Consider the following 72,089-nt stretch of genomic DNA (forward strand, 5'->3'; position numbering starts at 1 on the left):
AGTGGGACCTGGATTTTACTATTGAGTGCTGTTCTTAGATCTACCAGGCAGCTGTTATCTTGTATTAGGGAGCTGCTATCTGGTTACCTTCCCATTGTTCTGCTGATGGAATGATATCACTCAAACTTCAGTCACTCTTTACTGCTGCACTGCAAGTTGATCAGAGCACAAGTCACATGAATGGGGGCTCCTGGGAAACTGACAATATGTCTATGTTTCTGATTTTAAAATATAAAAATTTCTGTTTGCTCTATTGAAAAATGGATTTCAGCGCATAAGTCTGCTGGAGCAGCACTATTAACTGATGTTTTCCCATGAAAGTATCCCTTTAAGAACGGCACTCTGACAATGGCATAGCCATGCTGTCATGCTTCTGTAACCTTATTTACGGGGGCTTGTCCAAACATTGGACAGTTTAAGGGGGTCATAATCCCTCTGTCTTAAAGGAACAGTCCTGTGTCAGGGGATGGAATGTAGGAAAACACTAAACATTGTACAATCAGAAGGAAGCAAATAATAATCCCACCCTACACAGGGCTGAGACGCCAGTTAGGATGACCCAAGTGTCAACTCTCGTTCCTGAGTAATTGGCAGTTGGGAAACAAGCAACATTGTGATATAACAGAGCAGGATAATCACAGAGCAAATCTCTTTAGAGAGCATTACATGAGATGAGCAGGTTATTGGATTAGCCACTCAGCCCCAAATGTAATATATATTCATTCAAATGTATTAGGACTGGGGCATTCCTGGGGCACAATGACTGCTCTTGTGTGTTGGGAACATTTGGAGAGAAAGGAAATTGCTCCCCGTATTCTCAGCACGGACTCTGGGCTGCTGTCACTTACCTGAGCTTCTAAATATACAGTATAATTCAAATGCACATTACATGGCAGCTCAGAAACAAGAGCAAAAGGAATTTGTATCCAGCTCACATGATTTGATAATTTCCCACAATGCCTCAGCTTCTCAGCAGCAGCCCAGACCCACTGAGCATGTGCAGTGCCACAGACACACAAATGATGATTAACAAGATGGGGAGCCCCTGGGGAGAACTTGGATCATCGCTGTTATAGGGCTGCTGAACCTATGGGCTGGTACAGTAAGTTCACTATATTTTAGGCTTTACCTTTAATTTCAAAATATTTCCCATTAAAGGATAAGTAAATCTTTAAAATAAGTGAATTAGTGCTATTCTAAGCACTTTTGCAATGTACATTCATTATGTATTTTCTTTTGATTCCAAGATATTAAGGGATACATGTGCTGTTAATATGAATGAATTTTGTTACAACAGCGCCACCTGCTGGTCAGTTTCCCACCAGTCTGACCACGTAGTGGTCTGACCAAGTAGTCAAGGAAGTTGTCAGGAGAAAGAGGCTGCTAATTTTTAAGGTTTACTTATCATTTAAAGGGCCACCGTACGCTCACTTTTACGAGCACAATAGTGATTAGTACAGAGGGATCTCTATCCTGGAATAGATTTCTCTCTTATTAGAGGCTATGATAAATGGGAGTTGTCCCGGCTCTAGAAAGGGCCAATTAGTTCCTGTTTGGCTAGCCACATGCTGAATGGCATCATAGCAATGCTGTTGTAATTAGATTACACAAGAGGAGACCCGTGGGAAGTGAGGTGAGTTTGTGGACGACCGGTCACTGAGACAATGGCACCGTAATGTTGTCATTTGTATCCATAGGTTTCTGTGAAGGTAGGTTCAATGTTATTGGAAACTACATATTCAACCAGCTAATATTTCCAATAGGGAAATCCACTGTGGAAATAACGATCATAGAGTGTAGTGGCCCTTTAAACTCCACGGGAGGTGATACCCTGTTCCTTCTTCTTCTCAATCACCTACCAGTTTTTGGGCCTCTTCCTGAGCCTCGGCTGAGATCTGCTTCTCTTTGGCAAGAGCCTCTTGTGCCTGGCCCAGCTCCTGGCTCACCTGAGCCAACATCTGAAAGGATGAGAAGACAAATTAGAGAGAAAGCGGCAAACACATGTTGTGGGTGAATTCTAGGGGTATGGCCTCCATTTGACCAACCTGCATGTCCATGGCTCTGGCCTGCTCAGCTTCTTCTTTTTGCCTGCACAGCTGCTGCAGAGTCTCCTCTTTCTTCTGCTCCTGTTGTTTCCATCCTCCCACCACCACCGCCAAGGTCTGGGGGATAAATGAGAAGTTCTTATTACAGTTAAATGCCCAATTCAACTTATCTTAACTGTTATCTACTGTGTATCCTGTGCTTGAATGGCTGCCCCATGCCTACACAGCAACTTGTTTATATAAACTATAGTAGTACTTATCTGTTATCTACTGTGTATCCTGTGCTTGAATGGCTGCCCCCATGGCTACACAGCAGCTTGTTTATATAAACTATAGTAGTACTTATCTGTTATCTACTGTGTATCCTGTGCTTGAATGGCTGCCCCCATGGCTACACAGCAGCTTGTTTATATAAACTATAGTAGTACTTATCTGTTATCTACTGTGTATCCTGTGCTTGAATGGCTGCCCCCATGGCTACACAGCAGCTTGTTTATATAAACTATAGTAGTACTTATCTGTTATCTACTGTGTATCCTGTGCTTGAATGGCTGCCCCCATGGCTACACAGCAGCTTGTTTATATAAACTATAGTAGTACTTATCTGTTATTTATTGTGTATCCTGTGCTTGAATGGCTGCCCCCATGGCTACACAGCAGCTTGTTTATATAAACTATAGTAGTACTTATCTGTTATCTACTGTGTATCCTGTGCTTGAATGGCTGCCCCCATGGCTACACAGCAGCTTGTTTATATAAACTATAGTAGTACTTATCTGTTATCTAATGTGTATCCTGTGCTTGAATGGCTGCCCCCATGGCTACACAGCAGCTTGTTTATATAAACTATAGTAGTACTTATCTGTTATTTATTGTGTATCCTGTGCTTGAATGGCTGCCCCCATGGCTACACAGCAGCTTGTTTATATAAACTATAGTAGTACTTATCTGTTATTTATTGTGTATCCTGTGCTTGAATGGCTGCCCCCATGGCTACACAGCAGCTTGTTTATATAAACTATAGTAGTACTTATCTGTTATCTACTGTGTATCCTGTGCTTGAATGGCTGCCCCCATGGCTACACAGCAGCTTGTTTATATAAACTATAGTAGTACTTATCTGTTATCTACTGTGTATCCTGTGCTTGAATGGCTGCCCCCATGGCTACACAGCAGCTTGTTTATATAAACTATAGTAGTACTTATCTGTTATCTACTGTGTATCCTGTGCTTGAATGGCTGCCCCCATGGCTACACAGCAGCTTGTTTATATAAACTATAGTAGTACTTATCTGTTATCTACTGTGTATCCTGTGCTTGAATGGCTGCCCCCATGGCTACACAGCAGCTTGTTTATATAAACTATAGTAGTACTTATCTGTTATCTACTGTGTATCCTGTGCTTGAATGGCTGCCCCCATGGCTACACAGCAGCTTGTTTATATAAACTATAGTAGTACTTATCTGTTATTTATTGTGTATCCTGTGCTTGAATGGCTGCCCCCATGGCTACACAGCAGCTTGTTTATATAAACTATAGTAGTACTTATCTGTTATCTACTGTGTATCCTGTGCTTGAATTGCTGCCCCCATGGCTACACAGCAGCTTGTTTATATAAACTATAGTAGTACTTATCTGTTATCTAATGTGTATCCTGTGCTTGAATGGCTGCCCCCATGGCTACACAGCAGCTTGTTTATATAAACTATAGTAGTACTTATCTGTTATTTATTGTGTATCCTGTGCTTGAATGGCTGCCCCCATGGCTACACAGCAGCTTGTTTATATAAACTATAGTAGTACTTATCTGTTATTTATTGTGTATCCTGTGCTTGACTGGCTGCCCCCATGGCTACACAGCAACTTGTTTATATAAACTATAGTAGTACTTATCTGTTATCTACTGTGTATCCTGTGCTTGAATGGCTGCCCCCATGGCTACACAGCAGCTTGTTTATATAAACTATAGTAGTACTTATCTGTTATCTACTGTGTATCCTGTGCTTGAATGGCTGCCCCCATGGCTACACAGCAGCTTGTTTATATAAACTATAGTAGTACTTATCTGTTATCTACTGTGTATCCTGTGCTTGAATGGCTGCCCCCATGGCTACACAGCAGCTTGTTTATATAAACTATAGTAGTACTTATCTGTTATCTACTGTGTATCCTGTGCTTCAATGGCTGCCCCCATGGCTACACAGCAGCTTGTTTATATAAACTATAGTAGTACTTATCTGTTATCTACTGTGTATCCTGTGCTTGAATGGCTGCCCCCATGGTTACACAGCAGCTTGTTTATATAAACTATAGTAGTACTTATCTGTTATCTACTGTGTATCCTGTGCTTGAATGGCTGCCCCCATCGCTACACAGCAGCTTGTTTATATAAACTATAGTAGTACTTATCTGTTATCTACTGTAAGATGACACTAGAAAACAAAAACCAACCACATATTTTGGTAAAATTCACATCCTAATGTATTTTCCGACATTCCTGGGTACAAAGAAAAAAAAAACACTTGGATACCCTCTACACCTAGGATTACCAAATGATGTAACTTGCAGAAACCCCAAAAACTTAGCAAATATGACTTTCATTTTATGTGTGGCAAACGCCCCTGAACATTAATACCCCAGAAAACTACAACTTTCTACTCCAACCTACCCAACGGCAATCCTAATTAAAGTTAGTACTTTATAGTACAGGTATGAGGTCTGTTATGCAGAATGCTTGGGACCTGGGGTTTTCCGTATAAGGGGTCTTTTTGCAATTTAGATCTCCATTCCTAAAAATAATGTTTATGTGTTGACCTACTGCTTGCTCTGATATGGAGGATGTGTAAATGAATCCAATGTCTCATAGGAAACAGTGCCTGGGGTGGACACAGTATAAAATTAAAGAAACTGCTTCAGTGTTAGTAATTTTTTAATACAACATTAATCATTACAATGGTCATACCGAGTTAAAGAGAGAGGGTCTTTTTCCTTGGAAAAAAATAAAGGCATCCATGTGCCCAGTACTTTGCACCCTATTCTTAAAGGGGTTGTTCACCTAACTGTTAGTATGATGTAGAGAGTGATATACTGAGATAATTTGTAATTGGTTTTCATTTATTATTATTATTATTTGTGGTTTTTGAGTTATTTAGCTTTTTATTCAGCAGCTCTCCAGTTTACAATTTCAGCCATCTGGTTGCTAGGGTCCCAATTCCCCTAGCAACCATCCATTGATTTGAATAAGAGACTGGAATAGGAATAGGAGAGGCCTGAATAGAAAGGCAAGTAATACAAATTAGCTATAGTAATACAATTGTAGCCGTACTGAGCATTTGTTTTAAAGGAGAAGGAAAGGTTAAAACTAAGTAAGCTTTATCAGAAAGGTCTATATAAATACACCAGTAACCCCTCAAAGTAATGCTGCTCTGAGTCCTCTGTCAAACAGCACATTTCTTTCCTTCTATTGTGTACTCATGGGCTTCTGTATCAGACTTCCGGTTTTAGCTTAAACCTCCAGGGCTAGGGCTTGAGCATGCTCAGTTTGTTCCTCTCTCCCTCCCTGCTGTAATCTGAGCCCAGAACTATGAGTGAGCAGGGAGAGACTCAGACAGGAAGTGATGTCACACCAAGCTAATATGGCAGCCGCTATCCTAAACAAACAGAGAGCTTCTACAGCTGTTTCCACTATTGTGGCTAATCTATTGGCAATAAACTGCCTCTGGAGCTTTCCTTCTCCTTTAAGATGGGGTCAGTGATGCCTATTTGAAAGCTGGAAACATTCAGAAGAAGGCAAATATTTTAAAAAAGTATAAAAAAGAAAAAATGAAGGCCAATTGAAAAGTTGGAAAGCATTAGCCATTCTAGATTATACAAAAAGTCAACTTAAAGGCGAACCACCCCTTTAAAAGTGAAAAAGACAGTTAAATCTGTACAGGGCACAAGTATAGAGAACCAACAGCTGGCACTGTTAACAGCACAAGTGTAGAAGCAATTTTGCACTTTATGTTAGTAAATGAGCCCCAGAGATTTCGGGAAGAGACAGAGTAACCGTAACATCACCTGGTCCAGCTGTTGGATCATAGTGTCCTTCCTGCGGTCGGCTGTCAGGGTGACAGTCAGTCTCTGCTGTATCTCCAGCATCTCATTCTGCAGGTTCTGAATGTGACGCTCCAGATGCTAGAGAAAGAGAGAGGCAGAGGTGTAGGGCTGGGGGGCTGAACCCTGCCTAAAAGGGATCTGGGTTAATTAGCACAGGGCTGAACAGGTTTAATTAAGGCTGACACCACGTGATGCATTAACGAGATTACAGCACAGCGGCTTAACAGCTGATCCAGAGTCATGACAGATGACAGAAAGATAGAGAAACAGAAAGGGAGGGGGTATAGAGGGAGAAAGTAGCAGCGGCTCAGAGAAATGGACAGCACATACGAACTTAAAGGATAAGTAAACCTTTAAAATAAGTAAATGTAAAAACAGCTGGTGCAGGTATGTGGGGGATAGGATTGCACTGCGATTGCCTGAAAAACTGCTCATAAAAAATAATGAATTACTCTTGGAAAATGCTTATATTAACTCCCAAAAGCCAAAGAGGGATTTACATTTTTGACCATAGATCCCTCTGACCACCAAGTAGTCAAGGAAGTTGTCAGGAGAAAGAAAGAGGCTGATGTTCTTCTGCTTAGGAAAGATGTGAGAAAGGTTTCTAATTCTTTTCCTAAGCAGAAGAACATCAGAGCAGCCTCTTTCTTTCTCCTGACAACTTCCTTGACTACTTGCTGGTCAGACTGGTGGGAAACTGACCAGCAGGTGGCGCTGTTGTAACACAATTCATTCATATTAACAGTACATGTATCCCTTAATATCTTGGAATAAAAACAAAATACATAATGAATGTAAATTACAAAAGTGCTTAGAATAGCCCCCTCATCAATTTTACATTCACTTATTTTAAATGTTTACTTGTCCTTTAAGCACTGTGCTTGCTCCTTAACTGTCTAAACCCCTTCACCCCCCTATTGTCAGTGAGGTGAGGCCCTGTACAATATCCAGTAGGGATGCAACTCTTTGCTTCTCCTTCAGGAAGGAAATAGGAGATGCAAGACACTGATATATAAACAGTAGCACATGGGCACCAGCAGGGATGGTAAGTACCAGGCAGTGAAATGTACCAGCAGAATTTCTAACCACCAGTCCCTGAACTACAATGTTTTGCAAACCATGTTACCCTGAGAGTTGTAGCTCAGCAATAACTTTACAGTTGCCGCCAACAGGTTCCTCATAGGCCTCTGTATAAAACAGGGACAGACCAGAGTCTATTATAACGTATAGGGTGCTCCTATTCACCCAACTAGTAAAAGTACAACCGCTTCCTGGTTGCTATGGGTAACTGAAACACAGCCAACTGCTGCCCCTATGGCCAATACCTTCCGTCGTGTTGTCTCTCTCTCCAAGGCGTCTCTGAGCTGTAGGTCAGGAAGAGCCGGACCTGATTTATACAGAGATGCGTAGCGAGGAAACAGCCCCTCCAAGCCAGACAGGGACAGAGTGGGTGGAACTGCCCAGGCACTGGGAATTACAAAAGAAAAAAAAACAAACCTGCACTCATTCATTTTAATGAAATAAATGTGTTTTATTCACAAGTTCATTTCAAAAGTTTCGGTCCTCTCTGGGACCTTTTTCATCCTTGAAAAAAGGTCCCAGAGAGGACCGAAAGTTGGAAATGAACTTGTGAATAAAACACATTTATTTCACTAAAATGAATGAGTGCGGGTCCATTTACTGGATTATAAATTAAAGCTTTGACCAACGCACCACCATCAACAGAATTGAATCTGGGAGGAGTGCGTTCACTGTACCGACATAATATATATATATCTCCTGAAGATGGCCCCCAGTGAGGATGCCGAAACATTGGGAATAAAATATTAATCTATTCACTTTACAAGTCCTTGGAGTGTGGTTTGTGGATGGATCATATATATATATATATATATATATATATATATATATATCTCTCTATCTAGTAAAAAGAAAACTGCACCAACAGGACTTTGTACAGCGTAACAACGTTCCGGCTCCATTACTTGAGCCATCTTTAGTTCCTGAATACGGCTCAAGTAATGGAGCCGAAACGTTGAGAATAAAATCTTTTTGATATTTACACTGTACAAAGTCCTGTTGGCGCAGTTTACTTTTTACTATAACTATTAATGTTTTGACCAGCACACAGGCATTGGACTGTTACTGACAGTGTGCACCGATCCAAACATAATCGTTTCTAAAATAATCATGTTTATCTTAACTATCCCTCTCTCAGCATCTGTTTCTCTTCATTCTGTCTTCATGCAGCAGTTGGGTGTCAGATAATCACTGACAGTTAGATCCAATATATCTTATAGGGGGGCTCCTTTCCTTGCAGATGAATTAGAGCTCACTCAAATAACTGATTCCAGTACAAACAAAATAACTGCCTTTTGCACAAATCCTGCATGTAGAGAGACATGATGTCTGGTGAGTTTAATAGAGTGAGCTCTAATACATCTTCTAGGCAAAAGGAGCTCCCCTATAAGATAGATTTTATCTAACAATTTTCTAACAATTTTCGCAAATTGTTCCACTTGAAGTATCAGCGCCCTCTAGTGTCTAAATAAGATCTGTGAAAATGTTATTGTATTGCCAACGTGTGATGTCCTGCGCCGTAGGCCCAACACAAAGACATATCTTTTATTATTATTATTTCTGGTGGTTTTTAGTGACATCTTGAACTGTTCAGTCTGGAACCTGTTATCCAGTTGGTAGGGTTCCACTTACCTTTGCAGACAATGGTTGGAATGACCAGAATATCAACGTCCACGTCATACCAGGTAATACTAAAGAACCTTCCTATTCAAGCCCTTGAACTAAGCTTGATAAACTACAATTTCCTTGCATTTCTTTAAAAGGTCAGTTGCAGTGACTGTCATCCCACATTACTGGCCTGTGAGCCTGGCCAATCAGCTACTCAGCCCTCTTGGACTTACTTCAGCAGGGTGCTTGTGGTATCACTTTGCTCCTCCACCTTATCACCGAAACGGCCTGCGGGGGAATAGAAAATGATTCTTAGTAGTTTCCCCACACACCCCATGGTCCCTCTTTCCCTACAATGAACATATTTTACTCACGGGAATGCTGGGTGTCACTGTAGTTCAGACTCCGCATGTTCTGCAGGTACGAGCGAAGAGACTCCATCTGAGAGATGTAAGAGACCCCCTGCAAAAAGGAGACATCTGTCAATAATGAAGAGCTAGAGAGTGTGCTGGATGGAATTCTCTGCCCTTTCACTTACACAGAGCTCAGTACTTACATATATAATAAATGGTAACAAATTATTATTATTAATATTAACATGTATTTATAGAGCGCAGAAAGGTTGGGAGAAAGTCGGACAGACGGTGGAAGAGCATTTCAGAGGAGGAACGCAGCCCTTGCAAATGAGCATGTGAGGAGGTAATGAGAGAAGAGTCGAGGAGCAGGTCAGTAGAGGAGCATATTAAGCAGTTGGGTGAGTATATAGAGATGAGTTCAGAGATATAGGGAGGGGCAGAGTTATGAAGTGCTTCGAATGTCAGGGTCATTCATGTGAACTTTATTTAGATGAATAATACTGTTGTTCTGGCCCCAACCATAACAAAGGCAGAGATATAACAAATATCAACATTTTCAGTCATCCTGCAGCCAAGACTATCCAGATGAGACGTATCCCAACACTCAGTAGGATGTGCAGATACAAAGCTGCAGCTATTGGAGGTGCAACATTCTATAGCAGGGATCCCCCACATTTTTTACCTGTGAGTCATATTCAATTGTAAAAAGAGTTGGGGAGCAATGATAAAAGTTCCTGTCTGTGCCAATTAAGGGCTATGATTGGCTAGTTGGTAACCCCTAGGTGGACTGACAGCCTACAGGAGACTCTGTTTGGCAGTACAAATGTTTGCATTGAACTAAAGCTCGGCTCCAAGCCAGGAATTCAAAACTAAGTTCCTATTTTGAGGCCCTGGGAGCAACATGTTACTCCTGAGCTACTGGTTGGTGATCTCTGCTGTTTATGAATCCTGTATAACAGCATTGTGCAAAACAGAAAGTTCTAATCACCTTTGTACTTGAAGCCTCTACTCCTTCTTGTAATTTATGGGACATCTCCTCGGCCAGCTGGTCCATGTAAGTCACGTGGGTGGGATTGTGGGTGAGAGCAGCAGCGTTCCCCAGTAAGAAATCCATGTCCTGACTCTCCATCTCCTTGCTGCTCCGCAGGGAGTCATACGGCTGGGAGGTCACCTCTGAGAAGGCGGCGGGTCTCAGACTGGAGGCTGATGGGAAGGAGAGAGCAGGGGTAGGAGAGGGGCTGCGAGAGACATGCTGGAGAGGAGATGTTGGTGATGAGAGTGGGAGAGGTTCTATACCGCTGAGAAGTGAGGAGTCCTTGGGGTTGTACTGATGGGGAAGCGCCATAGAGGTAACACAAACAGCTGTGGAAACAAGAAACATAATATTATTTATCAATTATATAGACTCAGTATAGGAGGAGATTCAGTTGCACTGTCCCGAACCTTCAGCTAAGGGAGCAGATCTAACCCATAGTGAAAATAGGCAGGCACTCAAAGGAGCAGTCCTCCACACACACACACACACGTGTAAACTAATTATATGGTTTATTCTGTATTCATGGCATAGCCTTACACGTTTCAAATCCTCACAGATACTTAATCATAGGCCTTACGCGTTTCAAATCCTCACAGATACTTAATCATAGGCCTTACGCATTTCAAATTCTCACAGATACTTAATCATAGGCCTTACGCATTTCAAATCCTCACAGATACAGATACTTAATCAAAGGCCTTACGCATTTCAAATTCTCACAGATACTTAATCATAGTCCTTACGTTTTTCATATCCCCACAGATACTTAATCATAGGCCTTACGTGTTTCGTATCCCCACAGATACTTAATCATAGGCCTTACGCGTTTCAAATCCTCACAGATACTTAATCATAGGCCTTACGCATTTCAAATTCTCACAGATACTTAATCATAGTCCTTACGTGTTTCATATCCCCACAGATACTTAATCATAGGCCTTACGTGTTTCGTATCCTCACAGATACTTAATCATAGGCCTTACGCGTTTCAAATCCTCACAGATACTTAATCATAGGCCTTACGTGTTTCGTATCCCCACAGATACTTAATCATAGGTATCTTTGAGGATATGAAATGCGTAAGGCCTATGATTAAGTATTTGTGAGGATACAAAACGCGTAAGGCTATGCCACGAATACCGCATAAACCTTATAATTAGTTTACACGTCTGTGTGGAGGACTGCTCCTTGGAGTGCCTGTCTATTTGCATTTACATTTATTTTCTCTCAATGAAAAGAGAGAGGTCCCATCCTAAGTTACTTCCCATATACATTCACTAAACATCCTCCCTGCTTATAAAGGAATATATATATATATATATATATATATATATATATATATATATATATATATATATATATATACTAGGTCCTATACTGGAGCACAACATTCAAGCGAATCAACTGCCTGGGTGCTGGTTAAAAATCCATACATATACACCAATCTCAGTGGTGCGGTTTTTTGAGATTGGTGTATATATATATATATATATATATATATATATATATATATATATATATATATATATATATATATATATATATATATATATATATATATATATATATATATATATATATATATATATATATACACACAGTATAAATGGGATTGCTATGGAAAGCAGTATTTGTCCCTTTCCCTTGGACTAATCCTTAGAACAATGTAGCAGAAGTCATTGAAAGTCCATACAAACCACTAGCTGCAAGTGGAACCCTAGTATCCAGGAGTCCCCCTGAATGTGTGCAACTTCAACTCCCAGACTGACTGAAAGCAACCCCCGCCTCAATATGTAATGACTCCAGTTGCCTATGGAAGGTTTACACAGTGGAAATTCCAGCAATAGGGAAAAGCAGGGAACTTTTTGGGATATACCACTTAAAGGGGCTGTTCAGCTTCAAGTTAACTTTTAATATGTTCAAGAATAGTCAATTCTAAGCAAGTTTTCAATTTCTCTTCACTTTTCTCTTATCGTTTTTGAATCATTTACCTTCTTCTGACTCTTTCCAGCTTTCAAACGGGGGTCACTGACCCCATCTAAAAACAAATGCTCTGTAAGGCTACAAATGTATTGTTATTGCTACTTTTTATTACTCATCTTTCTATTCAGGCCTCTCCTATTCATATTCCATCCTCTTATTCACATCAATGCCCGGTTGCTAGGGGAATTTAGACCCTAGCAACCAGTCAGCTGAATTTGCAAACCGGAGAGCTGCTGAATAAAAAGCTAAATAAGTCAAAAACCACAAATAATAAAAAATGGAAACCAATTGCTAATCCCTCTCTACATCATACTAACTTCTAATACTAACTACTTCTAATTTAAAAGGTGAACAACCCCTTTAACAGTTAGTATGATGTAGAGAGGGATATTCTGGTACCATGTGACATTCATTTTCACGTTTCACTATTTAGCTTTTTATTCAGCAGCTCTCCAGTTTACAACTTCAGTCGTCTGGTCGCTAGGGTCCACATTCCCCTAGCAACCATGCACTGATTTGAAAAAGAGATTGAATAGAAGGATCAGTAATTAAAAGTAACAATACATTTGTGGCCTTACAGAGCATTTGTTTTTTAGAAGGGGTCAGTGACCCCCATTTGAAAGCTGGAAAGTGTCAGAAGAAGAAGAAGGAGGAGGAGGAGCAAATAATGCAAAAACTATAAAAGAGGAATAATAAAGACCAATTGAAAAGTTGCTTAGAATTAGCCATTGTGTAACATACTAGAAGTGAAAGCAGCAGCCCTGTAATGAGCAGCAGTACAGCTCCCAGAATTCCCCCAATAGTGTCAGTCCCTTGTGCATCTCCTGTAGCCTGTGCCTACAATTCCCAGCATGCACTGAGAGCAGGAGAGGCGCAAGGGCTGCAGATAAATACACAGGGGTAACATGAGGTGCCATACTCACCCTGCCAGGATCTGTTCTGTGTTCAGACGCAAAAACCCAACACTTGTTTAAAACCCGCTTCCCCAGCCGCTCCGTGACGTCATCTCCCAGCAGCTGTAGCTTCACCATAGCAACCGACAGGCGCACTGCTGAGGTTCCGTACGTTCCCTCGACGCCATCTTGCTCCACTCATCAAGTCGGCCGTTGAAATTGTCACGCGGCCATCTTTGTACACACGACGACTGACTGAAGTGGACCTTTCTACAAAGAAGCTTTCGAGCATTGTTGGTGTCGTTAACATGTTCTTTAACAGTGTGCTCATTTAATCTTAACGAGGGCTTCTTGGGAAAATAGCCGCCATCTTTATTGTGGGCGAGGCTGCAAAATGGCGGAAGAAGTTCAGAGTTACAATTAGGAGGAAGCAGCGGGAGGACCCGGAAGTGCTCAGAGTGGACAAGATACTGCAGAGTGAGTGCATTATATTATGTCAAAATGCAATGTCATTGCCTGGGATTTGGGGACTATTAAATAACTTGCGGTGCTGTGGTCCCAAAACAAGAGTTTAAGGCGTGACACTGACACATGGCTCCATTCAGGGTAATAGCTTGGGGGTTATTATTCTAACAGCAGCACAGCAGGCAAAGCTTCATTGGTTGCTATGGGTTACTGCACTCACAGATCCTCGGGGCTACAGGCGTGCTTTTTATTAGCCCCTCCAGATCATTGGCCTAGAGTAGGGTTGTCACCTTCTCTGGAGAAAAATACCTGCCTTACTTTATTCATACCTCCCAACTGTCCTTTTTTTGGAGGGACAGTCCCTCTTTTGACAGCTCAACCCGCAGTCCCTCATTTGTACTGGAAAGTCCCTCTTTTCTCTGCACTGAACAGCCAGAAAAAGAAACAAAGTTTCTCACTTAATTGGCTTTTAGCAGAGAGCCCAGAAGAGCTAACAGGTGCAAATAAGATACTTTGTAACAATTTTGAGACACAAAAACACAGTTTAGATAAGGAGAAATATTTTCAAACTTTAATAACCTGCCAAATTTTGTAAAACAAACATGGTAATTAGGGGGTGTGACCACAGAAAGGGGTGTGGTCAAAAAATTGCTGCGCTACGTGCGGGAAAAACATTTTTTTGTCCCTCTTTTTACTTCCAAAATGTTGGGAGGTATGGATATTCTTGCTGTATTTTAATATTAATACCATTGGCATCAAGCATCGTTTTTACTGGCCAGGCAAATAAAATACCGGCCAGGTTGCCATCTGCTGGTATATTACAGGCCCGGCCAGTAAAAATGATGCTTGATGCCAATGGTATTAATAGGGAAAAACAGCAAGAATATAGGAAGGCAGGTATTTTTGTCCAGAAAAGGTGGCAACCCTACCTGTGTCTGATATAGGGTTAGTGTAGTACTACCAGCTTGCACACCCTGGCTCTCCGTATCGTGAAAGCCCAGTGCTCACTGAAGAAGGCTTTGGTATCCTCCAATACAGGTAAGTGTAATAGATACAACCGGCACACGGGTCCAACATCAAGCAGGGACAAGCCCTTGTTGTGTTTATTTGCAAAGTGCAGGCATGGCCTGTAAAAAGGATGGTTTATTTCAATGTTATTGATAGGGAAAAAAGATAAATATATAGGAAGTAGGGTTGCCACCTGGCCGGTAAAAATGATGGCTGATCCCAATGTTATTAATAGGGAATAAAGATAAATATATAGGAAGGTCAGTGATCCCAATGTTATTAATAGGGAATAAAGATAAATATATAGGAAGTGCCAGTGATCCAATGTTATTAATAGGGAATAAAGATAAATATATAGGAAGGTCAGTGATCCCAATGTTATTAATAGGGAATAAAGATAAATATTATAGGAAGGTCAGTGATCCCAATGTTATTAATAGGGAATAAAGATAAATATATAGGAAGGTCAGTGATCCCCAATTTTATTAATAGGGAATAAAGATAAATATATAGGAAGGTCAGTGATCCCAATGTTATTAATAGGTGAATAAAGATAAATATATAGGAAGGTCAGTGATCCCAATGTTATTAATAGGGAATAAAGATAAATATATAGGAAGGTCCAGTGATCCCAATTTATTAATAGGGAATAAAGATAAATATATAGGAAGGTCAGTGATCCCCAATGTTATTAATGGGAATAAAATAAATATATAGGAAGGTCAGGTGATCCCAATGTTATTAATAGGGAATAAAGATAAATATATAGGAAATCCCAATGTTATTAATTAGGGAATAAAGATAAATATATAGTCAAGGCCAGTAGGATCCCAATGTTATTAATAGGGAATAAAGATAAATATATAGGAAGGTCAGTGATCCCAATGTTATTAATAGGGAATAAAGATAAATATATAGGAAAGGTCAGTTAATCCAAATGTTATTAATAGGGAAATAAAGATAAATATATATAGGAAGGCCAGTGATCCCAATGTTATTAAAGGGAATAAAGATAAATATATAGAAGGTCAGTGATCCCAATGTTATTAATAGGGAATAAGATAAATATATAGGAAAGGTCAGTGATCCCAATGTTATTAATAGGGCAATACAAGCATAAATTAATATAGGAAGTTCAGAATCTGATCCCACATGACGATATAATTAGGAATAAAGAGAAATATATAGGAAGGTCAGTGATACCCAATTTTTATTAATAGCGAATAAAAGTAAAAGATATAGAAGTCAGTGATCCCAATGTTATTATAGAATAAAGACTAAATATATAGGAAAGGTCAGTCTGATCCCAAGTTAAATAGGAATAAAGAAAAAATATATAGGAAGTCAGTGATATGATCCCAGATGTTATTAAAGGGAATAAGTATTTTAAATGAGATAGGAAAGGTCAGCTGCATCCCAATGTTCATCTAATCAGGGAAATAAGGACTAAATAATCATAGGTAAGGTCAGTGATCCAATTTATTATATAGGGGAATAAAGATAAATATATAAGCCAGCACAGGCTCACGCTGATCCTCCAACGCCAATGTTCATCTTAAATACGGCTGATCATAAAGTTAAATCTATATCTAAGGAACGTCACCTGATCACAATGTATTCAATCTAAATCATGTGGAATAAAGACAACAACTACTATAGCGCACTAACTGGCTCAGCTATGAGACCCCTAGCTCTAGTTAATTACGGATAAAAGACTAAACTTAATAGCGAACATCCAAGTCACGTGCATCCCAAATGCTTATTAAATACGGTAAATAAAGATAAATACCTAATAGGAAAGCCCAGTCTCACTCCCAATCGTCGACTCAATAGGAGAAATAAAGATAACAAATACATATAGGAAATCCAGTGCCTATCCCAATTCGTTCATTAATAGCGGAATAAAAGATAAATTATTAGCACGGATAAAGGTCAGTTGATCCCAATGTTAATTAATAGGGAAAAGATAAATATATAGGGGAAGTCAGTTGATCATGACTTCCCAATGTTAATTAAAAGGGAATAAAGATAAAATATATAGGAAGCTCAGTGCATCCCAATGTTATAATAAGGACTAACCAAGAACTCAAATATATCCAGGAAGCGTCAGTCACGTCCCAACGTATCATTAATAGGGAATAAAAAAATATATAGGATAGGCCAGTATGACTACCCAATGTTATTCAGATAGGAATAAAGATAAAATATAGAGAAGGTCAGTAATGATCCCAATGTTATTAATTAGGGCAATACCAAGATAAATTAATATCAGGAAGGCCACGTGATCCAATGTATTAATAGGAAAATCAAGATCAAATATATAGGCAGAAGCGTCAGTGGATCGCCAATGGATTAATAGGAATAAGCATAAATATATAGGAAAAAGGTCGAGTTGATCCCCAATTTTACGACTTACACACTAGGGAATACCAATCGATAAATAGTATCATGCAAGCTCAGTATCCGCCAATGTTATTAATAGGGAATAAAGATAAATATATAGGAAGGTCAGTGATCCCACATGTTATTAAATAGGAATAAAGATACAATATTTATAAGACAGTCAGTGATCCCAATGTAGTTAATAGGAAAATAAATAAAATATATCAGGGCAAGGCACAGTGATCCCAAATGTTACATTAATCAAGGGAATCTCTAAAGATAAAATAATAGGAAGGTCGAGTGATATCCCAATGTTATTAATAGGGAATAAGATAAATATATAGGAAGCCACTAACGATCCCCACATCGTTATTAATAGCGAAATAAAGATAAATTACTTATACTTTCTTAGCGCGAAGCGTCAGCGATCCCAATGCTTATTCAACTCAGGAATAAAGAATAAACTACCTATAGGAAGGTCACGTTCGATCCCCATGTTATTAATAGGAATAAAGATAAATATATAGGGAAGGTCAGTGATCCCGAATGTTATTTAATAGGGAATAAAAATAAATATATAGAAGGTCAAGTGATCCCAATGTTATTAAAATAGGAATTAAAGATAAAATATATAGGAAGGTCATGAGATGAATCCCCAATGCGTCAATTAGATAGGGAATAGATAAACAATATATAGGAACGTCCAGTGATCCCAATAGTTATTAATAGGAATAAATAGCATAAATATATAGGTTGAAGTTCAGTGATCCCAATGTTATTAATAGGAATAAAGATAAATAATAGCGAAGGTCAGTGATCCCAATTGTTATTAAAGGAGGGAGAATAAAGATAAAATATAGGCAAGGTCAGTGATCCCCCCCCCCTTTATTAATGAGGGGAATAAAGAATAAAATGATATAGAAGGTCAGTTATCCCAATGTGAGTAATAGGGAATAACAGATAAAGTAGTGATAGAAGTCAGTGACCGCAATGTTATAATAGGGGAATAAAGCATAAAAAATAGTTATATGAATGTGCCAGTGATCCCAATGTTATTAAATAGGAATAAAAGATAAAATATAAGGGGTAAGAGTCAGATGATCCAAATGTTATTAATAGAATTAAAATAATGAAGAGGTAGTATGAGGAAGGCAATCGATCCCGACATTATATTAATAGGAATAAATATAAATCAATATAGTGGTGGGAAGTCAGTGATCCCAATTTGTTATTAAATATGGGAATTAAAGATAAATATATAGGAAGGTTCAGTGATCCGCGAAGGTTATAAATAGCATTGAATAAAGAAAATATATAGGAAGTGTCAGTGATCCGGCAATGCTTATTAATAGGGAATAAAGATAAATATATAGGCAAGGCCATTATCTCATAGTATAATAGCGTATATATATATATATTATTATTTATCTAGGAATCTAAAGATAATATAAGGAAACGGCCCACCGAATGATCCCAATTTATTAATAGGAAATCAAGATACAATAATATAGAAGCGTCGTGAATCCCCCATTATATATATATTATAAAGATAAATAATAGGCAAGGTCAGCTGATCCTCACATGTTATTAATCATAATTGAGAATCTAAAGAGAACTATCATAGGAAAGTCAGCGATCCCAATGTTAGTTACATAGGAGGAATAAAGTAACACCATATATGTATTATGATCAAAGTCAGGATATCCCCAATTTCTATTAATAGGGACAACAAGATAAATATATAGGAAGGTCTCGGATTCCCAATGAATATTTAATTAGGGAATTTAAAGATAAATATATAGGGAAGGGTCAGTGATCCCACATTTATTAAATAGGCGAATAAAGATAAATAATATAGGAAGGTCAGTGATCCAATGTTAATTAACTAGGGAATAAAATAAATATATAGGAGGTCAGTATCCCAGTGTTAGTTACACTAGGGAATAAAGATAAATATATAGATAAGGTCACGTAGATCCCAATTTATAATAGAGAATCAAAGATAAATATATAGGAAGGTCAGTGATCCCCAATCGTATTCATAGGGAATAAAAGCAAATAAATACTCATAGGAAGGTCCAGCTGACCCAATGTTATAATGAGGAATAAAGATAAAGAATATATAGCAAGCGTCAGTTGATCCCAATGTTAACCTTAATAGGAATAAAGATTAAATATATAGGAAGGCCAGTGATCCAATGTTATAACTAGGGTGCCTAGAATAAAGATTAAATATATAGGAAGGTACAGATGATACCCAATTTAAGTCACATAGGAAGTAAAGATAAATATATAGGAGCGTTCACGTATCCAATGTTATTAATAGGGCAATAAAGATAAATACGTATAGAAGGTTCCAGTATATGATCCAATTGTTATTAAGGAGCGATAAAGATAAATTATATAGGCGAAAAGCCAGTGATCCCAATGTATTAATAGGGCAATAAAGATTAAACATATAGAGAACCAAGGTCAAGATGATCTCACTGTTACCTTAATACGGGAAATACAAGATAAATATATAGGAAAGGTCAGTGACTCCAATGTTATTAATAGGTGAATAAAGATAAAAATATAATCTCATACTAAGTAGAAGTTCAGATCCCAATGTTATTAATATGGAATAGATAAAAATATATAGGAAGGTCAGTGATCCCAATGGTTATTAATAGGAATAAAAAGATAAATATATGTAGCCAGTTGATCCCAATTGTTATTAATAGGGAATAAAAAGATAAACCTATATAGGCAAGTTCAGCTGATATGATCCCAATGTTATTAATAGGGAATAAAGATAAATATATAGGAAGGCCGGTATTTTTTCCAGAAAAGGTGGCAACCCTAGTTGGGTTCTTCTCATGATGCCCCCCAGACACAGATGAGCCAGTGTTAGTTCCCAGAGCTTTATCATTCATTTGTTTTCCTTCCTTCCCCAGATGACCATCCACAACCTGTACATATTCGACAGGAACGGCATCTGCCTGCACTACAGCGAGTGGAACAGGAGGAAACAGGCCGGCATCTCCAAAGATGAGGTGATGAGACCCATTGCTGTTCATGTTGTGGGTGCGACTGTACTATCTAGTCACATATTTCACTCTTCACCAGGGTTGCCAGGTCTCATTTTCAAAACCAGCCAAAGTCAGTTACAAAACCAGCCCATAACTAGCACAATATCACTGTGAAAAAAAAGTCTAAAAATAAATGAATATAAGAAAATATGGGTTTTTCATATTTTGCCATAAAGCAAAATGGGACAGCTTTGCCTGTCACCAGGGTAGGGTCGCCACCTCATACAAAAAGCCTTGTATACAGACCTATGTATAATTTGTATCAAATTTTGGCACGCTAGAAACCTCTAGTGACCAAACAGATGTATAACATGATACTCCAAAAATTTCTATATGCATGCTTTTGGATAAAAAATATTTTTATTGCATCATATTAAAATATCAAAACAACCCCACATGGAGCCTAATGCGTTTCATGCTTACCTAACACGTAGTCATGTGCTAGGTTAGCATGAAACATGTTAGATTCTACGTGGGGTTGTTTTGTTATTTTAATATGATGCATTAAAAATATTTGTTATACAAAAGCATGCATATAGAAATTTATAGTGTTGCCACCCACCCGGTATCTTACCAGCCTGGCAGGTAAAAATTAAGCTTGATCCCAATGTCATTAATAGGAAAAATGCATAAAAATATAGGCAGGCCAGTAAAATTAAGCTTGATCCCAATGTTATTAATAGGAAAAATGCATAAAAATATAGACAGGCCTGTATTTTTTTCAAAAAAAGGTGCCAACCCTACACCAGAGGACGTAACTACAGAGGGGGCTCAGGAGATGTTGGGGCGCCATAAGGGCCTAATACATATACAATTTCAATAAATATTGGTAAAATCTCTCAACCTCTAGATATTTTGGTGGCCAGCAGATTTTTGCCCCCAAATTGTCTGAAATTGAGGAAAGTCACCAGAAAATGCCAAAGTGCTTAAGAGTGACGGGAGACTGGGGTACAGAGCCCAAAATCTGGTAACTCCCGACTTTTACACAAGTCAGTCCCATTGCATGCTGGGTATTGTAGTCTTACATTAAACTTGGCAAATTGTTAAACAAAAACTATATTACCCAACATACATTGGGAAACACAGGCTTGGCACATTAGGGCAAGAAACAACTTTGGCTGGTTTCCAAAGTACAAATCAGCCAAAGGCCCAAAAAGTAGCCCAAATCTGTCCCTTGGCTAGTTTGTACTTTCAAAACTCGCCTGGGCTTTAAATTAGTAGCCCACTTTGTCTGGAAAAACCACCAACCTGGTAACCCTGCTCTTCACACACCCCCCCGTCCTTATTGCTGCTTTTCTCTGTTCCTAGACTCCATCTCTCTCCCATCCTACCCCATTGCCTCCCGTCTCCCCATTCTTCTCTTTCTGCAGGAGTGTAAGCTCATGTACGGCATGCTCTTCTCCATTCGATCCTTTGTCAGCAAGATGAGCCCAGTGGACATGTATCCTTTGTTTCTCAGTGCCCCCGTCTATTCTGTCTAGTTAGTCTACGTGTAAGGAGATCACCCATCAGTGAATGGTTGTGTTTGCCCAGGATGACTTGAAAGGGAGGTTCACCTTTAAATGAACAATAACACCTAAAAATAAAAGTGTTATAAAGTAATGACAATATAATGGTACAACTGGGGTGTTTGCTTCCGAAAGACTCCTATAGTTTCTATAAACAGGCTGCTGTGTAGCCATGGGGGCAGCCATTCCAGCACAGGATACACAGTAGATAACAGATAAGTACTACTATAGTTTATATAAACAAGCTGCTGTGTAGCCATGGGGGCAGCCATTCAAGCACAGGATACACAGTAGATAACAGATAAGTACTACTATAGTTTATATAAACAAGCTGCTGTGTAGCCATGGGGGCAGCCATTCAAGCACAGGATACACAGTAGATAACAGATAAGTACTACTATAGTTTATATAAACAAGCTGCTGTGTAGTCATGGGGGCAGCCATTCAAGCACAGGATACACAGTAGATAACAGATAAGTACTACTATAGTTTATATAAGTACTACTATAGATCTACTACTTAGTTCTAATCTACTGTCTAGCTGCTGTGTAGCCATGGGGGCAGCCATTCTAACACAGAATACACAGTAGATTAGAACTAAGTAGTAGATCTATAGTAGTACTTATCTGTTATCTACTGTGTATCCTGTGCTGGAATGGCTGCCCCCATGGCTACACAGCAGCTTGCTTATATAAACTATAGTAGTACTTATCTGTTATCTACTGTGTATCCTGTGCTGGAATGGCTGCCCCCATGGCTACACAGCAGCTTGTTTATATAAACTATAGTAGTACTTATCTGTTATCTACTGTGTATCCTGTGCTTGAATGGCTGTCGCCATGGCTACACAGCAGCCTGTTTATATAAGCTATAGTAGTACTTATCTGTTATCTACTGTGTATCCTGTGCTTGAATGGCTGTCCCCATGGCGACACAGCAGTGGAAAGCAAGAGAGCTGAAAAGCAGGAAGTAGTGTTCTGGCTATTATGTTACACATCCAGTCACTTCAGCCTTTATCCATTAGATTTTTGGCTAACTAACTATATTAGATACATTTTTTATTTTGCACAGCCTATCTATTTAATCAGTTTTTTTTTTTTTTTTATACTGAACAATTCCTTTAACACCGTGGTCCACAACTACCCACAACTGCCATGTTGCAAGGTACTCACTGCATCTATCAGGCAGCATCTTGTGTTGTCCTTTAACTAAACCCTTTCAGGAAAGATGGCTTCCTCTGTTTCCAAACCAGCAAGTACAAACTGCATTACTACGAGACGCCCAGCGGCCTGAAGATGATCATGAACACAGACCTGAGTGTGGGGAGCACACGGGAAATCCTGCATCAGATCTACAGTACGGTGAGTGACAAGGGACATTCCTGCCTGTAGATGAAGAACTGAATTAGCCGTGGAACTGTCAGGCTATGGGCACAAAGGCTGTAGTCAGTCTGGTTATTTTTACAGGTTGAGAGAAGCAGATCTGCTCTGTTCCCCTGCTCCATTGATTTCAATCTGATCAGCCTGTGTGCAGTCATACACATCAGAGATGAAGCTGAGCTCAGTATTTGGGCTGATCGGATACGAATCAATGGAGCAGGGGAACTGAGCAGATCTGATTCTCTCAGCCGAAACGTCAGTTTGTTTGTCTACAATAAACTACAGAGAATTAATGTACAAGTCCTGAGAGTGCGGCCTCTTACCATTTTAGTATATTATATATATATATATATATATTAGGGATGCACGAAATCCAATATTTGAGATTTGGCTGAATCCCCAAATTCTTCGTGAAAGATCCGGCCAAGAACAGAATCCGAATTCTAATTTGCATATGCATAGGGACGGGAAAGGAAAATCATTTTTTTTTTACTTTTCTTGTTTTGTGATGAAAAGTCACGTGATTTCCTTCCCCGTCCCTAATTTGAATATGCAAATTAGGATTCAGTTCTGCCAGGCACAAGGATTTGGCCAAATCCTGCTGAAAAAGACTGAATCCTGGATTCAGTGCATCCCTAATATATATATATACACACAGTAGAACCCCCATTTTACGTTTTTCAGGGGACCAGAAAAATATGGTGTAAAATCAGGGAAATGTATTATGTATAATATACTGTATGGGTGGGACCACAACACCAATGTAAAGTGAGGGGAAACTTAAAATCAGGGGATGTAAAATTGAGGTTCCACTGTATAAATATATTGATCCTGCTGTGTTTATTGGCTGTTGGATTAAGGCCCTTCTCTCTGTTCCCCTCAGATATATGTAGAATATGTGGTGAAGAATTCCCTCTGTTCCCTCAGTGAGCCGATCCAAAGTGATCTGTTTAAAACCAAACTGGACAGTTTCATCCGCAGTCTCCCCTTCTTCTCTGCCCGGGCCGGATAAACACAACGTCCCCAGCACAGCGCCCCCTACTGCCCATTCTTCATTACACTCCTCACTGTCATCCAGTTCCATGTTTTGGCGGAATCTGACAAATGAGCTGTGGCTCCAGAAGTTGTCGCTGGAGGGTGTTTAGTGAATACCTGTGCTACACGGGTCTGTCTGTGATCCCTGTGTGTCTGTCTGATACTTCCTGCAATTGGACACCAACACTATTCATCTCTGAATTCTCGTTGTTCTGTTCTTTCACTCCAGTTTGGTACTGGGAGCAAAAGAGTTAATACAAATGTTACAAGATTGACTAATAGAATAAAATGCCCAAGTGGACTCTTCAGATTCTGTTTTATCCTTTCCTGTTGACTTCATTAGTCCTGAGCCCAGTCTAATGTTCTGATTGGCTGCTTTCTCTAACCCTGAGCCCAGTCTAATGTTCTGATTGGCTGCTTTCTCTAACCCTGAGCCCAGTCTAATGTTCTGATTGGCTGCTTTCTCTAACCCTGAGCCCAGTCTAATGTTCTGATTGGCTGCTTTCTCTAACCCTGAGCCCAGTCTAATGTTCTGATTGGCTGCAGGTTGCACTGCCCTTGGTACCACTTCCCCTCATACCTCACTTAATGTTTCCTGGTTTTGCTGTTTGTATATTACAAAATGAAGTGGCCAGATACCTGGGAATTGTAAAAACAATGAAAATAAAGTGGAATAACGTTGGTGCTTGTGTCTTTTGAGAGTCACAGTTACTGTAGCTGCAGTACTTTTATATTTTCTACAGAATTGTTCTTAATATCTGTACTACCATCATTTAATGGGATCTCTCTGTACAGACTATGAGCAAACTTAGGGGACTGTTCCTGCTGAATTGTGCTTAGTACAGGGAATACCTATGTACCATAGTTTTATGGGATCTCTCTGTACAGACTATGAGCAAACTTAGGGGACTGTTCCTGCTGAATTGTGCTTAGTACAGGGAATACCTATGCTGCCATAGTTTTATGGGATCTCTCTGTACAGACTATGAGCAAACTTAGGGGACTGTTCCTGCTGAATTGTGCTTAGTACAGGGAATACCTATGCTGCCATAGTTTTATGGGATCTCTCTGTACAGACTATGAGCAAACTTAGGGACTGTTCCTGCTGAATTGTGCTTAGTACAGGGGAATACGTATCCTTCCATAGTTTTATGGGATCTCTCTGTACAGACTATGAGCAAACTTAGGGACTGTTCCTGCTGAATTGTGCTTAGTACAGGGAATACCTATGTTGCCATAGTTTTATAGGATCTCTCTGTACAGACTATAAGCAAACTTAGGGGACTGTTCCTGCTGAATTGTGCTTAGTACAGGGATCCCACAGTAGATAACAGATAAGTACTACTATAGTTTATATAAACTGCTGTGTAGCCATGGGGGCAGCCATTCAAGCACAGGATACACAGTAGATAACAGATCAGTACTACTATAGTTTATATAAACAAGCTGCTGTGTAGCCATGGGGGCAGCCATTCAAGCACAGGATACACAGTAGATAACAGATAAGTACTACTATAGTTTATATAAACAAGCTGCTGTGTAGCCATGGGGGCAGCCATTCAAGCACAGGATACACAGTAGATAACAGATAAGTACTTGACAGGGGGATGGAAGAGGAGGGCTTTGGGTGCTGGACTAGGGGGGCCACTAACTTCTCCCCATCAACAGGTGACCAATCAGCAGAGAGACTGTGGCTTAGAGACCTTTTTGCAGACACATGGGCTGTCCCTGATGGAGATGTCTATGAGATACAGGTAACTGGGACTTGGGCCACAGGTATTGAACCTTTACAGCTGGAGAAGTGATTATAATCCATCTAAATGAACAAGAGGTTCAGAACGTTTGCTGGGAGTTTGTTGCCATAGTTTTATAATATTTTTGTACAGACTATGAGCAAACTTATGGGACTGTTCCTGCTGATTTGTGCTTAGTACAGGGAACACCTATGTGCCATAGTTTTATGGGATCTCTCTGTACAGACTATGAGCAAACTTAGGGACTGTTCCTGCTGAATTGTGCTTAGTACAGGGAATACCTATGTGCCATAGTTTTATGGGATCTCTCTGTACAGACTATGAGCAAACTTAGGGACTGTTCCTGCTGAATTGTGCTTAGTACAGGGAACACCTATGCTGCCATAGTTTTATGTGATCTCTCTGTACAGACTATGAGCAAACTTAGGGACAGTTCCTGCTGAATTGTGCTTAGTACAGGGAATACCTATGCTGCCATAGTTTTATGTGATCTCTCTGTACAGACTATGAGCAAACTTAGGGGACTGTTCCTGCTGAATTGTGCTTAGTACAGGGAATACCTATGCTGCCATAGTTTTATGGGATCTCTCTGTACAGACTATGAGCAAATTTAGGGTCTGTTCCTGCTGAATTGTGCTTAGTACAGGGAATACCTATGCTGCCATAGTTTTATGGGATCTCTCTGTACAGACTATGAGCAAATTTAGGGGCTGTTCCTGCTGAATTATACCAGTACATGTCAGAGCCAGGAATAATAACAACTAGTGCTGGTATAAGCAAATCAGCTGGTAGCGTGGCCGAGCTGTCTAAGGCGCTGGATTAAGGCTCCAGTCTCTTCGGGGGCGTGGGTTCGAATCCCACCGCTGCCAATGTTTTTTTTATTTTATTTTGTGGTTTAAAAGACCTTTTATATTTGTCTGATATGAATATGAAGCAGTGAGTGTATAATTATTTTTCTCTGTGTTACTGGGTTACCTTGCAGTTTAAGCCTTGCCTAAGTCTCCTCCCATAGGCTCTCTGCCCCCCAACATTCCCTATTCCGTTATATCCCCACCCACAATTGTATTTAACTTATCCCATAGCAGACAATTGACATTAAATAATAATTCCTCTGGTGTAAGTTCAAAAAATAAAAAGCAAAAATCTGATTGGTTGCACTGGATCAGTTTAGCGCTGACATTATTATATCTTTGCCATCTAGTGGTCATATTGACAAACTACAGCAAGTCTGTTGGTGAAACCGACAGTTGGAGGCACATTATCCTGTCCATTATTCAGTATCTATTCATGGTCTTAACATCAGACTGGCCCTTTAATTATTAAGAGGTTTTACAAGGGTAGTTAGTTGGTGATTAGGAGAAAAAACAAACTGTTACTTTATGTGAATTCATGATTATGTGCAATGTTATGTTCATTATCCCTTATAATACATGAGTGATACTCAGAGTTCCCTGTATAACTCAGCCTGCAGCCTTGTGCCTTTATATGGTCACAGAACAACCCCTCAGTGACTTCTAATATCCTTATCATTTACAGTAGGGGGTACATTATCCCTTATAATACATGAGTGATACTCAGAGTTCCCTGTATAACTCAGCCTGCAGCCTTGTGCCTTTATATGGTCACAGAACAACCCCTCAGTGACTTCTAATATCCTTATCATTTACAGTAGGGGGTACATTATCCCTTATAATACATGAGTGATACTCAGAGTTCCCTGTATAACTCAGCCTGCAGCCTTGTGCCTTTATATGGTCACAGAACAACCCCTCAGTGACTTCTAATATCCTTATCATTTACAGTAGGGGGTACATTATCCCTTATAATACATGAGTGATACTCAGAGTTCCCTGTATAACTCAGCCTGCAGCCTTGTGCCTTTATATGGTCACAGAACAACCCCTCAGTGACTTCTAATATCCTTATCATTTACAGTAGGGGGTACATTATCCCTTATAATACATGAGTGATACTCAGAGTTCCCTGTATAACTCAGCCTGCAGCCTTGTGCCTTTATATGGTCACAGAACAACCCCTCAGTTACTTCTAATATCCTTATCATTTACAGTAGGGGGTACATTATCCCTTATAATACATGAGTGATACTCAGAGTTCCCTGTATAACTCAGCCTGCAGCCTTGTGCCTTTATATGGTCACAGAACAACCCCTCAGTGACTTCTAATATCCTTATCATTTACAGTAGGGGGTACATTATCCCTTATAATACAGAGAAGAAGTGAGAAGCTGCAGAGCAGGGGGTGGTGTGTATAAAGCAGAGAGCCCATAGGGATTATTAATGAATATATAGGGACACACTCATGAATGACCCTTTTGTTGCCGCTTTGTGACAGGGCAGCAGTGAGGGTGTAATATTGATATTGAGCAGCAGGGGGAGCTGTGACAGGGGAGTGTGGGCTCTGCATTATTCTCACACTTTGGACTCAGACACATCTGGGTGGCGGGGGCATTAATGCTGTGTGACGTGTGAGTGACAATTATGTAGAGATAAGTGTAAGAAGATTACAGGGCTGGTGGGTCAGATTTACTGCTTTATATTCATTTGTGGGATGGGTGTGTGTAACTCTTACAGAGAGATCCCATAAAACTATGGCAGTATAGGTATTCCCTGTACTAAGCACAATTCAGCAGGAACAGTCCCTAAGTTTGCTCATAGTCTGTACAGAGAGATCCCATAAAACTATGGCAGCATAGGTATTCCCTGTACTAAGCACAATTCAGCAGGAACAGTCCCTAAGTTTGCTCATAGTCTGTACAGAGAGATCCCATAAAACTATGGTACATAGGTATTCCCTGTACTAAGCACAATTCAGCAGGAACAGTCCCCTAAGTTTGCTCATAGTCTGTACAGAGAGATCCCATAAAACTATGGTACATAGGTATTCCCTGTACTAAGCACAATTCAGCAGGAACAGCCCCTAAGTTTACTCATAGTCTGTACAGAGAGATCCCATAAAACTATGGCAGTATAGGTATTCCCTGTACTAAGTACAATTCAGCAGGAACAGTCCCATAAGTTTGCTCATAGTCTGTACAGAGAGGATCCATAAAACTATTAGCAGCATGGACTATTCCTCTGTACTAAGCACAAATTCAGCAGGAAACAGTCACCTAAGTTTGCTCATTTTATGTCTGTTACAGAAGGATCCCCATTAAAACTATAGGCAGCATTCAGGTAATTCCCTGTACCTAAGCACAATTCAGCAGGAAAAGTCCCTAAGTTTGCTCATATAGTGCTGTCACAGAGAGATCCCATAAAAACTATGCAAGGCCCATAGGTATTCCCCTGTACTAAGCCCCCATTTCAGCATGGAACAGTCCCCTAAGTTTGCTCATAGTTGTACAGAGATATCTCCACTAAAAACTATGGCAGCGATAGGTATCCTCTTTACTAAGCAACAATTCAGCAGGAACAGTCCCCTAAAGTTTTGCTCATAGTCTGCTACAGAGAGATCTCCATAAAACACTCGGCAGCATAGGTATTCCCTGTACTAAGCACAATTCAGCAGGAACAGCCCCTAAGTTTGCTCATAGTCTGTACAGAGAGATCCCATAAAACTATAACAGCATAGGTATTCCCCTGTACTAAGCACAATTCAGCAGGAACAGTCCCCTAAGTTTGCTCATAGTCTGTACAGAGAGATCCCATAACACTATAGCAGCAAAGGTATTCCCCTGTACTAAGCACAATTCAGCAGGAACAGTCCCCTAAGTTTGCTCATAGTCTGTACAGAGAGATCCCATAACACTATAACAGCATAGGTATTCCCTGTACTAAACACAATTCAGCAGGAACAGCCCCTAAGTTTGCTCATAGTCTGTACAGAGAGATCCCATAAAACTATAACAGCATAGGTATTCCCCTGTACTAAGCACAATTCAGCAGGAACAGTCCCCTAAGTTTGCTCATAGTCTGTACAGAGAGATCCCATAACACTATAGCAGCAAAGGTATTCCCCTGTACTAAGCACAATTCAGCAGGAACAGCCCCTAAGATTTGCTCATAAGTCTGTACAGAGAGATCCCATTAAAACTATGGCAGCATTAGTGGTATTCCCTGTACTAAGCACAATTAGCAGGAACAGCCCCCTACGATAGTTGCTCATAGTCATGTACAGAGATGATCCCATAAACACTACTGGCAGCATAGGGTATTCCCTGTACGACTAAGCACATATGTCAGCAGGAACAGCCCCCTACGTTTGCTCATAGTCTGTACAGAGAGATCCCATAACACTATAGCTGTACCCCGCCATAAAGTCATTGATGTTATTAATGGAAACATTAGATTAGGAGTCTCTGTTCCTTATTCCGACTTATTGTAATTGTTCCTCTTCTCCTTCCTCTTGTCTCCTCTCTATTCAGTCATGTTGGTTTCCATTTGTTCCCATTGCACTGGCTCCCCAGGGCTTTTTGCTGCTTGGTTGATCCATCCCAAATCAATGTGCCTTCATTTCCTTAAAGGCTCCATCCCCAGTGATAGACAGTCCTGCAGGAACCTCCTCATTGTCACAATTCTTCTTATTAACCTTAAAGCTCCTGTTCCACGTGTCTAGTAAGTTTCCCAGTTGCTGGTTCATCTAATGTCGATTCTGGGGCACAAGGAATTCTGGGATAGCCTGGCAGAGACAGAGATTGATTGGCTCTATACAGAATATGGCCATTGCTCTAACACACAGGGTCATTTTGGACCAATGGGCGGCCCTTTCTAATAAGCGGAAACCATAATTAATCATTTCTAATAAAGGGACATTAATAAGGAGAATGAGCAGAGACAGAATATAGGAAAGGATTGGAAATGTGTCAGTGCTGTGATTGGTCTGCCCTTTGGCACATCATGATCTGATTGGCTACACAATGGTCTGGCTCTATTCTCTTGAAGGTTCTTATGTCCTTATTGGCTGTAGGTTGATCTTTCCCTTTAAAGGGATATTTATATTTATAGTTCCTTTACATGAAGGAAAGAAGTCACAGGGCCCCTCTCTTCTCTTCCCCTTTAATCCTTCCAGAGAATCCCCATCTGCCTCCTATTCATCCCTCTGTCCCTTCCTCCTAAATCTCTCCCCTCTCTCCCCCAGTTCTCTCCTTACTCCCCCCCCTTTCTCTCTCTCTCTCTCTCTCTCTCTCTCTCTCTCTCTCTCTCTCTCTGTCTCTCTCTGTCTCTCTCTCTCTCTCTCTCTCTCTCTCTCTCTCTCTCTCTCTCTCTCTCTCTCTCTCTCTCTGTCTCTCTCTCTGTCTGTCTCTCTCTCTCTCTCTCTCTCTCTCTCTGTCTCTCTCTCTGTCTGTCTCTAGTTCTCCCTGCATCACTACTTGCTGACTCAGAGTATTTTCTGTGTAGCAGCGAGTGGTTCTGCAGTTTTCATTAAATCCCTCCTCACGTCGCTCTGTTCCCCGCTCCCTCCATCAGCCCAGACACAAAGTTTTGCCCCATTGGGACACAGTTATTCTGCAATGGCACCCACTTAACCCCTACTCTCCCAAATAACTCAAAGTTTCCAAACATTGGTGCTACCTGCAACACCTGCCCCAGCCATTAACCCTTCCCCTGCCACAGTCATTTCCCTCTCTGCTCTGCAGACTATTTCCCTTCCCTACAGCCACACTGTGCCTTCGGAATTCTCTGCAGAGCATCAACCTTTAACCCCTTTGTGGCCCAAAAGAAAGACGACTCTCTTCATTTAAGGGATCTGCATCTTTAACCCATTGCCTGCCATGGATAGTTTGTACCCTGAGCACCTCTCATGCTGAACAGAACATTGATCTATTAACCCTCTGAGTCTCACCAGCCCCATTAATCCTGTTCTACTGGGCCCAGGGATCATTCTCTTTTCTACTGCAGAGCCTCACCCACTGGGACTGGGACTCTATACGTGTGTGTGTTGTGTGTGTGTATTGTGTGTATTGTGTCTATTGTGTGTATTGTGTGTATTGTGTGTATTGTGTGTGTTGTGTGTATGTACAGTAAATCATTACATATATTATACACCTATATAGCACTACTTGTCTACATTCAGGCCATACAGTCATAGGACACACTGGGAATAATTCAATAATAAATACAAAAGCCCATTTACATTCAAGATCAGGTGCTTAATATTTAGAGACAATAGGAAGGGCCCTGCCCCACAGAGCTTACAGTTTTAGTGATGTATTGTAAACATGTGATTATATTTGTATATACATTTTTCATGTATATATTTATATTATATGAATGAGCGTGTGTGTGTGTGTGTGTGTGTAGGTCTAGGTGTGGAGGTGTGAGTGGAAGTGCCAGTGAGTGTGAGTGGAAGTGCTAGTGTGAGTGGAAGTGCTAGTGTGAGTGGAAGTGCTAGTGTGAGTGGAAGTGTGAGTGGAAGTGCTAGTGTGAGTGAGTGTGAGTGGAAGTGTGAGTGGAAGTGCTAGTGTGAGTGAGTGTGAGTGAGTGTGAGTGGAAGTGCAAGTGAGAGAGCCGTGGGTGGGAGGGGTCAGTGCAGATTGAGGGGAAGGAGGAGAGATGTATGAAGTGTTACCCTTGATAACTGCAGAGATGTCCCACCAGTAGTCGTAGCTCCTCTCTCCCTCTATCACTGTCTCTCTGTCTCTCTCTGTCTCTCTCTCTGTCTCTCTGTCTCTCTCTGTCTCTCCTCCGTTCATCCCTGCTTAGGCCTGGAGGGAATTATTCTTTATTGAGCTCTTTGCTTTGCCTCTGTTTTCCTCTTATTCCCATCCTTGCCTTTGCCATCCTATTCCCCCTGCCTGTTTCTCTCTCATTCTGCCATTCCTTTGTGTCTCTCTCTGCTGTCTCTTTCCTTCTCTCTATTTCTCACCACTGTCCCCCCAGTCTGTACCCCCAGTCTGTCCCCCGAGTCTCTGCCTTACCTGCTCCTTCTGGTTCTGTCTCATTCTCTTTCTTCCCATCCCCCTGTCTGTGTGTCCCCTCTATGTCCCCCCTCAGTCTGTCTCATTCTCTATTCCCTACTTTCTCATTCTGACCCTCTGTGCCATTTTCTACCATCTCATCCCATTCTCTCAGTCTCCTCCTGTGGCCGTGTATCTGTCTCTGTACCCCTCTATCTCTCCTCCTTTTTCTACCTTCCCTCCTGTTTCACCTTCTCTCCTCTCTCTATTGCTTTTTGGCTTCACTTTTTGTGTCTCTCTGGACTGGAACCCTCCCCCTCCCTCTGTCTTTCATCTGTCTCTGTCCATCCCCCCTTGTCTCGCTGTCTCTCTCGTTACACACCTGCTAATGCACTCTCTTTCCCCTCCATCTCTTTCCCTATTGCACCTCTCCATCCCCTTGTCCCTGACTCCCTCCTCTCTGCTCCTCCCCTGCCCCTCATCTGTTCTGCGCTGCTTTTCCTCTGCAATACTTTCCCTTTCCACCCTCTCTCCTGCCTGACCTCCCCATATCTCCATTATCTCTGTGCACCTCTCTCAGGACTCTTCTTCCTCTTCCCATACAATATGCAAGTTTCCTTTGCCTGCACTGAGCAGACACTAAGAAGTAGGACCAGTGAAGATAGACTGTGTCTCACTCGCCCCTCAGGGGGGCAAAATGGGGTCAGCATGGGGCAGACCAAACAACGGACACCCCCTACGGGGGCAAAAAATCCTAATCAAGTGCTGCCCCTGCTGTCTCATATCCTCCGCGAGTCCACCGGCAAGTCTACGGGCATGAAATACAGGTAAGGGGCTCTTGCATTTTCCATAGAGATGTAGTGTATCCGCATTCACAACTTTGAGAGGGTCCATTAATAAGTTCATTGGATAAAAGGGAGTCTGTATGATGTAAAGCTGATCTTACTGGCTGCAATTATTTGTATCACTACCTGCATCTTGTACATGCAACACGCCAAAGCTGCAGCACAGAAACTGCAGCTTGTCTATTAGCAGCTACGCTACAACTTCTGTCTGCTGCATGACTTGTGTTCCTCATGTCTGTGTTCTTGCTCTCCCCTCCTAACTGTTGTAGTGTTATTAATAGGCCAAGCAGATCTTAGATTCAGAGCAAATTCTGTCCGAACAAACAGTAGGGCAGCTCCCACCCATCAATGAACATTTGTCCGATGAGGAACATTGAAAAGCTACACTGTATGTTTATATTCTCATACATGGACAGGAATTTAGCTGTTATTGGGCGTCTATGTATTGTTAGAGCCTCCACCTTTATGCTCCTCTGCCTCCAGCACCTGCAGGGTCTGCCGTGGAATTATTGACGCCTCCTTATAAAAGTGAAACAAAGGGAATCTATTGTGTCCTCAGCATCTACAGGGTCCGCTATGGGTATTATTACACCCCCGTATTAAAATGAAGGGAAGCTCCTGTGTCCCCAGCATCTACAGGATGTATTATGGGTATTAGTATAGCCCCCTTAAGCTTGTGTGTCCTCAGTATCTGCAGGGTCTGCTATGGATATTATAGCCCCCTTTATTGAAATAACAAGAAGCACATGTCTTGCATTTCCAGCATCTTCAGGGTCTGCTATGGGTATTATTACAGCTCCCTTACTAAAGTACATTATTGTCCAGCCTAGGGTCTCCCTGCAGTAAGAGATGAGCAGGAGTTTATTATATTTATTAGTTCTGTATTGTTACTGTTCTGTTCTGAAATGTTTTGTAAACCCAGAAGCAGATTCAGTGTTTGGCTGAGTATTATTTTAGTATCAGATCAAAGCACGGTTGCTAGGGTAAATGTCAAATAGCAACCCTTTAGTGTCAGAAACGCCCCTTTATAAAGATTCTTCTTCCCAAAATTTAAACCAATGACTGATTGCCAGATACAATGAAAGGTGATTTCCCCCCCCCCCTTTACAGTCTTAAAGGGATCCTGTCATGGGGAAAAAATTTTTTTTCAAAATGAATCAGTTAATAGTGCTGCTCCAGCAGAATTCTGCACTGAAATCCATTTCTCAAAAGAGCAAACAGATTTTTTTTATATTAAATTTTGAAATCTGACATGGGGCTAGACATATTGTCAATTTCCCAGCTGCCCCCAATCATGTGACTTGTGCTCTGATAAACTTCAGTCACTCTTTACTGCTGTACTGCAAGTTGGAGTGGTTTCACCCCCTCCCCCCCCCAGCAGCCAAACAAAAGAACAATGGGAAGGTAACCAGATAACAGCTCCCTAACACAAGATAACAGCTGCCTGGTAGATCTAAGAACAACACTCAATAGTAAAAACCCATGTCTCACTGAGACACATTCAGTTACATTGAGATGGAAAAACAGCAGCCTGCCAGAAAGCATTTCTCTCCTAAAGTGCAGGCACAAGTCACATGACCAGGGGCAGCTGGGAAATTGACAAAATGTCTAGCCCCATGTCAGGTTTCAAAATTGAATATAAAAAAATCTGTTTGCTCTTTTGAGAAATGGATTTCAGTGCAGAATTCTGCTGGAGTAACACTATTAACTGATGTGTTTTGAAAAAAACATGTTTTCCGATGACAGGATCCCTTTAAGTGTAGAGTCGCAGCAGAGGGGGCACAGAGCATTGTGGTGCCCCGTTGGCATCAGTGTTGTTGCTTCCAACACAAAGATTGTTTATTTATTCTTCCCACATTTTATTTTTATTAAATGATGCGTATGGGCTGGTGAGGGGTCCTTAGTCCTGGTGGAACCCGGTGCCATTGTTATATTTCTATACGGGATGGCACCCCCTGTTGTGGGTCCTCTTTCTGTACTTTTTCTTTCTTTGTGTAGGGTTTCCTAGCCAAAGCCATAAATACAGTATGTGTGTAGGGATGTGAGCGAGAGCATTAAATGCCTTGTATACATTTCTGCTGTATCCTTGATTGATCCACTTAACGATTCTCATCACCTCCGCTCTGCTATATAAATGGCAGCTCTAGAGTCTTTGGGCTTATTACAGTAGTGTTTGCAATGGGATGACTGACTGGATTTTCTTCACGGAGATCCATCAGCATTTAGATCTGTCAGTAAATCTCTAAGACAGAAGGACAGACAGCCAGGTGGGTGCGAGTGTGTGCTTCCTAAAGTTGGCCATACGCCCATTATAGAGAGGAAAGTGATTGGCTAGATATTCGCATAAGATGGCCACATATTGGCAAAGAGATGATTGGCTAGATATTGGAACAAGTTGGCTATACACTGGGTATACACTACTTTGGTGAGGTCTCCAAAAGAGAGGATCTGGGCTTGATTTGGCCACCCAAGTACTTGGCCAAATCACACTGATCATACACCGGCACCCCAGTCAGACGAGGATGAATCAACATGCCAATGCGCTCCTTAACCCACAGGATTTTCAAACCTGCCCAATTTATATTTGGTTTATATATATTCACTGTGACCGATGAAAATTTTATAACCTGGCCGATCAGTTATCTGACCGATGCCAGACGAAAAATCGTTTGATTCCCACTAACCTCACGATAATTGGACGGATTGGTTGGATGGCACTAAAATCGGTCGTTCATCAAAGAAAAATCTTTGCGTCTATGGGGACCTTAAAGCTGGCCATAGATGTAAAGATTTTTAAAAGATCCGATCATCATCGTGAGACCACGATTATCTCGAAACAATCGTACGAATTGTCCATCAACTAAAAAGACCATTTCAGGCGATATTGCCAGGAAAACAAAGGGGAGCTGCTTGGCCCTGCAAACATAGATACATTGCACTGGGACTGATAAAGATTTTTTAACCTGGCCGATCAATTTCCTGACAGATGTCGGCCGAAAAAATGTACGATCACCATAATCAACAGCTTTTATTGGTCCATCTGTGGACACAATTAGGGCAAGAGATGATTGGCTGGATATCATAACGACATGGCCACATGCTGGCTAAAGAGAAGAAATGATTGGCTAGATATCAGAAGAAGATGGCGCAGTGACTCCCAGCATAAAATGGCACAGTGGCTCCTAACAAATGTCTTCTTCTAATTTCCTTTTCTGTCCCTATTTTGCAGATTTGTGTTATCTTCTCCATCATTTTCTCTTCTGCTCCCACCTTCCTCCTGACCGAGGTTCTATCTTCTTCTGCCGTTCTTGTGGGGCCTTCATGTTTTGCTCACCCCATTCAATTTCTTATCCTTCACAAACTCTATATTATTGTCAGATACTGGGATTTGAATCTGCTTGCATTGTGGGACACCAAGTTCTCCCTGAGCTCCCTGGAAAACCATAGCTTCCTGGAGCACAATAGGGATCAGGCCAGGCTGAATGTGAAAGAGGAAGAGGATGGCACCATGAAGATCTGTCGCTTGTTTATGGATTCAGTTGTACCTGCTACAGACCTGGAAGCCAATAAACACATCTTAATAGACACTTTTACCAGGTCACACTTTATCATTGCTGAGATCTTAGGGAATAGTTCACGTTCTTGATCCCATACACATGGTCATGGCATCATCCCTTGGCCCATTAGTGTTGGTGCACAAAGTAACCACTGAACACGTCCATCTTCAAAAGATTCTGCCGATTTTCTGCAGTTTTTGTGGTGCCTTTGTATTTTGTGCACCCCATTCGATTTCTTATCCTTCACTGTAATATACTGTATATGTTGTCAAAATACTGGGGTTTGAATCTTTTTGCATTGTGGGACACCAAGTTCTCCCTGAGCTCCCTGGAAAACCAAAGCTTCCTGGAGCACAATAGGGATCATGCCAGGCTGAATGTGAAAGAGGAAGAGGATGGCACCATGAAGATCTGATGCTTGGCTATGGATAAACACATCACAATAGACACTTTTAATAGAAGTCAATATGCAGAATCTGATGAGGTCACACTTTATCGTTGCTGAGAATTTAGGGAATAGTTCACCCTTTTCCTTGATCCCATACACATGGTCATGGCATCATCCGTTGGCCCATCAGTGAATACGTCCATCTTTAAAAGATTCCCTTCTCCCTGTAAGATTCCATCTAGTCCAACCTATTTCTTGACTATCGTGGCAACTAACTGACGACTTGCTGGCCCCGGGTCACTCTGCACATGACATGTGGTATCATGATATCAGCACTTATTTTGATGTAGTGCAAGGCCTTGGAGCGTTTTGGCTCCATTTGACCTAATCTACAGCTCATAACACTAGCCTAAACAAACACACGGAAATATGAGCTTGTACAAGGGACATAGTCTACATTATTAAGTGAAATACTGGAAGATCATAATCTGTAAAGACTGTTTGTCCATTAATCCCACTCATCGGACAGGAAAGGCCTGACTTCATTATAACAGGGGCTCAGGGAGTTGTGTTATTATCCTTGGCCACTTCCCCTGAGGCCACTGCACTTTCCCCGGACCTTAATATCCGAGTCTTATTCCCCTGATAATATTTGCCTTCTAAATACACAGGACGACCTTGTTTTCCTGTTTTCTCATGAAGACAAGTAAAACGGTGAGGTGCTTGTGCGCCAAACAGTAGAGCCGACGTCAGCAAAAGTCTAGAGCGTTGTCTCCGGGCCTGCGGCAATGCACTGGCTCCTCCAGCTCAAATATTGGATCTGAATGTTGTGAAAGCTCTTGGTGAATGTAATTTCACCCCCTCCCTTCTTCCCATCGGAGCTTAATAAGGTCGTATAAATGAGAAGATTGGCTGGGACTAAATATCCAGCGATCGCTGCAGTCAGGAGCCGAACACTCTCCTCATCCTGGGAAATTGTCTTTTATATATATACGGGGGAGGGAGGGGAATTAATAATCACATTAGCTTTTAAATTCTATATTGCCTTCAAATTCCAGGTGTACGGCAACCCCTACTGTTAATGTTTTTTTTACCTAAAGTGATAGGAAATCTGTTCTGTACTAATAAAACATATATTTTTTAAATATACCACTTTTTAACTCCCCCCCCATTTCTTTGATGTTTCCCAATAAAATCTCAGTTTTGCAGATTTCTGACATCCGTAACTATTATATGAGTTGATACATTGTATCAGGCGGCACTGAGCATGCTCCTGGACTGTTACAATTTGATACATTAGTTGCTGCCATTTCTGTCATTAACTAATGTATGTGGGTGGGACTAGAGTAATCGGATAGCAGTATACAGGATGGGCAAGATGTCATTAACTCAAGCAGTGAGCCGGGCTACAAACACCACCGATTGCAGTTTATGGGGGAGGGCAAAAAAGATTTAACACTGTAGGCTGGACAAGAACAATTTCAGGGGTAGTGGCAGTTCACCTTTAAACCATGGAAGTGGGAACAGATTTAAAAGGATGTCATGATGTTTATGGTGTTGTTTTTATTTCTAAATGACACTGTTAACACTGCAAATAATTTACTCTACAATATAAAATTTCATTTCTCACCCAACAATTATATTTTTTAGTTGTAATATTGGTGTGTAGATGATTCTCATTTTGCCTGGTCATGTGCTTTCAGAAACTTTATGATGGAACTGAATTTTGGCAGGCTGTTGTTTCTCCTACTCAATGTACTCAATGTAACTGAATGTGTCTCAGTGGGACCTGGATTTTACTATTGAGTGTTGTTCTTAGATCTACCAGGCAGCTGTTATCTTGTGTTAGGGAGCTGTTATCTGGTTACCTTCCCATTGTTCTGTTGTTAGGCTGGTGGGGGGAAAGGCATATATCACTCCAACTTAAGGTGGCCATAGACGCAAAGATCCGCTCGTTTGGCAACATCGCCAAGCGAGCGGATATTTCCCTGATATACCATTAACGAGCATGGCTATATCGGGGTTAATCTGATTTTTCGGCCGTATGGCTGAACGATCCCATTGCGATGTGCGATGGGCTCCGGCGGGATCGGTCGGGTCAAAATCAAACACAACCGATCTCCGCCGGAACGAAAGATGTCGGCACACGCCACACACGATCCGAAAATAATACTAATTCTTTGATTCATATGATAGGATCTGTGTGTCTATGGCCACCTTTACAGTACAGCAGTAAAGAGTGACTGAAGTTTATCAGAGCACAAGTCACATGACTGGGGGCAACTAGGAAACTGACAATATGTCTAGCTCCATGTCAGATTTCATAAAAAAAAACCATTTGCTCTTTTGAGAAACAGATTTCAGTGCAGAATTCTGCTGGAGCAGCACTATTAACTGAGGCATTTTGAAAAAAAGACATTTCTTCCCATGACAGTATCCCTTTAAGAGTTTATAGAGTTAGAAACAAAAATTGCCTTGGGCTAGAACACACAGGGATATTTTATTCCGATTTTATTCCAGACCTGGAGAGGAAGCATTCCGGTAAATAACTGATTTTTTGTTTCCCCTTTTACCAGGAATTTGGGAAAATCTGGTTTAAGAGTTTCCTGCCTGGGGCTGGGTATGTATGTGTCTACCTGTGTCAACATTTAGGTGCATTAAATAGTGTTTTGTATCCGCTGTGTGTCTTTTTAATTACATTAGTATAATTGCACTCTAATATTCCATGGGAATTCACTCTGATGACTGAGCGGTGGGTTTAGTCTAATGAGGGAGCCCCTGTCTGTATGAGCATTGTAGGCCTTCTATTGGCCTCGTATGTGAAGCCTCATCATAGAGGGGATTATTTGCAATGGAAATGCAGAGAGGCCGAATTATCTGCAGATCCCTACACTATAATATGGGGTTTGTGACCTGTGTGTTTTGTAACTCCATGCTCCCACCTTATACCTTCCTTTAATACCCTTGCAGGTACTTGGGTAACCTTTGGCTCCCAGATCTCTGATGAGGTAAGAGACACACCAGAGAACCATAAGCAATGGGATGTGACAGCAAAGGGAGATTAGTTGTTAAGAAAAGACAATATGCTCTGAATCACCTATAATCAGGGGAAAAAGGATAATAATGACATGTTGAGTGGATTGAAAAGAAAGGCATGATGAGAAGCAGACTGAGATTGGATGAGGTGGGAATGCTAGAAGTAGGAATAGACTTTAAGTGAACCTCAAGGGAAATAACAGATTGAGATTGAACTGTTGAATGCCAGACCTGGAAATGAATTGAGTTTCGTGGGAAGATTAGATGAGACTGGAAAGCTTGTCTAGGAAGTAAATGATGATGGAATGGGAAAGGAGTCCAATTGGTTTGTAGAAGGAATGGTAGAAATCCATTGGAGTGAGCATGTTTGGAGTGGGACTGAACATGTATCAGAATAATAGTAAGTGTGGAACAAGGAGAAAGGGGTAGGAGTGGATATTAATAGAATATTGGACTGCGTGTTGTAGGTTAAATTGTCGATTCAAATGGAATGCAATGGGCATCAAGCTGGACATGCAAGTGGTGGGAGAAGACTGAAGTGAGAGTGGTAAGAGCAGGATAATGGGATATACATGAACTAGAGTGGGCTAGGATTAGGATTAAAACACTAGTGGGTATGCCATGGGTGGAGGCAAAATACTAGAAATGGACTGAAGAACATACACAATTAAGAGGAGATTAAATTAATCTATTCATTTATTGTCAATTTACTTCTGGAGACTGACTCGATTGAATCTTTGTGGGTTTGTTCTTTACATTGGGGTAAATTTATCAAAGAGTGAAGTTCCGCCACTAGAGTGAAATTCCGCAGCTCTCCATTCATTTCTATGGGATTTTGAAAGGCGTATTTATCAATGGGTGAAAGTGAACTTTCACCCTTTGATAAATACGCCTTTAAAAACCCCATAGAAATGAATGGGAAGTGGCAGAATTTCACTCTAGTAGCGGAACTTCACTATTAACTTCACTCTTTGATAAATATACCCCTTTGTGTTTATACCTCCCCTGTAGGTAGCAGAAAGCCTAATGACGACGGCATTTGAGCATGGAGTCAATCTGTTTGACACGGCAGAGGTTTATGCTGCTGGAAGGTAAGGAGAGCAGGAGAGAAAGACCATGGAAGAGAGTGAGATATTTAATGGGGAATTCATTGAGCGGGAAGTCTAGACACAAGAGAACTATGGGCTGAACTAGAGAGATAACAGCAAAAGGAAGAGAGAATCCAAAACGATGAGCAGATCTCATAACTGTTGTATGCATTTTCATTATAGAGCAGAGAGGACGCTGGGAAAAATCCTTAAGAAGAAGGAATGGAGGTTAGAAGCTCTATATTAGTCTTTTATTGACCCTATCCTGTAGCCCATCTACTGTATCCATCCATCTATCATCTATCTATCTATGGAATCAATCTTTCATGGACCCACAATCTAATCATATCTGTGATTGGCTTCAATTCTAACAGGCGTTCCAGTTACGTGGTAACCACGAAAATCTACTGGGGAGGACAGTAAGTAACATACAAGATCCAAAGCTGACAGGGCACCGAATCTCCATGTTGTGCGGTTACTGAGGTGACACAAGTCCTAAGTCCCATTTCATTTTCTGCCCTCAACATTCTTGACACTATGGTGAATGGCAAATAACAAGCTTAGAGATGTATAAGAGCCAGAGGTTGCCCTCCGAGGGCCATTGTAACGATATAGAATTAAACATAGCCAGTGTTGGTGCATACACATTGCTTCCCATAATGCCTGCGATCTACAGTATATACTCGTTTATATTTCAGCCCTTTAAAACAGCATACAAAATGGAGCCGGTATCGGGCTGCCAAAATCAAAGTTAAAATTGTAATATTTATTGTAGATTCATTAAAAAAGGAACAATATCTCCATTAGCCCTACGCGTTTCGTGCCCTCCTAGGCGCTTGGCTATCTTTACCATCAAGGAAGTAGGCATTTATAGGAGACACAACCAATAGAAAACATTTTAAACTTATTTAAATTTGAAAAAAAAAAAAAAAGGGAATGGCTCTTAAAGGGATATGCTCTCTTAGGGGCAAATTCACTAAGCGCCGAAGCGCCGAACACTAGCGTTACTTCGCTAGCGTTTGGCATTTTCGTTACGCTGGCGTAGTTTCGCTAGTGTTACTTCGCACCCTTACGCCAGGTGAATTTTCGCTAGCGGCGTAACTACGCAAATTCACTAACGCGCGCAGTGTACTGAACGCTACCTTTTACGCTAGACTTCCTTCGCCACCTCAGACCAGGCAAAGCGCAATAGAGTAGATAGGGATTGCTTCAAAAAAAGTCAACATTTTTTCTAAGTCCCAAAAAACGCTGGCGTGTTTTCTATATTATGGGTGATAGGCTGAAAAAGATCGAAAAATTTTTTGGGGCTCCCCTCCTTCCCCCCCTACATTTCCTGACTCATGGAACTTACCTATACAGTGGGCACATGTGTAGGGAAAAATAATTTTTTATTTGATGATTTGAAGGTTTTCTTGGCATTTGTAGTGCAGATACGTATTCCTCCATTGAAATTTGAATTTGGCGCCGTATGCAAATTAACCCTCGCTAGCGTAACTTCGCTTAGCGAATCAACGCTAGCGCAACTTCGCAACCTTACGCTACCCCTGAGCGCAACTTCGGATTTTAGTGAATTTGCGAAGCGCTGGCGAAACTACACCTGGCGAAGTGCGGCGAAGTTACGCCTGGCGCAACTACGAATCTTAGTGAATTTGCCCCTTAGTGTCTCTTAAAGAGATACAATCTTGAAGATCATATAGATATTGTACATACACATACGAAAACTCAAGATAAAAACAACACAATATCTATATACTGTACATCATATATACAATCCAGAGAGGAAATGACGAGGGAGAGTATTAGCTGAACAGATACAATGAAAATGCAAATACATTACAATAGATATGACAACAATCTAGATAAACTCCTCTTATGTATAATATCTGTTAATTTGCTATGATCATGGGTTAAGGGGTTGAGAATTGAATTAAGCAATGCATCTATAAGTGGAAAAAAGTAGATATACCATAAAGAAGTGGAACTATAGCATCTCTTTAAGAGACGCTAAGAGAGCATGTCCCTTTAAGAGCCATCCCCTTTTTTTTTTTTGGATTTAAATACGTTTTGTATCTTGTTTTGTATTGGTCCTGTCTCCTATACATGCCTACTTCCTGGTAGGTAAAGATAGCCCATGATTAAGTGCCTTGGAGGGGAAGAAACACATAGGGCTGATGGAGTTATTGGTCCTTTTTTAATGAGTCTACAATAAATATTACAATTTTAACTTTGATTTTGATGGCCCGATACCTCAATTTTATATGGTGTTGGAACATCATTAATGCTACCATTTAACTGCCTACTGTAGGTGGAAACACTGGGCTCCATTGTAACCTTCCCATACTGGATAATAGTTCCTCAGACAGAAACAAGTCATATGTATCTCACAGGGATGCACTTTTTGAAGAACAAAGTAGGCTTGGGTTTGGGAGTCCCACTCAGTCTGGAGAGTTAAACTGGCCACACATGAATCGATAAAAACTGCCAACTTGAGTTGTCAGCTTATTTGCCCATGAATGGGGCACTCAGAGGACCTCCCCAACCAACATCTGGATGAAAATTGGCCAGATATCTATCACGTAGGGTTGATAATCCCATTGGATGAGGACTTCAATATAATGTTCATGCTTTCCTCACCCGAATGGGTCCTCTTTGGCCGGCAGAATCAATGTCCCCTATATCAAGTGCCATGTGACAAGTTAATTGTTCTAGATTAGGGGCCTTAAATGTGTTTTGCCTTGGGGCCAAGTCACTATATATCACAGTGTATTGACTTATAGATCAGCTTGAGCGTTGGCTGAGGTGTATTTTGTGTAATTGAATGTGATCCGTGCTTTCTATTCCCAGAGCAGAAACAGAGAGGGGGCTGTCTCGGAAACACATCATTGAAGGTGAGTCTTAACTCTCTCTGGCAGACAGACCTGTCCCACCCCCACCCTTTTAACTTGCTCTCTCTTTGCATTATTTATTAATTGCCTCTTATAAGATAAATGATTCCCTGGCATGGCAGTATATATTGAATTTCCTGGCCCCATGGGGACAAATATCAAAGATTTTCGTTTCCCCTTTTACATTGTGATTGTTTGTTGTGTGTTCCGCTCCATCACTGAGCCACATCATCTTTGATCTCCTTTCACTTTCCCTCGCTGGATTCTGCCCTCCCCATTCCCTTTTCTCGTTCTGTGTTTCCTTATCTAGATTGCCTCCTCCCCCTCTCTCATCGTCTCTCTCTCTCTCTCTCTCTCTCTCTCTCTCTCTCTCTCTCTCTCTCTCTCTATGTCTCAGGTCTCCGTGGGTCTCTTGAACGCCTGCAGCTGGATTACGTTGATATAGTGTTTGCAAACAGAATGGATGCCAACAGTCCAATGGAAGGTGAGGTGGTCCCTTCTCGCTACACAAATTTCAGCACCATGGAGAGCAGCCAAGACTTCTCGCTCTGTCCTACTGTTCCAATGGTCCCATATAATGATGGATATTATGTATTTTGGTTTTTTCCACCAAACCGGCAGTTTATTTACCCCCGTGTGCGGGGGTTGGGACAAATGATCATGATATCTCATTCAGCTAAACACTGTTGCCTAAGAAAGGCTTCCACCCGTGTATGAGCCTTTGATATCATAAACGATTCACTTACTTTCTACCTCCCCCCACACGGCTTATTGTCCCTTCTATTCTCTGCTTTTCTCCTTATCCATCAATTTCTTTATTCCCCTTCTCTTAGTAACCTCATTCGGTCACCTTTCATTTTCATCAGCTTCATTTCTTTCTGCTCCACATTGTTCCCCGTCTATCCACCAGCAACTTTATTCTGCTGATCTCAGCAAAACACAGGCTTGTTACCTCTTACACTGCAGGCCCTTCCTCAGCTGAGCACAGTAAAGCTTTCTATAAATAGGTAACGCTGTATTTATTAATATATAACTGCAGACAATGGCGATTTACTCAGAATGACATGGACAGGTAACGCAAAGACACTAATTAGAGCTGAATACTTCCTAGTGATTCATTTAGCTCATCCTTCCCTCTCTCTGTATATACAGGGGACAGACATCTCATCCTTCCCTCTCTCTGTATATACAGGGGACAGACATCTCATCCTTCCCTCTCTCTGTATATACAGGGGACAGACACCTCATCCTTCCCTCTCTCTGTATATACAGGGGACAGACACCTCATCCTTCCCTCTCTCTGTATATACAGGGGACAGACATCTCATCCTTCCCTCTCTCTGTATATACAGGGGACAGACACCTCATCCTTCCTTCTCTCTGTATATACAGGGGACAGACACCTCATCCTTCCCTCTCTCTGTATATACACGGGACAGACATCTCATCCTTCCCTCTCTCTGTATATACAGGGGACAGACATCTCATCCTTCCCTCTCTCTGTATATACAGGGGACAGACATCTCATCCTTCCCTCTCTCTGTATATACAGGGGACAGACACCTCATCCTTCCCTCTCTCTGTATATACAGGGGACAGACACCTCATCCTTCCCTCTCTCTGTATATACAGGGGACAGACATCTCATCCTTCCCTCTCTCTGTATATACAGGGGACAGACACCTCATCCTTCCCTCTCTCTGTATATACAGGGGACAGACACCTCATCCTTCCCTCTCTCTGTATATACAGGGGACAGACATCTCATCCTTCCCTCTCTCTGTATATACAGGGGACAGACACCTCATCCTTCCCTCTCTCTGTATATACAGGGGACAGACATCTCATCCTTCCCTCTCTCTGTATATACAGGGGACAGACGGCTCATCCTTCCCTCTCATTTGTGAATACCTGTGTTACCCATGGACTGTTTGTTTTCTGACTCTGATGGGTTCTTCTTGGTTCTCATTCATTGTCTTTTCTCGTTTTTACAGAAATTGTTAGAGCCATGACTTTTGTTATTAACCAAGGGATGGCAATGTACTGGGGGACATCACGCTGGAGTGCTATGGAAATCATGGTAATATACCTAAGTGTGAAGAAGAGAAAAATGGACATTGAACACTTAATAGAAGATATAAGATTAGGGAAGGGGTTGAAGTAGGCAAAAATGAGGGTTTGGAAGTTACCATGGCTGCCCAATGATATCATTAAATCATACTCCCAATTATTAACATAGCAGTCAGGTTTTTTGGAAACATTTGGGCTTGTCCTTTCAAAGGATAGATGAGGTACCATTGGAGGGAGTTGCAATAAATAAGATACAATGCATTTCCCCAATTCATGTTACATTGGAACAAGTTGTAAAGCTGCAGTAATTATAGTAAACAACTTTCCTACAGTGATATTGGAACGTGCCTTTAAGGGCAATATTTTATGTTGGGAAGTGAGTCTTGCACTTCACCAAAAAGAGCAAGTTTAATGGTCTATCTGTGAGGATGTTAAAAGCTAATTAGTGGGTCAGAAGATTCCAACTCAGGAGAGAAACTGAAATTTCTGGATGAATTCATTAAGGGCAACTCACAACCAAGGCTATTACACCTTTTAAGTGCTGTCAGTGCCGTCCTACATCAAAGTAGCCTTCAACTACTCTCCTAAATTGGCACCTCTACTGTAACAGTGTGATTGGATGTCTGGCATGTATATTGTGCAGTAAGGGTGGCCAGTGTGTTTTCAGATTTCATTGGCTGAGTAGGTTGTGACCTTACTGCCCACTCCACTTAGTGTGCACCAAATGGTTGAAGTTTTGGTAGACTATCTTGAGGTTCCATTGTGTCATCTGTTGAGACTGAACATTTAATCTGCTGATGGCACTTCTGGGAATGAATACTGAGCAAGTGCAACAGCAACTCCTTTTTGTGGCATTAGCCTAATTTCATGGATCCTCACGTTTACTGCCTCCTTGAGTGTCCACCAGGGGGTAGACGTTTTGGTAGACTGTCTTGAGGTTCCACTGTATTGCAGTCATCTGTTGAGACTGAACATTTAATCTGCTGATGCCCCTTCTTCGAATGAATACTGACCAAGAACAGCAATGCTTTCTCATGGCATTGGCTTCATTTCATGGATCCTCACATTTACTGCCTCCTTGAGTGTCCACCAGAGGGTAGAAGTTTTGATAGACAGTCTTGAGGTTCCATTGTATCACAGTCATCTGTTGAGACTGAACATTTAATCTGCTGATGCCCTTTCTTGGGATGAATACTGACCAAGAACAATGGCAACTCCTTCTCGTGGCATTGGCCTCATTTCATGGATCCTCATGTTTACTGCCTCCTTGAGTGTCCACCAGAGGGTAGAAGTTTTGGTAGACCATCTTGAGGTTCCATTGTATCACAGTCATCTGTTGAGACTGAACATTTAATATGCTGATGGCCCTTCTGGGAATGAATACTGAGCAAGAGCAACAGCAACTGCTTTTTGTGGCATTGGCCTCATTTAATGGATCCTCACATTTACTGCCTCCTTGAGTGTCCATCAGATTGGCCTCATTTCATGGATTCTCACATTTATTGTCTCCTTGAGTGCAGTCAGCCCAGACCTTGTTCATGATTCCATCTCCCTTATGGCAGCCCCTCTCACTCTCTCACCTGCCATTTAGCTGACTTTCCTGTTATCCAACAGCCCAGAGAATCTGAGATTTAGTCGCAGCAAAACTCTTTTTGCTTTTCTGGCAAATCAGCAAATCCAAGTGGACTGAACATTTTATCTGCTGATGCCCCTTCTTGGAATGAATACTGACCACGAACAACAGCAACTCCTTCTCATGGCATTAGCCTAATTTCATGGATCCTCACATTTACTGCCTCCTTGAGTGTCCACCAGAGGGTAGAAGTTTTGATAGACCGTCTTGAGATTCCATTGTATTGCAGTCATCTGTTGAGACTGAACATTTAATCTGCTGATGCCCCTTCTTGGAATGAATACTGACCACGAACAACAGCAACTCTTTCTCGTGGCATTGGCCTCATTTCATGGATCCTCACATTTACTGCCTCCTTGAGTGTCCACCAGAGGGTAGAAGTTTTGGTAGACCATCTTGAGGTTCCATTGTATCATAGTCTATCTATTGAGACTGAACATTTAATCTGCTGATGCCCCTTCTTGGAATGAATTCTGCCTCCTTGAGTGCAGTGAGCCCAGACCCTGTTCATGACTCCATCTCCCTTATGGCAGCCCCTCTCACTCTCTCTGAGATACAGATGAGCATATGGTTGGGCACCTGCTATTTAGCTGACTTTACTGTTATCCAACAGCCCAGAGAATCTGAGATTTAGTTGCAGCAAAATTATTTTTGCTTTTCTGCTAAATCAGCAAATCCAAGTGGAGTTTATTAATAGACATTTTGGTATTTTAGGCTGGAACAATATGTGTTATGTTTCTAAATACAGCAAGGGGGGAAAAACAGGAGATTGTGTGCAGGGCCCTCCCCCCAAGGCCTGAGTGATAAAAGCTGGCGTCTGGCAGTTTAGGAAGGTTGGTTACCCCTCCAACAAATGGGAGGAGAATTACACCAGGTAGTATTGTGCAACCTGCATTCAAGCCTCAGTCCAAGTAGCAGGCAGTTAAATATGAGGGTATAGGGCAGGTAGTGGGGCAGGTCTGGTACAGCATTTTGCTCTACTTTTCTCAAATCAGCTTCTGCGCCTCCTATCCAGCCTCCTGCCCTCCAAAGTTACTTCCTGATTTATGATGACATCATAAATGATGATTCTACATTTATGACAATATCACTTCCATGTTTCAGGGGTGGTGAAGGGGAGCAGCCTCGCAGGAGTTTAACAAGACCTCACCATACACTTTAACCTATGTTATCAACATTTCCTACTGTGACACAGTTCTGGCCTCCTTGATGGAAGAGCCACTATACATTGAGGTGCAGCCAATCACAGGAGACTCCACTGTGATGTCACTGTGAGTTCACATTTTGCCATAACTATCAAGTAGTATTTTCTAGAGCCAGCTCCTCACCAGTGCCTGGAATCCTGGATGTCCTGAAGTCCGGCTACATTTGACATTGCGGATCCCTGGTTTAGGCTCATGTCGCATTTGATGCACAGCGTTCCTGCATTTTTCTGTAGAGTCCTAAAAAAATGACTGCAGATATGTTAATTACACGACACATTGCCGAGAAAGAAGCATTAAGGTTGATGAACGATGGTCCCCCGTTAGCCCGGGGTGATACTGTTCCCTCGTCATTGCACAGAGAATCCAGAACTTTCATTATAAATGAAAACAAATGAGAAATATCTCAACATGCAAATTAGGTCATTAACAGCAGCCGCGAATAGAGGAGACTCAGCATCCAGACGCTCAACCTTCATATTTTACACCACTAGAGGTTGTTAGAGGCCAGGAATTGCACACAGTAGGCTTTCACTTGGATCTGTCCGAATAAAGTGTCTGAAGAAAATGTAAAACTCATTTGAACGGTGCTCAGAAATGAACCGAATCCTGAGCTGAAAACCAGGACATCGTATAAAAAAAATGAAATATTGTTGTGTCCATGTTACCCAATCAGCAGCCTATCTGAATGGGTAGTATATTTAATAGGGACATTCCTGGTGTTCATAGAATGGGCTCTTATATGTCTTCGATGCAACATTCCTTTGTTCCATGTCTGCATTATACAGTTGATCAACCAGAGACGCTGTTCTGTTGCAGCTCATGGAAATGATAGGCCACTAGGAAAAACTGGTGACATGGGGTACTGCAAGTGACTGCACATGATTAATATATGGAAGTCATCCACCTGTTATAAGTAGTGCACAAAATATCTCCCATAAATGGTCCACCTAATGGAGCTTTGCAAGGTATTGGTTTGGTGGATATCCCATGAGAAGCAAGAAGACCCCCTGGCACATACTATGGCTGATTAATACCTTGGCTCAGTTTTAGTGTCTTATTGGGTTTCAGGCTTTGATTTTAGGGGCAGTCAGGGTTGTTTTTGAAGAACTCTTTAGTGTAGACCTCTTAGACTTTTGTCCAGAAACACGAGTGCCAATAGATAGCATCTAAGACTGAGAGTATTTGATTAGCCATTCTCAATATAAGTAGGTTCCTTTTCTTAGGTTAGGCCCCCTGAACTCCCCAATGCCACCTTAGCATTTATTCTTTAAAGGGATATTGTCATTGGAAGACCTGTTTTTTTTCCAAAATACAATGCAGACTTCTGCGCTGAAATCCGCTTGTAATTGAAAGAGCAAACAGATTTTCTTTATATTTAATTTTCAAATCTGACATGGGGCTGGATATATTGTCTGTTTCCGAGGTGCCCCCAGTCATGTGACTTGTGCTCTGATAAACTTCAGTCACTCTTTACTGCTGTACTGCAAGTTGAAGATCAGCCCCCTCCCTTCCCCCCAGCAGCCCATCAGCACAACAATGGGAAGGTTACCAGATAGCAGCTCCCTAACACAAGATAACAGCTGCCTGGTAGATCTAAGAACAACACTCAATAGTAAAATCCAGGTCCCACTGAGACACATTCAGTTACATTGAGAAGGAGAAACAACAGCCTGCCAGAAAGCAGTTTCATCCTAAAGTGCAGGCTCTTTCTGAAAGCACATGACCAGGCAAAATGACCTGAGATGCACCTACACCCCAATATTAAAAACAACAAAAAAACGTAAAAAAAATATACAGCTGTTGGGTTAGGAATGACATTTTACTAGGGATGCACCGAATCCAGGATTCGGCCAGGATTTGGCCTTTTTCGGCCTTTTTCAGCAGGATTCGGATTCGGCTGAATCCTTCTGCCCGGCCAAACCGAGTCCAAATCATAATTTGATTGGACGGATCAAATTAATTTGATAATTTGATTAGGGGCGGAAGGGAAATTGCATGAATTTTTCTGAGAAATCTAGGAAGTAAAAAAAATTTCCCCTTCCCACCCCTAATTTGAATATGCAAATTAGGGCTCGGATTAGCCATTCTCAATTTAAGTAGGTTCCTTTTCTTAGGTTAGGTCCCCTGAACTCCCCAATGCCACCTTAGCATTTATTCTTTAAAGGGATATTGTCATTGGAAGACCTGTTTTTTTTCTCCAAAAACTACACCATAAAATCAAGACATTATCCCTTTAAGGGTTAAAAAAAAGAGAGAATTCGATAAGAGATTCCAGATGCACATCCGCTGTGTCCAGGACAACCAATTAGATGGGACTTCTGCACTGAAATCCGCTTGAAATCGAAAGAGCAAACAGATTTTTTTTTTGTATATTTTTTTTTTATATTTAATTTTGAAATCTGACATGGGGCTGGATATATTGTCTGTTTCCCAGGTGCCCCCAGTCATGTGACTTGTGCTCTGATAAACTTCAGTCACTCTTTACTGCTGTACTACAAGTTGAAGATCAGCCCCCTCCCTTCCCCCCCAACAGAACAATGGGAAGGTAACCAGATAGCAGCTCCCTAACACAAGATAACAGCTGCCTAGTAGATCTAAGAACAGCACTCAATAGTAAAATCCAGGTCCCACTGAGACACATTCAGTTACATTGAGTAGGAGAAACAACAGCCTGCCAGAAAGCAGTTCCATCCTAAAGTGCTGGCTCTTTCTGAAAGCACATGACCAGGCAAAATGACCTGAGATGCACCTACACACCAATATTACAACAAAAAAACGTAAAAAAAAATATTCAGCTGTTGAGTTAGGAATGACATTTTACTAGGGATGCACCGAATCCAGGATTCGGCCTTTTTCAGCAGGATTCAGATTCGGCCGAATCCTTCTGCCCGGCTGAACCGAGTCCAAATCATAATTTGCATATGCAAATTAGGGGTGGGAGGGAAATTGCGTGACTTTTTCTCAGAAAACAAGGAAGTAAAAAAATTTTCCCCTTCTAACCCCTAATTTGCATATGCAAATAAGGGCTCGGATTCGGTTTGGTATTTGGCCGAATCTTTCACAAAAGATTGGGGGTTCGGCCGAATCCAAAAAAGTGGATTCGGTGCATCCCTACATTTTACATGGTAGAGTGAATTATTTGCAGTAATAAAAACTACACCATAAAAATCAAGACAGAATCCCTTTAAGGGTTAAAAAAAGAGAGAATTCGATAAGAGATTCCAGATGCACATCCGCTGTGTCCAGGACAACCAATTAGATGGGACGTTTTGTTCAAACTGTCATTAACTCTGAACGTTTCTGCAGGAAGCTTATTCCGTGGCGCGGCAGTTCAACCTGATTCCGCCAGTGTGTGAGCAGGCGGAGTATCATCTATTCCAACGTGAAAAGGTCGAGACTCAGTTACCTGAGCTGTACCACAAGATAGGTGAGTGACAGACCTAGAATACATTTTATATAATCCCCTACATTATCTCCCAGAATTCAGAATCAGCCCCACACGGAATGATTAATTGTATTGTTTCTTACCTTTCTGGTTATTTCGTATCGTATTTCGTTTGCCCTTTTCTTTTCTTTTCTATACTCATTTTTATTCTTCGTAAAGGGCAGAGTCATCAAAAATTGGGATGCAAATTGTCTTGTCTGGAATGGAGATGTTTCTATTTGTCCATTTACTTGAAAATTCTCAGGTTTGCTTTATTGGTTTAAATAAAACATACAATAGATTGCCTCCCCCAGATCAGACATCTTTTCAGTTGAACCATTTTTGCTGGAAATTTGGAAGTTCAAACCTCCCAACATGTAAACCAAAGAGCACCTCATCCTTTAGTTGACTGGCATTCTCAATCTTGCTTTGTTTTAAAAAAAACAATACATGTTCTCCCTCCGATCAGATTTTTTTTTCTTTTGCGTCAAAAAATTCTGGGAATTCAAGATGCTCCAACTTTATATCCAATATGACCCTTACTCAACCTTATTCTTGAAAAATCGACTTCTTCTTCTTCTTCATCAATCAAAAATGATAGAGAAAATAAATATAGAGAATAGAAAATAAAAAGAGTACAAAAATACTTGAATAAAGGGGAAATTTTTGATGTTCAATAATTTTGATAAAGCTCAATTTAAAGCGGTTATTTCTCCTACATGTTCCTTTTTAGTATGTTGTAGAATGACCTGCTGTTATCAACTATTTCATTGATTTTCTTTTTTATATACTTTTTGAATTATTTCCCTTCCTCTTCTGCTTCTGCTTGAAATTCCAAACTTCCAATCTGCTGAACTGTCTCAAAATCCGACTAAGATATATACAGTCATGTGAAAAAGTTTGGGAACCCCTTTTAATTCTTTGGAGTTTTGTTTATCATTGGCTGAGCTTTCAAAGTAGCAACTTATTTTTAATATATAACTTGCCTTATAGAAACAGGAGTATTTCAGCAGTGACATAAAGTTTATTGGATTAACAGAAAATATACAATATGCATCATATCAAAATTAGACAGGTGCATAAATTTGGGCACCCCAACAGAGATATTCCATCAATACTTAGTTACAAATGTAACAGCCTCTAGACGTCTCCTATAGCCTTTGATGAGTGTCTGGATTCTGGGTGTGGCTATTTGTGACCATTAGTCCAGTTCAGTTAAATGTGATGGCTGCCGAGCATGGACAGTCTGCTTCAAATCATCCCATAGATTTTCCCTGATATTCAAGTCGGGGGACTCCAGAATATTGTACTTGTCCCTCTGCATAAATGTCTTTGTAGATTTCCAAGTGAGTTTAGGGTCATTGTCTTGTTGGAATATCCAACCCCTGCAGTGTAACTTCAACTTTGTGACTGATGCTTGAACATTATTCTGAAGAATTTGTTGATATTGGGTTGAATTTATCCGACACTGGACTTTAACAAGGGCCCCAGTAGTCCCTGAACTAGCCACACAGTCCCTGAACTAGCCACACAGCCCCACAGCATGATGGGACCTCCACCAAATGTGACAGTAGGTAGCAGGTCTTTGGAGGTGATCTTTGGGTTGTCTGTAACATTCTCACAATCCTCTGCATTTGCCACTCCTAAATTTTTCTTGGCCTGCCAGACCTGGGTTTTACAGCAACTGTGCCTGTGGCCTTCCATTTCCTCATTACATTCCTTACAGTTGAAACTGACAGTTTAAACCTCTGAGATGCTTTTTGTAGCCTTCCCCTAAACCTTGATACTGATCAATCTTCATTTTCAGATCTTTTGAGAGTTGCTTTGAGGATCCCATGCTGTCACTCTTCAGAGGAGAGTCAAACAGAAGCACAACTTGCAATTGGTCACATTAAATACCTTTTCTCATGATTGGACACAGCTGCCTATGAAGTTCAAGGCATTACAAGCTAATCCAACCAATTTGGTGTTGCCAGTAATCAGTATTGAGCAGTTACATGCAATCAAATTAGCAAAATTACAAGGGTACCCAAATTTTTGCACAGCCAGTTTTTCACATTTTTCAACTGAATACTGCTTCACTAAAAATCTTTGTTCAGAAAACACCCCAGTACTCAGATGTTCCTGGGAAATGAAAGACATACCACTGTTATCTTTTATATAGATATGAAACTAAAAGGTGAACTACCCATTTAAGAGTTATTTTGGGGAATTTTCTCTTTGTCATGTTCTGCATTCCTCAACCTTTTTGAAATTTCTCAGAATAATTTTAATTTCATTGATTTTATTATGATCTAGGGGTTGGCTCTATGACATGGTCACCTCTAGCATGCGGACTTATTACCGGCAAATACTTGGACAGTGTTCCAGAAAAATCACGAGCATCTTTTAAGGTAAAGTAAAGTGGAGACTTTAGAGGGAAATATCTTAAGATCAAAACCATGTAAGACACATAAGAAACAAAAACTGCATGGGATAAACATTCACTTATTGTGATATCACCGGAGAGAGAAAAGTGGATAAGTAGGAAAGAGACAAACAGAGCAGAAATATAGAAGATAGAAAAATGGGGAACCGAATATGTAAGTCATCTAGAAGAAATGACAGAGAGAGGTGACAGTTGGACAAGAGCTGACACCATTTGATGTAGGAGACAGAGATAGAAGAGATGTGACTATTTGTGAACCGAATATTTACGTCATCTAGAAGAAATGACAGAGAGAGGTGACAGTTGGACAAGAGCTGACACTATTTGATGTAGGAGACAGAGATAGAAGGGTATGAGAAGAACAAGAAAAACAAACTTTACACAGGGGAGGAGACAGTGAAGAAAAAGGTTACCGTGAAAGAGAGAAATCATTTTCAGAGTCTGGTCGTTAGGGAAAGAGTGTTGACTACTGGCAGTTGGGTGTCAGATATTCACTGACAGTTAGATCCAATATATCTTTCCCAGCAGATGTATCAGAGCTCACTCAAATAACTGATTCCAGTACAAACAAAAACTAAATACATGCCTTTTGCACAAATTCTGCATGTAGAGAGACATGATGTCTGGTGAGTTTAATAGAGTGACCTCTAATACATCTTCTAGGCAAAAGAAGCCCCCTATAAGATATATTGGATCTAACTGTCAATGAATATCTGACACCCAACTGCTGCATGAAGAGAGAATGAAGAGAAACAGATGCTGAGAGAGGGATAGTGAAGATAAACTTGATTATTTCAGAAACAGTACAGAAGTTTTCATTGATTGTATTTCGAAAGTTTCTTATTTTAGTATGATGCAGCTCATATTACATTTTCATTTTTTGCGATAGTTCCCCTTTAACATTTTCTGATGTTTAATTTCCTGTTTCTATTTCATTTTGCTCTCAGCTTCTGTCCTGTCTTCCTCTGTTCTATTCCACCACCTCTTTTCTTTTTGTCTTCACATTTATCCCAACCTGCTTGCTTTGCCAGGGAGATCCTCCAGGTCTAATTCATGTCAGTGTTTTTTTCTCTGTTCGTGAGGATGGAGGACCATGTTCCTTTCTGTAAGGAAATCCTGAGCTTTAATGCCCGGAATAAAGATCTAAAGACCTAATCTTATGAGTTTTCAAACAGGATTAGTGTGATGTTGTATTTTGCATATATGGGGGTGTTGTCAAAAATGCAGCCTTAAAGTTCCAGGCTCTGGATGACTGGTCCTTTAGGCCAATAATTAATAGGAAAAGTCTGAATGGCCAAATTAGTCTTTGCAGAGATCCAAACCAATGAGCATAAAGTTCATGGCACCAAGTATAACTGACAAATGAAAGGGGTATGTTGATGTCCCGTTACTGTAGAGTCTATGGATAACAGTTCATATCACTAGGATGGAGGAGACATGTATAAAAGCTCCCACATATATTAATTATGGCCTAAAGCATGGTAAATATTGGTAAATCTGACTCGTAAGTCAGTGTAGGAACACTTTTTAACCGTAGGAATGAAGAGGTGTGAGATGAATTTAGGAGGCAATACATTGACCTAGTGTTGAGGAAAATAACAGGTAAAAACCAGCAACTTCTTGCACTCAGGGCTATCACTGGCTTAAGGAGAAAGCCGTCAGTGAAGATGGCAAAAAGCAGCATTCAAAGGTAAAAGAACTGCACCCAATTGCTGATCGTCTCAACTGCACAGTCACCCAACTCGCTATTGGTAAGAGGAGACCCCTTAACTCTCACTGACCCTCCTGCCCCGCTTCCACTGCACTGCTTAACATGACTCCCTATCACTTTCAGCTTGGTGTCTGCGCAGTGAAGGGGTGAGCTCTGTACTTCTGGGGGTGTCCAACAGTGACCAGTTACTAGAGAACCTGGGAGCCATTCAGGTAAGCTCCATCTTCTGCAGGTCACCACCCATCAGATATCCTCTGCATCCCACCCACAATCCACCCACTACTTTGGTCTCCCAAGAACAGAGGGTTGTATCCTTTAATTCCAGCACCATCCTAGTTACAGAGTGCAAAGTATGTAGTTACAGGTTACATATTTCTGCCTCATCTGAGAATTATGATAAATTGTAGGCAGGCGTAATGGGTTAACCAGCAAAGGCTTTAATATTATGTTGCTGAGTAATAGTATCCTGAATAAAATCAGGTCATCAAGTATGGAACTATTCTCTCCCATGCATTCTTACAATCCTATCCAACCCACTCTCACTATTCTGTCCAACACATTCTTACAATACAATACAACACATTTTAACCATTCTGTCCCACACAGTCATACAATTCTATCCAATACATTCTAACCATTCTGTCCAAAACACATTCGTACAGTCCTATCCTACACATTCTCACCATTCTGTCCAAAACACATTCTTACAATCCTATCCTACACATTCTCACCATTCTGTCCCACACATTCTTACAATCCTATCCTACATATTCTCACCATTCTGTCCCACACATTCTTACAATCCTATCCTACACATTCTCACCATTCTGTCCAACACGTTCTTACAATCCTATCCTACATATTCTCACCATTCTGTCCCACACATTCTTACAATCCTATCCTACACATTCTCACCATTCTGTCCAAAACACATTCTTACAATCCTATCCTACACATTCTCACTATTCTGTCCCACACATTCTTACAATCCTATCCTACATATTCTCACCATTCTGTCCCACACATTCTTACAATCCTATCCTACACATTCTCACCATTCTGTCCCACACATTCTTACAATCCTATCCTACACATTCTCACCATTCTGTCCAAAACACATTCTTACAATCCTATCCTACACATTCTCACCGTTTGTCCCACACATTCTTACAATCTGATCCTACACATTCTCACCATTCTGTCCCACACATTCTTACAATCTGATCCTACACATTCTCACCGTTTGTCCAACACATTCTTACAATCCTATCCTACACATTCTCACCATTCTGTACCCCACATTCTTAGAATCCTATCCTACACATTCTCACCATTCTGCCCCACATATTCTTACAATCCTATCCTACACATTCTCACTGTTTGTCCCACACATTCTTACAATCCTATCCTACACATTCTCACCATTCTGTCCCACACATTCTTACAATCTGATCCTACACATTCTCACCGTTTGTCCCACACATTCTTACAATCCTATCCTACACATTCGCACCATTCTATCCCACGTATTCTTACAATCTTATCTGACACATTTTCACCATTATGTTGTCACAACTGCTCATTATTTACCCCACAAAATTTAAATATTCTGACCCATAGATTGTTTCCCAACCATTCAATGCTGCACTTCTAGCCTGCACATTCAAACTTCTCATTCTATCCCACACATAAAAGGAGACAGTATGTATATAACCTTTTTTCCATCTCTACATGCAGGTACTGCCTCACCTGACGCCTCAGCTCATAATCGACATTGACCAGATTCTAGGAAACAAACCAAACGTAAAGAAAGATTCCCGAGCATGAGAGCCTGTTCTCCACACTTTGGAATCTCATCAAGTCCCATTGCAGGTGGGATAAATCACGCTAGCCTGGTGCATGGTTCCCCCCTCTGGTAGTGCTGAGAGAGTGGGAGGAGAAACTTTACCAGCAATAAGGAGGATAAATCCCTGCTTGTCACTACGGGGTCACACATGCATTATATCATGTCACCCTGCAGAGGGAGAGGCATAACTCAAAGTGGCCTGTACCACACTATAGAGAGGGGCTTTTAGCTCCATATACATATACCCCGTAAAAGGAGCACTTGACTCATGGCTTCCTTCTGTCTGCACCATTCTGCAGATGTAGGGACAGACTCATAACTGCATTTTATGTCATTGAGAAGTCAGATTCACATCTTTTAGGTACAAGTTTCCTTCTGTTAATGGTGAGGAGTCCACATGCCATCATTTATTCATGTTCCTAGCCCACCCGTGGCTACTCTAGCTAAAAGTTGACCTATTTTACTCCATCACGTATCAATAACAAGACATCTCTTTAGAACACAACTGTAGGCGCCGCTAATTCTGCATGTTCTGGAAACATGAAGCCAGAATCTCTTTGTTGGATTAAAGCTAATATGCCTGTGAACCAAATCTGGAAAAAACAACTATAAATGCAACTGACTGACAGAAGGTGTCAGCGTTTTATTAGCCCAGGGCGGGCGAGAAATGAATGTCACATGGGTTGTTGTTCAATAGAAGGGCAAAGTTCCTGGGGTTACAGAGGAAGAATATGTTGAAGTGGTATCTTGATTCATGGATAACTCAAAAGCACATAGAGAAAGCAATGGAATCCACTAGATGTTTATAAGAAGTTCAAACAGGGAGGTTGGAGGAAAGATTTATCACAGGCCGAGATGTCATCTCATCAGATCTATTTAAACTAGTGATGACTGATGATGACTCACTTTCAACCAGTTCACTGCTCCATCGTGATTTATATACTTATGCCAGACCTGCCCATCTCTGAAATGAAGGGGGAGAAGGGGGCAGGCATGGGGTATAAAACTTTTGTCTGTTGGCAAAGGGTGTTGAGATGGGGCAGGGAAAATCAGAGGTAAAGGGCTGTGGGACATTTAGGCCAATGACCTACTGGAAGAGGTCGGGTATCAGGTTGGCCAATGAATCACTAATTCAGAACAATGAACATGTCACTTTGTTTGAATGGAAATATTTCGATATCTCCATTTATTTGAGAATTCTCAAATTGATTTACCATTACACTCTATGGAAACCATGTGCAAATTCTCACGCTCAAGAAAATTCAAGAAACAAAGCAAAAAAAAAAAACCCTGAAAATCAATAAAGTTGAGAAGCAAAATCAAATTACAAACTCACATCTACCCCTAAGATCAAGTACTGGTGGAACCAAGACTGGACATTTGAAGGAATTAATGAGGCTAAATTACTGGTTTTTATTTTTACATTGCAAGGTCCTATGCAGAAACATAGAATCAGTTGCTCCAGCTATTCCTTCTGCTTTCCAGACACACAAGGACCTTCATTGGTATAAAAAGAAAGTGGGTTTCACATTAAAGGAGAATTCAACCCCCTAGGCGGGTTGAATTCGTAGGCCCCCCTCCCTCCCCCCCGGGCAAATGCCCATAATGTGTTACTTACCACTTCTTCTAAGTTCTCTCCAGCAGAGTTCACAGCAGCCATCTTCTCCCGAGCCCTCCTCTTCCTGTAATCATCGGCATTTGGTGGCACATGTGCAGTAGGAGGCATTTGGCGGTAAGGATCTACTGTGCATGCGCTGAAAGTCACGAAGTTTCCGAAAAAAGTTTGCGATTTCTTTTTTCGGAAACCTCGTGACTTTCGGCGCATGCTCAGTAGATCCTTACCGGTAAATGCCTCCTACTGCACATGCGCCACCAAATGCCGCTGAATACAGGAAGAAGAGCACTCAGGATAAGATGGCTGCCGTGAACTCTGCTGGAGAGGATCTAGAAGGAGGGGTAAGTAACAAGTTAGGGGAGGTTGCCGGGGGAGGAGGGAGGGGGGCCTATGCAGGGGAGGAGGACGGACGGATTTTTGCGCCTAGGGGTTGAATTATCTTTTAAGGAAAGGGGATTTCACATTATGGAAATGAGTTTCTACCAGTGAGAATAGTAGAAATGTAGAATTCCATCTTGAAAGCAAAGGGCTCACTGATATTGAGAAATATAGCGGCTGGTGTTGCTCCTCTGAGTAATCCAATGGCTACTCTGGAGTAACATAGTAAGTTAGTTTGAAAAAAGACACACATTCATCAAGTTATATATAACCCATCAAACTGCCAGTTGATCCAGAGGAAGAAGAAAAACTCATATGAACCCTGACCAATTTATCTCAGAGGGTGAAAAAAATTCTTCCTGATTCCAAGATGGCAATGGAACTAGTCCCAGGATCAAATCAGAGTCTATGATAACTATGAGTAGGTACTAGGGTTTCCGCTTTAGACCAACAGACTGTACAGATAGGGGGAGGTGATGGTGAAAAGTGAATGATAATGTTTAGGGCCGGGACAGTGATGTTAGGGGGGGCAGTTGTGACGTACAAATAGTGAATGTGCTCCAGTCATCTTCTGGTCATACAGGAGACTATAACAACGACAACTGCTGGCCAACAGTTGGGCAGATTATGAATGGTGGGTTAAGGTTAGGTTAGCATCATCATTGGTTAGTTCTAGTGACCTACTAGTTCTAGTTCTACCCACTGAAGGCACAATAAGCTCTTGTAGTAATCCATCCATTGGCGTCATATTAACTTCAGTTATCAGGACTTGGGTCATACCATTTATTTATAGCTCTTTCTACAAATACCCATACTACCAGACTGATGCAAGATAAGGTCAATGTGACCATATAAAGGCACAAGGCTGCAGGCTGAGTTATACAGGGAACTCTGAGTATCACTCATGTATTATAAGGGATAATGTACCCCCTACTGTAAATGATAAGGATATTAGAAGTCACTGAGGAGTTGTTCTGTGACCATATAAAGGCACAAGGCTGCAGGCTGAGTTATACAGGGAACTCTGAGTATCACTCATGTATTATAAGGAATAATGTACCCCCTACTGTAAATGATAAGGATATTAGAAGTCACTGAGGGGTTGTTCTGTGACCATATAAAGGCACAAGGCTGCAGGCTGAGTTATACAGGGAACTCTGAGTATCACTCATGTATTATAATGGATAATGTACCCCCTACTGTAAATGATAAGGATATTAGAAGTCACTGAGGGGTTGTTCTGTGACCATATAAAGGCACAAGGCTGCAGGCTGAGTTATACAGAGTCCTATTCACTTTTGGGTGCTCAAACATTAGGCATCCCCCAGTGAATGGAATTGCTAGCTTTGTTGCCCAGAAGCTGCACTGACCGGGGGGAAAAAAAACTAAGAGCACTGCACAGGTATTACTTGCTCCCCATCTTGGATCATGTAAGGACATATTTTGTGTGCCAGTGGCACTGCACATGCTCAGTGTGCTCTGGGCTGCTGTTGACTTTGGGGTTGTGGGAAATCAACAAACCATTATACTGTGACATTTCTATTCTATATGTACTGTATATTGTGAGTGGCTCCCTAAGCTCAGTAAGTGACAGCAGCACAGAGCGTGTGCAATGAATCAGCAGAAAAGAAGACGGGGAGCTACTGGGGCATCTTTACTGCTAAAAGGCTGCAGTGATATACGTTATTTCTCAACGGATTCTTTGTTCAGCTGTAGTTCTGCTTTGAAGGGAAAGTGCTCAAACAAAACACAAATATTTTTATTTCATACTGCTTTCCACTCAAACGGCGAGTCACAATTCCAATCCCGCAGGATCCCGGCATATTTCACTGATGTTTAATGGCCGGATGCAGAGTCACATGACTAAATGCTCTCCAGAATGAAAACAAATATGTGACATTTTTCGAGACCTGACTCATAAACCATTTATAGCTCAACAACAATCAGAAATCCAAGTCGGTTTGTGCGGCAGTTTGAGTGAGCAGGTGCCATGGAAGCTGCGCATGGAAATTGTTTTACTTCTGTTAATAAAGATCAAGGCTGAATGCGCCATTACAGGATAAGTAAACCTTTAAAATAAGTGAATGTAAAAAAGATAATGGGGCTATTCCAAGAAATTCTGCAATATACATTGATTATTTTGTTTTGATTCCAAGATATTAAGGGATACATGTATTGTTAATATGAATGAATTTTGTTACAACAGCGCCACCTGCTGGTCAGTTTCCCACCAGTCTGACCAGCAAGTAGTCAAGGATGATGACTTCTATAATTAGAAACCTTTCTAACCTCTTTCCTAAGCAGAACATCAGAGCAGCCTCTTTCTTTCGAGAAACGGTTTCTTTCTGGGACCTCTCTCACCCTGAGCAAGAATCATACCCCTAGACCAACGAGCCAGATTTAAACCGTAGTACTGGTGGAATCCATCAGAGCTTTCTGTATGATGCAAGGTGACCCTGCCCAGTTTGGTAGGACTGCAGTCTGGTTCCTGCTGGAACTAGTAATGGTCAAACTGTTCGTTCACAAGCAAGAGAACGCACGGATCTTGCCCTTTTGACCACTCAAAAGCATTGTCCATAGCAAAAACCCAAGTCCCACCATGACTTCTCCAGTTACACTGTGTAGGAGAAACAATAGCTTATCTGAAAGCAGCTCCATTGTGAAGTACTGGCTCTTTCTGAGAGCACAGAATGACTTGGGATGGCTGCCTCCGCACCAATATTACATCTAAAAAAAAGTATACATTTGTTGGTTCAGGAAAACAATTTTACACAGAAGAGTGAATTATTTGTAAAGTAATGTAATTTTTCTTACCGCACACCCAATCTCACTGATCCTGCAGAGGTGGTGCGTTCTTCCGTCGACCCGGCAAGGTCCCCTAGCAACGTGAATCCTGATGAAGGGAGGGTGTTTCCCCCCCGAAACGTTGATGGTGTGGTGAATAAACAAATAAAGTGAAGGGGTGACCCCCCACTGCAAAAGAAAGAAGTGTGTGCGGATCCTTTTATCAACATTCACGTTATTTGTAAAGTAAACAGCGTAACACCATAAAAATCATGACAACCTCCCTTTGAATCAGAGCAGTTCCATTAGAAAACCCCCAGCCCTAATGTGGCCTTCCTAGAGAGAGAGAGGTTTATGCAATCTCTGGCCTACCCAAGGGCTCTATATACATAATCATTTTATTATAACCTGCTCTTGATTAAGCGCAGAAGCGTATTATACTACATGGGAATGGTTTGGCTGGAAGATGGATGAACATTTTTGCTTAGTCCCGTTTCCTTCAGAGCAAATGGGACAGAACCCCTCTTCTTCCTCCGGGGCCCTGCGCATGGTACTTGTTGTTTTGTTCATTTCAATGTCAGTCCCAATGACAGTCCTCCTATAAATACCTGACTGAAATCCACGGGCTCAGGAGGCAGTTCCTTCCAGCATTTGTATACGCAAAGGAACATACATCTAACACATGATGTTACCCAGCTCCAAGTAACCCACACCAAGCAAACAGCGGGGGGATACTTGACAAGTAAGATTATCCAACTTTAGACGTTCATATGAAGGTGGCATTATAGATATATAAGTAACAGGACTATTGCAGTGGGGTTTTGTTTTTTTTGCAAAAGCTTGGCAGCGGTGGGATTCAACATAGAACAAACTGAATAAAAAGCAAAAGACATTGAAAAAAGTATGTAAGGAAGCTTACCGCTTTCCATATAGGGTCCGGGTGCTCATGCTCCAAGCCCTCAGCAAGGGGAGAAAAAACATGCAAAACACGAGAAATAGAGCTGGCACTATTCCGATGCCCCAAAAAAATATGATCAAATCAAATGGAATCCAGGAGTCTCAAAATATTAATAAAGTAGTACGAAAATTTTTATTGCATCTTGTATAAAAAATAAAAGCCTGACGCGTTTCGTGTCCACCCAGGACACTTAATCATAGGCTAACTGGTAAGTATTACATACAGAGTATTTAAAGCAATAAGAGCCAATAGAAAATCAAATGGGCGGAATTACAATCAATTTACAAAAAAAGCATGTATCGCTGCCCCTAGTGGCTCATTGTCTAAAATGCAAAGCTAGTACAAATAGTAGTTTTAATGGATGTACTTTAGATGATTTATACAAGAAGATAACAATATTTTTCAAATATAAATATGTATCAATACAAAATCACAAATATAATGTAAATAAATATGAAAAGCAAAAACAGGGGTTGTTTGTTAAATAATAAATGTTAGATAAAGCAAAAGATATCTTTTGGGGGTGTGGGGATTCAAACCCACACCCCCAAAGAGACTGAAACCTTAATCCAGTGCCTTAGACCACTCAGCCACACTACCTTCTGCAGGTAAATGGTTGAGAGCTGAATGTCTATTGAGCTTCTCAACATGGGAGTGTCTTGTTGCAGGTATCCCTGAGGAACTCCAGCCAAACAGATGCAGCGTTCTTTTAAAAAGCCGCGGTCTCATTCTGGGACCTCTCGCACCCTCAGTGAGCATCATACCCCTAGACCAATGAGCCAGATTTGAACTGTAGAGTTGGTGGAATCCATCAGGGCTTTCTGTATGATGCAAGGTGAGCCTGCCCAGTTTGGAAGGACTGCAGTCTGGTTCCTGCTGGAACTAGTAATGGTCAAACTGTTTATTGACAAGCAAGAGAACGCACGGACCTTGCCCTCTTGATCACTCACAAGCATTGTCCGTTTTACTCGACGCCAGCAGACACTACTTTGAGAAACATTGCTGCAGCTTCATGGCTGCACAAATTCATGCAACTATAGCTCCAAGTAAGGCGAACAGAAGACAATGGATTACGAGTCCTGGTTTTCCCTTATGGGAGTCCTGTAGATAAACATGTGAAGCAGCTCAGCTCGGCATTTATAAGAAACAGCAAGTCGAGAATAGTTGTTGCAGCAGTTTGTCTAATTTCCCAAAACTTAACAGTGGTGGGATTTGAAACCACTCCTCCAGAGAGACTGAAGCCTAAATCCAGCATCTTCCACCATCCAGCAACAGGCTGTAGAGACACGCACTCCGGTTCTTTTCATTCAATGTTTATTCAGCATAAATTATAGATATTTACAGCATCAACGTTTCAGTCCGTGGTCTCGGACCTTTGTCAAGATGCAATTACCTCATATTAAAAGACAACAATAAAGTTACAAAATATAATGGTTAAAAAGTCCCGCCTTGTTGGTGACCTCACATCCCATCGTATTAATGATGTTATTAATAAGCCTAAATAAGGCAATAAAGGGGGTATAACGGTTTCAGGGTTGGTGCATGACAGCTGTTAGCATGCAGCAAAGTGTTGCGGGCAGTGGATTTCCGGAATAGTCAATAATCCACTTTAATTTGCAAGGGTAAATGTAAATCCAAGTTCGCTGCCACATTTAGCTGTAAATTTGATAGATTGTGAAACATTATTAATTTCATACACCATCTGCTCAAAACCACCTGTATCACCTCTCCAAATCAGTACGATCTCCTCCATGAAACGCTTATACATCATAATATTTTGACCATATTTGGCCAAAACGTGTTCTCTCTCTCGAATTGGTAGAAGAATAAATTTGCGTATGAGGCTCCATTGACGTCCCCATCGCACTCGCAGACACCTGTTGGTAATAAGTTTTTTCAAAACGAAAATAGTTGAAAGTAAGACACATCTGTAATAAGTCAATCACAAAGTGTATAGGTGGCCATCCAGCCTCGCTACTATCTGCACAACAGGCGACGGATCAGTTTACGTATCAGTTTACAACGCTGCTCCAGCAGAATCCTACATGGAAATGTGTTTAAACAAAAAAATAAAGCAAATAGATTTTTTGATATTTAATTTTAAAATCTAACACTGGGCTAGACATGTTTTTAGTTTCCTAGGTGCCCTCAGTCATGGCTTCTGATGAAGTGACTAGCACAGTCATGAAACGCGTTGAGCCATGAACTTCACTGCCCCATTTACTACTTTTGAAGTGTTGCATGCTTTTAACTATACCCAATAAACGTGGATTTTAACCATACATCCTTGTGAAATATACCCTGCGATTGAACCGGTGACTCTCAAGTGCGCTTCCAAGTGTTTTTGATGCCCTCAGTCATGTGACTTGTGCTCTGATAAACTACACTCACTCCCCTTTGCTCTTTTTGTTTCACAACGCATCAGTTAATAATGCTGCCAGCAGAACCCTACGCTGAAATGCAGTTCTCAAAAGAGCAAACAGATTTTTTACTATTTAATTCTGAAATCTGACATGGGGCTAGACATGTTGTTATCTTACCAAGCGCCCTCAGTCATGTGACGCGTGCTCTTAAAAACTTTCATCATTTCATCTACTGCTGCTACTGTAAGGTTTGAGTACATATGAGTCACCACACCCTCCACAGCTAAGCTCTTTTATAACAACAGATAACACACTACGTTATGCGCAGATGGTGAAAAAAATTGCGTAAAAATACACATGTATGTATAGCCGTCAACTCTCGTATAGCCCACACAGAACCCGTTCAGGGCCACACAATACAAGCTATTTTACCCTATTTACTGTACTGTTTTTAAGGGATCAATTATTGCACCTTACCTCCTGCCCATAGTTGATAACAATTAACAAATATACAGAGAAGGAATTGTTCTGGGCACAAAATTTAAGCCTCATACCCTCATTACTTGTACTGTCTAAAGGCGAAATCCATTATTGCACCTGCCTTGCCTTCCATCAATGCATAAAAATACAAATATACCAAGAAGAAGGAAATGTTCTCGGGGCACCATCCAATAAGCTCATACCCTCCATAACTGTTCACTGTCTTTAAAGGAAATTTCAATAGCAACCTCCTCCTCTCCCCATATGCTTGTATATAATCACAAATCTATACAGAGAAGGAATTTGTTCTGGCACACAAATAAAGTCTATTACCCTCATCAACTGCTGACTTGGTCTCAAGGGATATCAATATGTGGCACCTCTTCTTCTTCCCCATATGTACTAGAATCACAAATAAATTTACACAGAGCATGAGGAATGTTCTGGGCCACTTACAATAAGCTCATTTACCCTCATACTTTGTTTTATCTGTCTTAAGGGATAATCAATATATGGCACCTTTCCTCCTCCATTATGTAATAAATAGACAAACTATACAGGTCGGAGAAGCGATATCTGTGTCTGGGCACACAATCTGAAAAGCTATACCCGCTCATACTGTGTACTGTCTTAATGGGAAATCAATATTCGGCAATCTCTCCTCCCATATGTATTAAATCAAAATATACAACGAGACAAGAATGTCTGGGGGCACACAATAAAGCTGATACCGTTTCATACCTGTATACTGTCTAAGGTAATTCAGCATATGGGCCACCTTGCCTCCCTATATGTGTCATTAAACTACAAATATTACTAGAGAAGGAATGTTCTGGCACCACAATTAAGTCTCATACCCCTCATACCTCGCGCACCCTGTCTAATGCCAGGGATCAGGAACCTTCTCTCTCGGCCTTGGTTACAGGGGAAAAAAACTTACAAAGTTTTCCCGACAATCTAATAAATGGAGCCTTTTTAAAAGGAGGCCTAAAATCGCTGCCAAATGCATTTGTCGGTCGACTTCTGCCTTGTGTTCCATTAACAGCTGGAGGCCAAGGGTTCCTTGATCCCTGGTTTTATTTTTCTTAAATGGAAATAGAACATTCTTGCCTCTAAGTAGTCTATTAAATATTATCAGTTGAGAATCGGAGTCAAATTTTAAATTATGATTGAAACAAAAAAATAAAACTTCCATCTCACCGGGAAGGAGCGGCAGGATATGCAGAATGCTATATCGTAGTTCTGCCTCATTATAGGCTTCACTTCCAAAGAAATTGAGTTTAATTATGCAAGAAACAAACAAGATGCAATGAGAGGAAAAAAAAAACAATGACAAACATTTATTTTTGCAAAGTGGACTTGTTGGTGTGCTAGCTCGTCTGCCAGGCGAATGCTCAAACCTGTACCTGGAGTTATGTCAGCAGGAGAATACCTGTTGCATTAAACTACATTGTAAATCTGCCAGTTCATCGGGTGTTGCTGCTGCAACTGCCGATTCAGTAATACAGTCCAATAGAAGGGAATGTGGAATGAAAGCAAAAGTAATAAGAAACCTGATTATCAGGCCTGGTTATCAGCTTGTTGCCCATGTTTATGCCTCCTTAATGCTTGCCGCATTCTAATTGTTTCACATCCTTCAGTGAGATAATCTAGGTCTGGGCTCACTAGTTCTTCTCTTGTGCCTCCAAATGGAAAGCGTATCATGCTTTACCCCTTAACATTGTTCTTCTATTGATTGTGATGAACTGAACATAATCAAAAAAAAAAGCAGGCACCAGAACCACTTTTTGCCCTCTTCACCTATTAGGAGGCCGGGGCAGCAGCCTGATGGATTGTTAGCTTGGAGGCAAAACAACTGTCTAATGTGAGATCTCACACTGCCCAATCCAAATTTGCTCGGAATTTCCTCTCCCTGTCTCTTCACTACAGGGACTATCCCTCCTTACCTCTTTCTCCTGTCAGCTTCACCTACAGGGGACTAATCCCTCCTCTTACTCCTTCTCTCCTGTCCTTTCTCACCTACAACTTATCCCTCCCTTTACCTCTCTCTCTGTCTCGTCACCTGCAGGACGGTATCCCTCCTTAACCCCTCTTTTCTCCTGTTCTCTCAACTACAGACTAATTGCCCTCCCCTTACGCTCCTCCTGTCTCTACACCTACAGACTATCCCTCCCCGTTAACGCTCTCTCTCCTGTCTCTCACACAGGACCTATCCTCCCTACCTCCTCTCTCTCTCAGCCTACAGACTATCCCTCCCTTACCTCTCTTCCTGTCTCTCAACCCTACAGACTAATCCCTCCTACCTCTCTCTTCCTGTCTCCACCTACAGACTATCCTCCCCTTACCTCTCTTCCGTGTCTCTCAACCTACAAAGACTAATCCCTCCTTACCCCTCTCTCCGTCTCTCACCTACAACTATCCCCTCCCTTACCTCTCTCTCCTGTCTCTCCCTACCAGACCTATCCCTCTCTTACCTCTTCCTGTCCTCACTACAGACTATCCCCCCCTTACTCGTCTCCGTCTCTCACCACAGACTATCCCTCCCTTAACCTCTCCGCTCCGTCTCTCACCTAACAGATCGTATCCGCCCCTTACCCCTCTCTCCTGTCCTCACCTACAGCACTATCCCTCTCCTACTCTCTCCTGTCTTCTCTCACCTACCAACTTATCGCCTCCCTTAGCCTTCCTCTCCCTGTCTCTCACCCTACAGACATCCCTCCCTTACCTCTCTCCTGTCTCTCACCTACAGACTATCCCTCCCTTACCTCCTCTCCGTTCCTCACCTACAGACATCCCTCCCTTACCCTCTCTCCTCTGTCTCTCCACCTACAGACAATCTCCCTATACCCTCTCTTCCATAGCTCTCTCCTACAGACATCCCCTCTTACCTCTCTCCTGTCTCTCACGCTACAGCGACTACTCCCTCCCTTATACTCTCTCCTACTGATCCCACCTACAGACTACTCCCTCCCTACGCTGCTCCTGTCTCCGCTCTCTCACCTAGTCAGTACTATCCCTCCGTACCCCTCTCTCCTGTTCTCTCACCTAACAACTATCCCTCCTCGACTCTTCATCCTCGTCCTCACCTTACAGACTATCCTCCCTACCTCTCTCCGTGCGGTTTTCTCAACCTACAGACTATCCTCCCTCTTAACCTCCTCCTGTTGTCTCTCACTACAACGTATCCTCCTCTTACCACCTCTCTCTCCGCTCCTCAACCTACAGACATCCCTCTCCCTTACCTCTGCCTCCTGTCTCTCACCTACAGACTATCCCCCCTACCCCTCTCTCGCTGTCTCTCACCTACAGACTATCCCATCGCTTATCCTCTCTCTCCTGTCTCTCCACCTGACCAGACTATCCCTTCTCTTACCTCTCTCCTGTCTCTCACCCTACAGACAACCCCTCCCTAACTCTCTCCTGTCTCTCACCTACCAGACTAATCCCTCCCCTTACTCGATCTCCTGTCTCTCACCTACAGACTATCCCTCCCTCTTACGCCCCTCTCCGTCTCGTCACCTACAGACTATCCTCCCTACCTCTCTCCTCTTAGTCTCTCACCTACATGGACTATCCCCTTCCCTTATCCTCTCTCCTGTCCTGCACTCACCATACAGACTATACCCTCCGCTTACTGCTCCTCCTCTCTCCATAGTCTCTCACCTACAGACTATCCCCTCCTTACACCTCTCTCTCCTGTTCTCTCCACCACAGGACTATCCCTCGTCATTACCTCTTCTCCGTCTCTCGACCTACAGACATCCCTCCTTTACTCTCTCCGTCTCTTCACCTACAGACTATCCTCCCTTTACTCTCTCCGCATGCTCCTGTCTCTCACCTACAAGACTACCCACCCATTCCTTCTCCGTCCCTGCTTCTACCTCTACCTAAAGACTATCCGTCCCTTGACCTCCCTGCTCCCCTGTGCTCTCCCGTACAGACTAATCCCTTCCTACCTCCCGCTCATCACCTACAAGGACGTATCCCCTCCCTTACCCCTCTCCTCCGTCTCCACTTACCAGACATCCCTCACTACCTCTCTCCTGTCTCCTCACCATACAGAACGTATCCTCCCTTACCCCTCTCTCCGTCTTCCTCACCTACAGACTATCCCTCCCTCTACCCCTCCTCTCTTCTCTCACCACAGGACTATCCCTCCTAGCCCCTCCTCTCCTGTCTCTTCACCTACAGGACTATCCCTCCACTTTAACCTCTCTCCTCCGTCTCTCACCTACAGTACTACCCTCCCTTACCTCTCTCCGGTCTCTCAGCCTACAGACTATCCTCCCTTACCTCTCTTCCTGTCTCATCAACCTACAATATCCCTCCTTACCCCTCTCTCCGTGTCTCTCAACCTATCAGACTATCCCTCCCTACCCCTCTCTCCTGTCTCTCACCTACAGACTATCCCTCCCTTACCCTCTCTCCTGTCTCTCACCTCTACAGACTATCCCTCCTTACCTCTCTCCTTCTCTCACCTACAGGACTATTCCTCCTACCTCGTCTCTCCTGTCTCTCACCTACAGACATCCCTCCTATCCTCTCGTCCTGTCTCTCACCTACCTGACTTATCCCTCCTTACCCCTCTCCCCGTCTCTCACCTACAAGACTTATCCTCCCTTATCCCCTCCTTCTGGTCTCTCACCTACAGAGCATATCCCTCCACTATCCTCTCTCTCCTGCTCTCACCACAGCACTATCCCTCCTTACCTCTCTCTCCTGTCTCTCCACCACAGGACTATCACCCTTCCCTATACCCCTCTCTCTGCCTCACCACAGGACTATCCCTCCCTAGCTCTCTCCATGCCTCACCTACAACTATCCCTCCCTTAACCTC

The 72,089-nt window shown here is 41.6% G+C and overlaps 3 protein-coding genes and 1 non-coding gene across 5 annotated transcripts in view; 3 read left to right on the top strand and 1 right to left on the bottom strand.

The window, feature by feature from the left end:
- Positions 1-13,254, bottom strand: part of LOC108703528 (centrobin) — a 25,284-nt gene extending 12,030 nt beyond the window's left edge. For both annotated transcript variants that reach the window (XR_005966718.1, XM_018239697.2), the window contains exons 1-8: positions 13,131-13,254; positions 10,177-10,550; positions 9,207-9,294; positions 9,066-9,120; positions 7,470-7,611; positions 6,106-6,222; positions 2,046-2,162; positions 1,860-1,958 (exon numbers count right to left, since the gene is read on the bottom strand). Coding sequence is in view for 1 of the 2 variants with exons in the window: in XM_018239697.2 (XP_018095186.1) it covers positions 1,860-1,958; positions 2,046-2,162; positions 6,106-6,222; positions 7,470-7,611; positions 9,066-9,120; positions 9,207-9,294; positions 10,177-10,533 (975 nt within the window). In the remaining variant the exon portion in view is untranslated. The remainder of the gene's footprint in view (positions 1-1,859; positions 1,959-2,045; positions 2,163-6,105; positions 6,223-7,469; positions 7,612-9,065; positions 9,121-9,206; positions 9,295-10,176; positions 10,551-13,130) is intronic.
- Positions 13,255-19,891: 6,637 nt separating this feature from the next.
- trappc1.S (trafficking protein particle complex subunit 1 S homeolog) lies at positions 19,892-24,256 on the top strand (the record flags this gene model as incomplete). Its single annotated transcript, NM_001095447.1, is given in 4 exon segments — positions 19,892-19,990; positions 21,397-21,467; positions 22,757-22,895; positions 23,797-24,256. Coding segments are annotated over 4 exon segments (438 nt in total). The 3' UTR covers positions 23,926-24,256.
- A 2,233-nt stretch (positions 24,257-26,489) lies between these two features.
- On the top strand, positions 26,490-26,571 carry trnal-aag. The gene has a single exon. It is a non-coding gene; the product is annotated as a tRNA-Leu (tRNA).
- Positions 26,572-32,241: 5,670 nt separating this feature from the next.
- kcnab3.S (potassium channel, voltage gated subfamily A regulatory beta subunit 3 S homeolog) lies at positions 32,242-59,302 on the top strand. The gene is made up of 14 exons (XM_018239700.2): positions 32,242-33,385; positions 39,925-39,968; positions 40,319-40,356; positions 41,396-41,475; positions 41,656-41,700; positions 41,847-41,891; positions 44,317-44,360; positions 44,755-44,841; positions 46,352-46,437; positions 52,572-52,692; positions 54,988-55,082; positions 56,748-56,868; positions 56,952-57,040; positions 58,566-59,302. The coding sequence occupies exons 1-14, from the start codon at positions 33,165-33,167 to the stop codon at positions 58,653-58,655; spliced, it is 1,206 nt and encodes a 401-aa protein (XP_018095189.1). The 5' UTR covers positions 32,242-33,164; the 3' UTR covers positions 58,656-59,302.
- Positions 59,303-72,089: the final 12,787 nt, after the last annotated feature.

Source organism: Xenopus laevis, chromosome 3S, assembly GCF_017654675.1.
Source record: "Xenopus laevis strain J_2021 chromosome 3S, Xenopus_laevis_v10.1, whole genome shotgun sequence".
Classification (NCBI taxonomy): domain Eukaryota; kingdom Metazoa; phylum Chordata; class Amphibia; order Anura; family Pipidae; genus Xenopus; species Xenopus laevis.

Coding starts and splice junctions, on each gene's coding strand:
- kcnab3.S (XM_018239700.2), top strand. CDS start 33,165: ATGCAAGTTTCCTTTGCCTGCACTGAGCAGACACTAAGAAGTAGGACC. Junction 33,386..39,924: donor TCTACGGGCATGAAATACAG/GTAAGGGGCTCT, acceptor CCCTTTTACCAG/GAATTTGGGAAAATCTGGTT. Junction 40,357..41,395: donor GCTCCCAGATCTCTGATGAG/GTAAGAGACACA, acceptor CCTCCCCTGTAG/GTAGCAGAAAGCCTAATGAC.